The sequence below is a fragment of the Daphnia pulex genome, chromosome 4, assembly GCF_021134715.1.
Source record: "Daphnia pulex isolate KAP4 chromosome 4, ASM2113471v1".
Lineage (NCBI taxonomy): Eukaryota > Metazoa > Arthropoda > Branchiopoda > Diplostraca > Daphniidae > Daphnia > Daphnia pulex.
This window is the reverse complement of record NC_060020.1, coordinates 7,735,013-7,804,705: the sequence shown is the minus strand read 5'-3', so window position 1 is coordinate 7,804,705 and position 69,693 is coordinate 7,735,013. Positions and strand designations below refer to the sequence as shown.

General features: G+C 40.7%; 4 protein-coding genes and 3 long non-coding RNA genes across 13 annotated transcripts; 4 read left to right on the top strand and 3 right to left on the bottom strand.

Annotated features, from left to right (window-relative positions):
* Positions 1-11,192: 11,192 nt before the first annotated feature.
* On the top strand, positions 11,193-39,031 carry LOC124193142 (transcription factor AP-2-beta-like). 6 transcript variants are annotated; one of them, XM_046586814.1, is made up of 10 exons: positions 15,948-16,708; positions 16,977-17,108; positions 17,961-18,164; positions 18,429-18,638; positions 20,909-20,978; positions 22,308-22,479; positions 29,733-29,851; positions 34,655-34,796; positions 35,541-35,712; positions 35,851-39,031. In XM_046586814.1, the coding sequence occupies exons 1-10, from the start codon at positions 16,643-16,645 to the stop codon at positions 35,950-35,952; spliced, it is 1,389 nt and encodes a 462-aa protein (XP_046442770.1). In that variant the 5' UTR covers positions 15,948-16,642; the 3' UTR covers positions 35,953-39,031. The 6 variants fall into 6 exon arrangements, with proteins under 6 accessions (XP_046442767.1, XP_046442768.1, XP_046442773.1 ...); XM_046586813.1 differs by having other exon boundaries at positions 16,041-16,708; positions 18,411-18,638; XM_046586811.1 differs by lacking the exons at positions 15,948-16,708; positions 16,977-17,108 and adding an exon at positions 11,193-12,397 and having other exon boundaries at positions 18,411-18,638.
* A 5,976-nt stretch (positions 39,032-45,007) lies between these two features.
* On the bottom strand, positions 45,008-45,751 carry LOC124191900. The gene is made up of 3 exons (XR_006873499.1): positions 45,605-45,751; positions 45,342-45,512; positions 45,008-45,240 (listed from the first exon to the last, which is right to left on the bottom strand). It is a non-coding gene; the product is annotated as an uncharacterized LOC124191900 (long non-coding RNA).
* Positions 45,752-46,395: 644 nt separating this feature from the next.
* Positions 46,396-49,144, top strand: LOC124191898 (zinc finger CCCH domain-containing protein 14-like). Its single transcript, XM_046584939.1, has 7 exons — positions 46,396-46,769; positions 46,842-47,357; positions 47,420-47,694; positions 47,762-48,297; positions 48,370-48,472; positions 48,535-48,787; positions 48,945-49,144. Exons 1-7 carry the CDS (start codon positions 46,662-46,664, stop codon positions 49,047-49,049), a joined length of 1,896 nt encoding a protein of 631 aa, XP_046440895.1. The 5' UTR covers positions 46,396-46,661; the 3' UTR covers positions 49,050-49,144.
* Positions 49,003-50,251, bottom strand: LOC124191902. The gene is made up of 3 exons (XR_006873502.1): positions 50,116-50,251; positions 49,885-50,048; positions 49,003-49,213 (listed from the first exon to the last, which is right to left on the bottom strand). It is a non-coding gene; the product is annotated as an uncharacterized LOC124191902 (long non-coding RNA).
* Positions 49,893-51,586, top strand: LOC124191901. Of its 2 annotated transcripts, none has more exons than XR_006873501.1 (3): positions 49,893-50,013; positions 50,099-50,309; positions 51,353-51,586. It is a non-coding gene; the product is annotated as an uncharacterized LOC124191901 (long non-coding RNA). The 2 variants fall into 2 exon arrangements; XR_006873500.1 differs by having other exon boundaries at positions 50,099-51,259.
* A 513-nt stretch (positions 51,587-52,099) lies between these two features.
* On the bottom strand, positions 52,100-53,841 carry LOC124191899 (nucleoporin SEH1-like). The gene is made up of 6 exons (XM_046584940.1): positions 53,556-53,841; positions 53,336-53,492; positions 53,126-53,277; positions 52,704-53,050; positions 52,481-52,641; positions 52,100-52,407 (listed from the first exon to the last, which is right to left on the bottom strand). Exons 1-6 carry the CDS (start codon positions 53,664-53,666, stop codon positions 52,244-52,246), a joined length of 1,092 nt encoding a protein of 363 aa, XP_046440896.1. The 5' UTR covers positions 53,667-53,841; the 3' UTR covers positions 52,100-52,243.
* Positions 53,842-53,920: 79 nt separating this feature from the next.
* On the top strand, positions 53,921-57,787 carry LOC124191897 (meckelin-like). The gene is made up of 15 exons (XM_046584938.1): positions 53,921-54,267; positions 54,347-54,612; positions 54,668-54,859; positions 54,921-55,205; positions 55,266-55,387; positions 55,450-55,609; positions 55,682-55,743; positions 55,819-56,041; positions 56,116-56,316; positions 56,377-56,642; positions 56,723-56,897; positions 56,958-57,020; positions 57,084-57,195; positions 57,269-57,411; positions 57,481-57,787. The coding sequence occupies exons 1-15, from the start codon at positions 53,955-53,957 to the stop codon at positions 57,559-57,561; spliced, it is 2,664 nt and encodes an 887-aa protein (XP_046440894.1). The 5' UTR covers positions 53,921-53,954; the 3' UTR covers positions 57,562-57,787.
* Positions 57,788-69,693: the final 11,906 nt, after the last annotated feature.

Here is a 69,693-nt window from a genome sequence, read left to right as displayed (position 1 = left end):
GCACTCGGTCAACTCTGTTGCCGGCGTGTTTGCCGCACATATCCCCCCATCCTTCCTATAAATAGTCTCTCTCAGCTCTTTTTTGTTTTGTCGCCATGGTGTCTGTGTGTGTGTGCGCATATCAAAGGTGTATAGAGCCACACGTTCACGAGTCACGCCACTTTTCAATATCATATCACGAGAATAACCGAGTGGGCCAATTAGAGCTCGTTATTTGTATCTGTGTTTATTCGTCGAGTGGTGGTGTCGGGATGTGAAAAGTAGCGCGACCTTATTCGTAAAGAAAACAACAACAGCAACTACACTACGGCGAGGTGCATTTTTTCGGACAACATGGTTCCTTTTCTTTTCTTTCCTTTTTTTCCACACACTTTGGGGTCGCGCCGTTGTCGTCGGCTATTATTAACAAGAAGGTAACAATCATTTGGGCCTTTTGGTGGTTGAAGGAATTCCAACTTCTTTTTCTTTAGCGTGTTGTTTTTTTTTTCTTTTTCTTTTTCTTTTCTTTTGTTTTATGGAAGGGAAGCGCGTGTGCCGGCTGGCGTCGGCAATTAATCTCCCGTTGAGGAATTGTTCGACGAGTCGACTTTTTTTTTTTCTTCTTCGAATTTTATTTTCTTTCCTCCGCGTCGGGCCGATATATTTACAGGCCGGGAGATGGGCGCCGATGGCCCGCCGCCACCGCTGCTGGATTCCGAAATGGCTCTTCCCTATCTCTCTCTCTCTCTTTCTCTGCTGCTCACAGGATATGATGATGAATAAATCATTGAGTGTATATACATTTATTTAGTTATACCATATAACCGAAGAGTTAACTTATTGTTGTGTGTGGGGGGAGATGTTAACAAATATTGAATCTTTCATAGATACTGGTACAGGTTAGCTTTTGGTAAGAGTGTATAAAGGAGGAAGATATCTGTGTGTGTGTGGTTGTGCATACACAATCGGCCCAGCCAAAAAATATTGGAACTAACTGCTATGTGGCCGGCGTTTTTCCTTTTGGATATGACCCCATCGTCGAAGGAAAAATAAGGACCCGGTTGGGTGTTATAAGATAGATTATACACCTACCTCTCTCTTTCTTTCTTGCTTTCATCCTGAAGAAAAAGAAAAAAAGGAAAAAGATTTTTTCGAAAAATATAAAAATATTCCCGTGTATCGTTCGCATCATATTTCATTCATATGTGAGAGACCGACGCAAACACAAAACGTTTTTCTTTTGTTTTTTCGTGTTCTGCTTACTTTTAAAAGTTCCCTCGTTCCCCTTTTTTTCTTCTTCTTTTCTTTTCTCTCTTTCCAAATTCTGGCAGGCGACATGATTAATGGTCATTGAAACCCATGGTGATAACCCACTTCCGCAATTCCGTTCCCCCCTTCTTTTTTTTTAAATTTAAAACAAAAGTGAAGAAAATCCCATCGAGACTGGACGCCACCGATGAGTGTTTGATATATATATATACAGGACACTGCACGGACAGGTTAATATTATAAACAAGAAAAGTATACAACTTCATCTTGGTGGTCTATGCCGGATCTCCCAACTTTTTCCGAGCGATGAAAGCAGCTCATTTTAAATTCCGGCGATCAATGTAAAATGTCCATCAATTTCTAGAGTTGTTGCGAAAATAAAAAAATCAATAATTCCTGATGACCCGGTTATGTTTTTTTGTGCTGGGACAAGAAAGAAAATGGCGATATTTATTTTGAAATGTGAACGAAAAAATTTTCAAACATTTTCTCCCGTCGAGGTTGACCGCACTTGGTCCTCCCCACCACCGCAAACGTGTGCCCGTCTCCGTTCTTCAGTTCCGAGTAAAAGTTTCCATTCACACACACACACAACACAACACACACTCGGGAAGGGGAGAAGAAAGAAAACGGGCGGATTATTTTGAGACAACCTCGACGATTTCCAATCGAGACCAATGGGATAATAATCATCAAGCCAATCTTTTGGGCAGTTGCGTGTTAGTGTGTGAACTGTGTGCGGTCTTTGTAAGGTAACAAGCGCGTTATATAAATTATTTTCTTTCCAATGGACAGGAAAAAAAAGCAAGTGGATGGAAATAGACCACGAGATGATCCAATTGCGGACAGACAGGCAACAACTTGAGAACCAGAAAAAGTTCCTTGCCCAAAAAAATGAAACAAATGACCTAACCGACAGAACGTTAAAAAATATTCACTGGGAATTATTTTGAAAAATGTTTAAATGCTTTTTTTTTCCTTTTCTGCATTTAATAAATCAATAACAAGAAGATGAACCGGTCTATTAATAATTTCGCTTTGAAACTTGAATTTGTTTTTTTTTTGTTCGGTTGGGGTTTTTTAATGAATACAGGACCATATACGTGTTGCGAAGAATCGTTGGATGATGGATGGCTGTTTGGTTTAGTTAATCGATCCTTATCGGTCGTTGGCCAATGCTCCCAACTGGCGCAACGGTCGCTTCGCACGCAAGAGGTGCAAAACAAATCTTCGCTTTTTTCCCCCTCTTTAACTCTTTTAAAGAGAACTTCTTTTTTTCTTTTTTTGTTGCTATAAATATGAAATATTGTTTTATTTTTATACGCTCTCTGTTGTTACGCAACATTTGACTTTTCGCCCTGGGGTTTTATCTTTTGTTTCGCTCATCAAAAGCTGCAAAGTTGAGAGAAGAAAGTCTCTTTAATCGGCCGAGGAATTTTAAAATATTAAATAATAACAGTACTGTAGTGGCTAGGAAAATCGTTCTTCATTTTTCCCTTTTGCTGGTCAAGGAGCGCCACTCTTTTTGCTTCTCTTCTTCATAATATTCACATCAATTACCTTTTGAGCCAAGATGACATGGTGTGCGGTAGAAGAGTACCTGCAACTATCGGCTTTTAACGTCCAGAAAATTCGGCAACTTGAGCGGGACGGAAGAGTTTTCCCCTTTGTCCCGTATACCCCCCTCTCTTTTTATTAGATTTTTTTTTTTCGTAACCTTTTAAACGTGAACAACATTCAGGAGCTGAGCATCATTATGTAACTAATCATTCCGAGAAGGAAAGGCAATCATCTCTCGGCGATGGTAAAAAAAAAGGGGCAGAAAAAAATGTTTTGTAAAAGGAAACATTTTTCTGTATTATAAAGGAAGAATAAGAAATGTGTAGCGATGGTCCGAGTTAGACGAGATGCGCGTTTGATTACACTTTGTCCGTGTGGTGGCTGCTGTGGTCTGCCGCAGCTCAGTGGAAGAAGGAAGAAGCGGGAGCAGCAGCCCAGCATCCCGCACGAACGAACCAAGGAGAAAATGATATAAATCAGCATCACGCTAGGCGCATCGGGAGAGAAGCGAGAGAGCACAGCCAAAGCCGGGGACCGCGTAGCTAATTTCAGAAAACAACTCAACAGCAACTAGATGAAATTGAAGAGGAGGGGGGAGAACAACAACAGCAGCGAGAAAAAAAATGGAGCGTGAAGTCCAAGTCAAGTAGACGAAAGAAAGAGAAAAAAAAACTCTATTTTTAAAAAGAATTGCGGGATAAAACCTTTCACCTGTTCTTTGGAAAAAAAAAAAAAAAAAACATTTTTTCACGAGAGCGGGACGGTCTTTATTTTTAAATATTTTTACACGCGAAGGTGCATACGTGGTCAAAAGAAGAGGAAGACGGCGGGCGGTACGCGAACTCTGTAATAACTTTTCGGGTCCGGGAGAAAAAGGAGAGCACCGGCCAGTGTGGAAACCCAACACACACACACACACACACATGTGTATAAGATGCGGTCACGTGACTCTCTGTACAACTGCCGACTATCCCCCGAGTCTCTCAAATCGTGTAATTATACGCACACTCGCATCTACGTACGCATACGTATGATGATGATGATCATCATCATCATCATTGGGAAGAAAGATGGAACCGTTACGTGTTTCGTTTGAGATCACGCCACGGTCCCGATCCGATTAGCCCTGGCCACTCTCTCGTGGGCTCCTCTCATTTTTCTTTTTCTTTTTCTTGATTCTTTATTTTATTCTTGGCTTTATTAAAATAATCACATTTTCCTTTCTTCTCCGCTAGCTACTTTCCAGCGAGCAGCAGCTCCTTTTGGACTTATTGATTAGACGTTTGCATTTCATTGCACCGGTCGAACGGTTGTGCGCAGTGCAGGGCCCAGGCTGCCAGTTAACATTAGATCCGCGCCTCGCGCCATGGCGACCCGGTTCGAAATTTCACATAGTTACCACAAAAGCTGAAAGAGAGCCGATTTATCACGCATCTGTTTTTTTCTTTTTCTTATTTTTCTTATTTTTCTTATTTGGGGGGTTTTGTTTTTTTGTAGTTTTGCTGCTGCCGCTTTCTATGAATTTATGTAACCTCGCTGTGTTGTAGAGAGCTCTGCTGATTAATGGCGGAATTATTCCAGACAAAACAGCGAGTGACCCCCGTGTACTAGGTCTTTCTCGAGTGGGATTGGCCGGGGGTAGTTTTTCAATGAATGGCGTTGGCCGCATTCTTAACGCTCTTAAAAACTTGACATCTTCATCCTTTGGCTTGGGACCCCCATTTGACAGCTCTACACGGCCAAGCTGCGAGAGAGCGGTACTGCTGCTGTAGCCATGGGATGTAAGTTGGCAAACAAACAAAAGGTCGGGAGAAAAGAAAAAGCTGTCACGCCTACGCGCGCGCTTGTTCTTCTCCTTGGTCATCCGCCTCTCGGGATGTGCGCTTCGGGAGCAAAACAAAAAATAGCTAGAGAATGGGCGTCGATTTGGTTGGTTGTTGTTTTTTCTCTCATTTGACAGACTCTGGATGAAGGAATTTGGGTTCTCTTAAAAGAGGAGGACTTGGCCGCCCTCCGCCACATCAATAAATCCATTTCTCTGCAATCTGCCGTATATCAATCAAAAAGCCGAGGATGTTGTTATTGTTGTCTCTTGTTTCCTTTCGAACAAATACAAAAGCAGAAAAAGAAACAGATAGAAAGAGAGAGAAAAAGAAAAGTAAAAATAATAATAAAAAAAAAAACCAGTCCACAAGTCCCGGCGCTCGTTAAGACAGTCTCCAAACTACTTGGCGGCCATTAAAACTGAAGCAAAACTGTCGACAAAAAGCCTCAAAACAAACAAAAACCCCATCGAAAACTCCCCGAAAAAAAGATAAAAAAAAGGAAAGAAGAGAGAAAAAAGGGCTAACGAGTTTGAAACTCGTGTAACTCATCAAAACGACATACAATTTCTCGACATTACCGAGCGCCATATTTATTCTTGTGTGGAGGAGTAGTATAGGTATAGTTTCTTTCTCCTCCTTTTTCTTTTCTTTTCCTTTTTATAACACGGGAGAAATGGTATACAACCACTGTGTCTCAACGTTCATCTATATACTACACAGTATGGCCAGAAAAGTATAGTATATCTCTCTGAAGAAAGAAAAAGATATTGAAATAAATATAACGAAACCAAGTGGGATGGCTATAGGAAGAAACCACCTGTGTTATATAAGACGGAGGGGCATGCAGTCAGTCAGGCTTGGGAACGGGTAATAGACACAGTGTCTTGTGTCTACATGTACTCTGTGTATATATGTGCTGTATGTCAGATGTTGCACGGAAATGTTTCTAGCGCGCGGAAAGATAAAAAAAAGATGACGGCAGATGTTGTTTTTACTGCGCCAAAGATATAGCCAAAAGACGGAGCGGGACACCAAACTCTATACAAGAAAGATGAGCTACTCTCTTCTTCGAGGCCTGTGCGTTGAAGCCCGTGATGAATATGCTAATCATTCTGAATGTCTTTTTAAAATACAAAATAATATAAAAAAAAATTAGCTTCAAGAAAAAAAAAGTAGCAAACACTTTTATAGAAGCCGACGCGCGTTTATACTGCTCGGCCGAGTTTTTAATCAATCGCTGGTGTGATGCCATGCCTATGCGCGTTTATAACAGTGAGCGACTACCTGAGGAAAAATGGTCGACGTTGATTTGCATAATTTTTTTTTTGCGGCCGGTGATGATTCAACTCTTTTCGGCTGAGCAAGTTGCGTAAAGGGGGATCAATCAAGAGGTGTAGTGATCGCTAGGTGGCGTTGATCGTGTCAGTCAGGTGGGTTACGTGTGTGTGTGTGTGTGTGGCGGTTAAGAGAAATCAACATCAGAGAAAATCCCACAAACACACACATCTCCATCCGTCATTCAATCATTTATTCATTCTCGTCCGGTTTTCGTGTGTTGTGTTGTTTTTTCTTTCTTGTTCCTCTCTCCCTCCGTTGTTTTTCTGTCCTTTCATTCTTTTGGCATCCAACTTGTTTGACGTTGAATGCATCGCCGTATAATGCGTACGTAATGCGCTTATCACCACTCGGCATCTTGTGTTTTGGCTATCGCACACAAAACACGAGACACGACCCGAGCGACTTGAATTCATGTGACGTCACTATCTATTTGTTCCTTTGTTGCCTTCGAATTATTTTTCTTTTTTATTTCTTTCCTTTTTTTTATATTTGACGATTGACGATCTTATAGAACAACACAAGTTTAGTTTACTTTTTCTGAGTGGTTATTAGAATTCTTGGAATCTTGTTTTTTCTTCTCTCTGGGCCCGGCCCGAACTCTTTTTTAAACCCGCGCGCGCTTCTAACCCAGATTTCCTTTTTTTTCTTCTTTTTTTATTCCTCTAATATTTATAATATTTATAAATTTTTATAAATTTTTATCTCTTTCTCTTTTTTTCCAATGTTTTAAAAAACAAAAAAATCGCCGAATGGATTTCGAAAGAAAGCTTTCCTTTTTTTGAATAGCGCGCGCGCTGGCGCTGATTACATTACATTTAATTACAATATGCCATTATCGCGCGCTGCGATAAAATGAGAAGAAATACGGCCAATTAATTTGGACGCATTCGATACCTCTCAAAGTATATCGACGACGGTCTCGGTGGTTGCGAAGAAGAAGAAGAAGAAGAAAATGACGACCCGACCCCGACGCTCGAACGCATAATCAATGATTTTGGAATTCAAATCGGCAAACAAGAAAAGGAACAAGAAATTGAGTATCGACGAAATCCCCCTCTATTTTTTTGTTTTCTTTTCTTTCGCTTGTTGATTCCTTGACGGGCGCACGGGTCGATCGAAGTCGACGGCCGTCATAAATTTAGATATCCCCTGGAACCCCCCATCCAGAAATATAAAAAAATACCCAGGCCCTTTTTCTTTCTTTTTTTCCTGATGCAATTAAAAGAGAGAAAGAAAAGTCATCAACTCCCCCCTTTGAAAAAATAAATTTTTAGTTGTTTCCAATTAGACACTGTGAGGAGGAATCGGGGGAGGAAAGTGGGCGCGTGCGTGTCTAGGCGTCAAATGCCAAGGAAACTGTTTTGATCACCAATTACATCAAAAAAATCGTTTTAGTTTAGTTCCATCACTTTCCACGGGGGTTAATTAATGAACATCTTTTTTGTTTTGTTGCTTTGACCATCCCCCCCAAAAAAATTAGAATTCAAAAGGTGTTTATCGCAAAAATTGTTGGATTAATGAAGTTGGAAGAAAAATGAGACGGTCCTTTTTCTTTTCGGAAAGAAGAAAGGAGGAAAGGAATATTTTTGAGGTTCATAAAATGCCGACATTTTCATGGCGATGTAGCTGATAAAAAATTGATTTCTAACGAGCCGAACACTCGGGCCAATGGAAAGACGAGACCCAAGAACTGAGTTGTGTCTATTGGAAGTCGTCAGCAAAAATCATCGTTTGTGTGTATATATAGCGGCTAGCGCTAGCTGTGTGTGTTCCATGCCCATATTGATTCACGCTGCACGAGCAAATATTGAGAATCTCTGCACACAACTACTAAAGTTCCCTTTTTTTTTTCTTCTTTTATAATAATGGAGAAAAAAAGGAAAGAGGTGAATAACAAAACGGGACCGTTTGGGATCATGTAAATAAGTTTTTTTTTTCCGGGGATACATGCGTGTGACGTCACGCAAGTCACGGGGATATACACCAACCACTCGGTTTCGTTTCGCACCGCTGGATACATATGGAATAAATGATCATGAAGTCTTACACCTGTTTTTTTTTTCTTCTTCGTCTTCCTCTCCACCCACTGGTCCGACAGGTGATGCCCTTACGTGTTCGAGATCGGGCCTCTTCTTTTCTCGTCTCTGAACTACAAACTGGGAAAAAAAAAACAAAAAAAAAATAATATTTGCATTGATCAGAGCGGGGGGTCTAACTGGACATTTTTGCATTGGAATTTTTCATCTTCACGTTCTGGTCAGGAGGAATATGCTAAAGAGTAAAGAGAAAAAGAAAAAAGGAAGAGGGCGACAAAGTTATAAGAAAACTTAAAAGACTGAGAGAGCCAGGCCGGCCATCTGTTGCGGCATTGCAGGGGGGGAATAAAGATGATGGAATATGGTGATATCATTTCATCGGGGCGCTTGGGCTTCGAATGTGTCAAAGGTGCTGTTTTCTTTAAAAGGGAATTTCACATTTCGGTAACCTACAAAAAATATATCATAATAATACTGCTGCAGTCAACAGATGGGAAACTGATAATTCTTGGCCATTTCTTTCTTTCTTTTTTTTTAAGCTTAACCCACCGCCTCTTGAGTCTTGAGAGAAACATTTTCTGCGTAAAACTCGGGAAAATTCAAGCGTAGCGCGCGCAAGTCGTTTGAAATGGTTCCTTGAAGAGCAAGTCGAGCATCTCCCCGCCATTGATCATTCGATCCGGTTATTAATCTTTTCACTACTTTCTTGCTCGTTTTTCTCTTTTTTTTATTTTGAATATTAATTTTTGGCTTTTATGAACTCTTTCACCTATGGCTAGGCAGATTTCTATACGAAGAAGAAGAAGAAATTTCACCTTTTTTTTTTAATCTCTTCGTAAATTCGTTGTCAAGGAAATAAAAAGAAAAATTTTATTTTGTCGAAATTTTTCTTTCTCCGTTTCCCGGATTCACCCGAGACAAACTCTTTTGATGTAATCTCCTTTATTTCTTTTAATTCGAAGATTTATTTAAGGAAAAATGTATACAAGATTATTTTTTCTTTTTTTCGGGATTTAGTAGAGATTTTTCCTCGTTGCTCTTGAACTGGTCGTTTGCACGCGCACTCGGTGTCTTTTGCTTTTGTGTTGCGCAAGTGTCGTACACGCCTCTGACGTCAATGAAAAATTCAATGGAATTTTTTTTTTCGTGGCTAGTCAAGCGCTCAAATTTGTTCGTTTGGAAGATGCTGTTTGATCATTCAATTTTCCCCAAGCACAGCTGGTTGCCCCAATGAATGGGAGCTCCTTTTTTCCCCCCGTCTTGTTCACATGAAATTCACGTTATGCGTCTAAAGCGCAAATTCTCCTGATACTGTTTGAAGGAACGCGCACGCCGTCATAGTTGAGCATTTCTTTCTTGTTTTCTCGACTCACGACCGAATAAAGGTTGGAAAGAAGTAAAACCACTTGTTTTCTTTCCCCGACCCTGTCGTAGTATAATATATAATAGTATACACTACTCCTACTTGCTATAAAGGTCGATGTATAAAGTTGGGCGTCGCCTCCTCCACCTTTCTCCGTCGTTCCGAGAAGAAGACAAAAAATTGTCGAATTTTTTTTAAAATGTATTTTTATTCTTTCGCCCTTCTTCTTATTATTATTATGTACACAGAGGCAACATCAGCAGCAACACTGGCTATCTGGCTCTGTCATTCGAGAAGATACAACGTAACACAATCCCTCCTCTCTCTCTCGACCTTCTAAATAACTCGACACACACACACCAAGTATATATTGCGTATTAAATATTCCTTCTTTCTTTTTAAGTCTGGATTTTTTTTTTTTTTAAATCTTAAACAAGATGGATACTTTTATTTTTCTCCCGCTTTAAATCTTTATGGTTGGACGGTTTTTTTTTTTAACGGCCAATCTGTTTTGAGACTTGCAACAGCAGCCCCCCATTTGTCCCGATCAATCGACGACAGATTGTGTCTGTTGCCGGAGTACTACTACTACAACACATGGAGAAAAATAAATAAAATTCCACACGATCCCCTGCCTCAACCGAACCCCTTTTTCGGTTTTTGGAGTGTCTCTTTTTCTTTTTATGAGTTGAGAGAATTTATTTTATTTTTTGGTCAGTTTGGCGTTGTCATTCTCCTCTCATGTTTCTACAATGTCACGATCGAAAATTGGGAAATGAAAAAAAATTCCGTCATCATCATCATCTTTCTCTCTGCGCAATATTGTCCATTTTCGATAATTCCAGTGCGCGGGAATGAACCGAATCCTGTGACGATCTGGTGGAAATTCCGCTTCATGTGATGAATTTTTATCCCCCAAAACGAATCAATCTGCTAATGAGATTCTTCTTTGATTCCTCCCACCATTTTCTTTCCATTTTTCGGAACTCTATAATTTCGTCTTTGCACGTAAAAATAAAAATCAAATTCGAATAATGGAAACAGGGCGTGTAATTTCAAGTTGAGGGCACTCACTTTTTTCTTTTTCGATTCGGAATAGGAAAGAAAAAAAGAGATGATGTGCAATCACGACATTCCAAAATGATTTCGTATGAACGAAAAAGGGAACCGAAAAAAAAGAATAGTAAAAAAAAAGGATGGAATAATAATTACCTGTCTCTGGCTAGATATCTCTCCCCCCGTCGTAGAGAGGTCATAAAAATCAACCCCCATCCCCTTCTTTTTTATTTTTTCGAAAAAGAGAAGTGTACTAAATAGCATCCGATAAATAAAAAGTTTCAAATTTCCGATCGGCCATTTTTGTTTTTGGCACAAGAGACAGGAAAAAGAATGGCTAAAAGAAGAAGAAGAAGAACATGCATGTTACTACTTTTTTGGCTGCAAATAGCTGGTGGAGGGGAAAACCTGCTGTTGCAGACGCCAAAGAGCCAAAGAGGAGGAATGAAATATCCCGACAGAGAGAGACAGAATAAGAAAAAAGAAAAAACTGGAAAACCGAAATGGAGGAAGAAGAAGAAGAAAAAAGAGAAGGGGAAAAGTTGTGTGTGTGTGTGTCTCCCCTCTCCTTTTTCATCATCCACTTGGGTTCACACCATCGTTCCTCCCATTCTGTCCCCCACCAGTTTTTCAATGGGAAAAACACAGAGCGGTGGCGCGGCGCTCGCTCAACATTCCAGAGGTTGCTGTTTAGAACTCGAGGCCGCAGCGCTTGAGTTGAGACCCCTGGCGGAGAAATGGCGCACAATTCCCACCCTCTTCTTTTCTGTCTTGAGCCGAAAGTTCTGAACCATTCTTCCCTCCGGCAAGGGCCACGCTGCTCGTCTATCTACCCCCCCTCTCTCTCTCTGTGTGTGTGTGTGTGTCTCTCGGCGACTTTTAACATACACAACTTTGATATTTTCACGTGCAATTAGATTTGTGTTGCGCGGAAACGATTGAAATTGAGAACGAAATTTGGCGTCGAGCCTTCGACAACGCCATCACGTCTTTTGGCTCAGTGTGTGACTAGTGTGTGTGTGTGTGTGTGAGTGAGTGTGTGGAGCCGACCCTGACAGAAAGAAAGAAAAAAAAATACACACATCAACAGTTTGGTGGAGGGTTTGAAAAACCGTGTGTGTTAAATAAAGAGTGCCACAAGATTTTTGGGTAACGATGGACTACCACTTGTTTGATTCATTTGATTGTGCGATTGCCTCACTTGTGTGTGTGAACATTTTGTGAACTCAAAAGTTGGACAAGGATTTTTCAGTCCTTTTGGCGCGCTGTGTTGTGTGTTGGTCGGCGCCATCTTGGTGCGGCCCTAAACCCACCTGCCTTCCATCCTCTCTCGATAGTCTTTTTTTTTTTTTGTTTTTTTTTAAAGATTTTCTTTCCCATTTATCTTTTCTTAAATTATTCGACGTAGTGCCTGACTCGACCATTCCATTGGACATTTATCTTTTTTTCCCTACTGCAATTTATCATCAATTGAATCGTGTGCTGATCCACCTGTTTGATCGACTCAGCCAAGTGTTTTGTGTGTGACGACTAGTAACATCGAACAAAGTTTGAAAACTCAAAGAATGGCCGACATGAGTCCGATGGCAGAAGATTTGGACACGAACCACAACGACAACAATCACAGTCCAGCTGGATCGGCTGGTTCTGTCGGCTCTGGCGGCTCGACCGGTGCGGGCATCCCGATGCTGGTCGTTCACAAACGCGAAATGGTGCAGATCCTGGAAGACCACCACCACCAGCAAGAACAAAACAACCATCACGGCGGCCAACATGGCCAACATGGTGGAATGGAAGCCGACGACGATGGCCAGCCGATCGACGACCAAGACACGGACGGCGACGCTTTGTCACCTCAGAAAAGGCCGCTCAACAACAACAACAACGACGTGGCCACAGTCTTCCTCATCGACACGTCAGAAGTGGGGCCCGGTCACGATGACGCCGATCAAGCCGTCGAAGTAGACGAGGTATTTGTCCCTTTTTTTCTCTTCTCATTTTTCTGTATATTTTATCCAGTCGTGAATTTGTCTGTCGACGACGAGTCGAACCGCGTGTGTCGAAGCCGCGTGTAGTGCCACAAGCTATTTTGATGTTGGTAAAAACAGGGCGGAGGAGGAAAATATCACAAACCCGAAAGCGCAGTGTGTGAGTGTGTGTGTGTGTAAGGGGGGATGCCTTGTTGGCTCGCGGCGGCCGGTCCCGACACACCGCTGGATGGATGATGCCAGTAGGCCCCTCGTCTTTTTCTTCTTTCGTGGTAATTCTTTTTTGGCCCTTTGGGCGGGGGTTGCTCTTTGTTTGCCGGGGATATCTTGGAATCCCTTGGCTGCTGCTGTTGCCCTTGGTTGTTTTTTTTTCTTAATTTTCTTATCCAATCGCCCGTTTGAGTTATCTGGTGCAAGCCAACAAGGCAGTCCACCTTGTGCGCTTGGCTTATAGCGAGCAGCAGCAGCAGCAGCCAACCTGTTGGCTTTTTTGTTCGCTGGCAATTTCAACGCCGTCAAGGGCAGCTAACCTTATATACAACAATAACCCAACTGTCGTGCCATTTCTTCTCACAACAGGCCCCACCCACATTCACTTTATTGCCATCGAGGCAAAGGTCGTTTCCGTCTAAATCATTTCGAGATGATTTCATTTTTTCTCTGGTGGACATTTTTCAAAAAAGAAAAATAAGAAATGATGGCAGTTGGGAAAGGAAGAAAAAAAAAAGAAGTTTTCCCCAAAAAAGTGTCGGTCGTCGCGCGTGCATGTGCGTGTGTGGACAAAGCCCTTGGTTCTTTTTTCTTTGGCTTGGAAGAGGAGGAAAGGTAGGAGGAGGAGGAGGGGGGATACCTGTGGCACCGTCAAGGTTATACGCATCTCTTGTATCTCCACTTCCAATCACCCTCCTCTGCTTCTTCCCACCTTTCGTCCAGGTAAGAATGGAAGGAGAATGCAAGAAGAATATAGGGGAGAGAGACTGGAAAAAAAGAAGTCTGAAGAACATTTGGAAATGGTAGGAGGAGGTTCTCTCTCTCTCCATCCGGCCTCGATATTTCCACCTGTCTGGATTCCGTAATCCACGTACCCCCACGTTAGTTATCTCCGCCCCTCCGCTCTGCTGCCAAAGAGGAAAAAGGAAAAAGAAGTTGGCGTCATCTGTGGTGACGATCGATAACGTTCGATCCCCGCGCGCGCGCTCGCAAAAAATAACAACTTTTCTCCCCGTCAAAGATTAGTTTTTTTTTTCTTCTTTATATTTTTTCCTTTGCCTTGGCCATCTCTTTTTTGTTGTTGTTGTGTGACTTAACTGTTGATTGCACGTGATTGCCCCATCTCGTTTTATGGTTTTATTTATATATTCCTTTTTCGAGCGTCCAGCAGTTCTTTTCGGGTTGTTACGATCTTACGCTCTTATCTTCTTTTCAAATTTTATTTTTTTCTTCTTCTTCTTCGTCCGACAGAGAGAGAAAAAGTCACTCTAAATTCACCCCCACGTTATTTGACCAAGTGTGTCCTCTTCTTCTATAGGAGATGATTTGAATTTTTTGGAGTTAGTCAGAAATTAAACACGTACTCGGATCCATCCGTAAGTTACCGTACCGAACACACACACACTCACGGTCTTCTCACGGTGAAGTCATTGTTGTCAATGTTCGGTTAGGTTTCACGAGTCGGTGTGAATGGTCTCTTCTTTTGATTGCTTTTCTCTTTTCTTCAAGTTGACTTTTCTTCTTCTTCTTCTTCTTATTCTCCGTCGTCTGGTGGATGATTGCGAGCGTGTCGTTGCACCGGGTGACGTCAGGTGGAAGAAGGAAAAAGAGCGCGCGCAATATAAAATATATCGTCTTCTGAGATCTTAATGCATCTTTCTAGACTTTTTCCCGCCCTATCTCGAGCACCATCTTCTCTTTCATGTGACGGAGAAAGAAGAAGAAGAAGAAAAGAGCTTGGAAACGTTCCAGGAAATCGCTGCTGCTGCTGCTGTGATTATCCTGCTGCCTACCTCTCTTTTTTTCTTTTCGTCTTCTTTTTTTCTTTTTTAATATTGTGATTACATTCCCTCTTGTGTGTGTGTGATTGCACCTCCGCCTTATTCTGGTGTGTAGAATATAGTGTGTGTGGCTATTTTTCTCTCTTTGCTGTTGCTCGAGATGATGAAGGATCACCGGACTGGCCCTGTCTTGACAAGGCTACGTCCACATACATACACACTGCATTTCTACTACTACTAGTACACTCTTTACCTACACACAGAAAGAGAGAGAGAGAGCCGTTGATTATACGTTAGCCGCCGCTCTGCTGCTGCTGCACCTGCATTTCAGGGTATAGTGTATATACAACATATACACACACACAAAAAAAAAAGGGAAGAAAAGAAAAAGACTACTTACCTTGGCGGCATTCCGGTTCTTTTCTTTTTTTATCTTTTTTTCTTTTTTGAAAAAAAGAAATATATTATTTTCTGTTGGGAAAAATAAATCTAAAAAATTGTTGAAAAAAAGAAGGACCACAACAATAGGAGAAGTGCAGAAGCAGTGCCATCTAGCGTTAAGCGGACAAACTTGTAATTTGATCAGTCAACTGTGGGTTCGAATAATGTGTAGGAATAAATTTGGGTAAAAATGTCTAGTTTTATAGAGACCAACCGTTGATCCCCTTTTTCATTTGGAGCGAGTGGGTCAGACGACAGATAGGCTTACCGCATCACGCCGTGACCACTATAGATAGTTTACCCCCAATCCTTTTTTTTTCTTTTTTCGATAAGACTTTCCATAAGGAATTTTCGGCCTGCGTTTGAGTTTATCCCCCCTTCTTTTTTATATAAAAAAAAAAAAAACACATTTTCCCCCCTTAATTGTTCCATCTGCTGGTTTTATTTTGTCGTGTGTTATTCAAAATGATTATGGTCGTCACGAGGTTATTTTTATGTTGATCTTTTATATACAGAAATTCTTGATTCCTCAAAAGTGACCATTTTTTGAGCGACGGTCATCATTATTGGCCATTCTTCTTTTCTAGCGTTTGTTCCGACTGGGCTATAAAGGGGGTTGGGGATATCATGACTGCAAAAATAAATGCATTATTATAATATTGAAAAGGAAATTTAATAATCGTTAAAATAGAAAGAAAAAGATAAGGCGAGGTCCATTGAGCGAATAAGGGGGAACTAGAATTTTTCTTATAGAAGAAACGACGTTACACAGTGAATACATGTAGTAGTAGTACGAGTAGTAATAGTAGTAAGTAGCCTCTCTCTCTCTTTGGAGGGGGGGTTTCCAATTAAGTAGCAAGTCGCCGGATTGGTTGACTGGAGGCCGAAAGAGGCGGGGCACGAACCCGAAAAGAAAAGAAACCAACTTTTTCTTCTCCCCCCCGACGACGATGTGAGGTGCGCGCGCGCGCTGTGGGGATCAACGACGACGACGTCGTCGTCGTCGAATCCTCCTGGACGAAAGGGAGGTAGTGCCGGAGAGAGAGAGCCTTGTTATCTCGCCCAGTTATCGACCCGAAAAGAGAAAGAAAAAGAGGGAAACGTTTCTCTCTCTCCGGGAGAGACCCGCCCTCGGGGGCCACCTCCTCCCCCCTCTTGCGTGAGCGGCACCAGAGTCCGCCACTGCAATTCCTCCCCTGTGTTTCGATTCCATCGGAAAGGTTGGATGGGCTGTGTGGGGTGGGCAGACCATAGGAGGGATTGGTATAGTATAGCAGTCGACCCTGGTGGAGTCGTCAGAACCCTCTCTGCATCCGTCTCGAACGCAGGTGTCATTGGAGGACGGACAGGAAGAAGAAGAAGGCAACTGATATCAAAGTGTTTTTGATACATTTTCAATTTCATGTTTGTCCATTGACATTGCTTTGAAATTATCCGGTGATTCTTCCTTAATCTGGTGCGAGAGATGTGATTTGGTGTGCCAGTGATTTTTCCAATCATTTTTGTTTTACTACTCCGCCGTGTGCGCCAAGTGGACAGGACATCAACAAGATTCGAGTGTGAAACGTGACACTTCTCTCGAACGAATGAACAAGTCGGTTGATTGAGAAGGACATCAGGATTTTTTTTTGTTTGATTTCATTGGTGTTGCTGATTTTGTTATTTCGGTTTTTGTTCCTTGAGTTTCTCGTGCGGTTGTTTGTTTCCAAATCTGAGCCATTTGACTCGTCCGGTACAAGAAAAAGAGGAAAGACAAAAGTGGGCACGTGTCTATTGTGACACGACAGGTCGTCTTATGCCGGATATCGACACATTTAGCTTCTCGTATATGCCGGCGGACGTCATGTCTGCAGTTATGGAGGTACAGTAAGTTTTGGCTGGGAAAAGTACCGAGAGAGAGAGAGACTTTGTTTATAATCGGGTGGCGGTCACTTCTCACTCTTCTTCAACACATCGGCTACTGGAAAACCTTCTCCTCTAACACTCAAACATTCTTCCACGACTTGAAAATACTCACCTCTTCGACGACTCCATAAAAATCCCCCCCAATTTACCTCTACCAACCACAAACAAAACAAAAACTCTTTTGACTCTTGATATATAATATCCGTATACACATAAAAATATAGTCGAACGTGGAAGAAAACCCCAAAATGTTGTTCCAATGCGAGCGACGGGCTCTGCACGAACGGGCCGCCGACTGGTCAGTTCGGACTCATCACAACCACATGACCGGCCGCGGTCACGATGTCATGCACATGGTAAGGAAAATTATATCGGGGGAGAGAACCTTTGTTTTTATTTTCCGATTTTTATTTTCTTTTTCTTTTTTGGGTTGATCATAATTCCTCCCCTCCATTCACTCGTACACATTCACAAAAATTGAGAGAGAGAAAAAGTAGTGCGGAATGGAATGTCAACTCTGACGTCACCTTTGTTGAGCTCCCGTCAAATTTTCCAGTCGAGAGAAAAAGGGATTGTCTTTGTCGTCCAGTTTTGGACGATGCCGAAAGACAACAGAATAAAACAAAAGAAACAGATAAGAGACATACCGGTACTAGTAAATAGTAGACTTAACTAAATCCCGACACAACGCACACACTTCTTCTTATAAATAGACGAACGAAAAAACAAACAAAAATTGGACAAACATCGGAACTAACTCCAAAGTGGTTCTTTTATCTTATTCTGTTGTTCCCCCCGCCTTTCACTCTGTCGATATTTCTCTCTTTTTTATTTTATTTTGTCCGAGTTTTTATTGATTTAACGGCGGACGCATTTCAACTAATTTGAAAAAAAAAATTTTCGTTCTTGTTTTTATTTTTTATCTTCCGGGTTTTTTGTTTTCTTTTCTGTCTCTTGTGACACAACTGGTTTATTTGTCGTTGCGAGCGCGAGCATTTGTGTTTTTTTGTGTGTTTTCAATCGAAAATTGCCCAAATAAGTCTTTGCCACCTTTTCAATGGCAATTCCGATGTTCTTTTGTGGATATCAAGTTTTTCCTGGTTCGCTTGACGTGTTGGCTAATTTGAACCGGTTGATATTCAATTCTCTTCCATTTTATCAATTTTAATTGATTTTTGTATCTTTCGTTTGGGTTTTGTGACGTCTAGCCGCCCTATTTCCCGCCGCCGTTCCCGCCTCAGCAGCAAGTCGGCGTCGAGTTCCACCCATCGTCCGGCTCTGTCCAGTTGGGCAATTCGTCCGGCAACAACGACCCGTACTCTCTCAACGTCCATCAGAGCCACTATTCAACCCACAGCCAAATCCAGCGCACGCACGAAGTCCTACGACGTGCCGAACATGAAGCCCTCGATGTAAGTTTTCATCCTTTTGCCTTTTTAACTCGTAAAAATAAAACATCAAGGAAAAACGACTTGTTAATTGAAGTGTCGTCACGGTAGTAACTCGTTTGATATTTGTCACCTTGCTTCCGGTCTTAACCGGAGTGGGCTGCTAATCGGCGGAACGTCGGCCGCTTTGTTTTATTCATTTGACGACCGTGTCTGTGTGTGACTGTAGATGCGCGGTGTATGTAGAGGCTGTCGTCATTTAATGTGCAGTGCGTTTTTGTGTCGCAGACGGGCAACGTTCACTTTTCGTACGACCCATCGGGAGGACGCGGAGGCAACGGAGGTCGAGGCGAGAGTACCCAGTACAATGTTGTCCGACGGCCCGATGTTCTCGTCCAGGCCAGTCATCACGTGCTCGACTCTGGCGAGACGATCGTCATTCCAGGCAATCTCGCCTCCACGCCGCTTTCATCTCACCACAATATCGACGACGGACAGGTAAGGAGAACCACCGATCCACTTTGTTGTTGCTGTTGTTGCTGTGTTTGTTCAATCATCGGTGGGGATGCCCAAATACGTCCACGAAAAGAAAAAGAAAAACATCCTGGGAGGGTTGAAAATCGAAAGAAGATAGATTTGAAATGGAGGGAGAATATATATCCACCAGAGAGAGAGAGAAGTGAGAAAATGCGTGATGGATTATCGTGACGTAGTCGATTGATTCTACGATCATGTCCTCGACAGCATTTTTAGAAAGTCAAAACTTTGAGGTAAAGGGGGGGGGGAATACTAAGAAGGTAGAAATGATTTTTTTCCCCCTTTTTTTCTATTGTGTATGTGTTTTTTTCTTCCCCTGACGTCGTCGGTAAAGAAAATGGCACTTGACGAGCCAATGGCTATCATTATCGAGTCTTCATTGTCGGGCCAAGGGAAACAGGGGAATATGTCTGTGTCTTGTTTTTTTCTTCTTCTTCTTCTTCCCCCCTTCATCGGTATTATTCAAATTGCAAGACACGCTTCACGTGTTGGTGGCTGGGCCTGTCCGACGGGCAGAGGAAAATGATAGGCCTACACGACGACGTTGGGGGGGAAAAAAAGAGGAAAATGGGAGGATCACGGGTCCGACTGCCTCGGGTTGTTGTTGTTGTTTTTCTTCTCCTATTTCCCAAAACATCGTGCACGCCCGTTTGGTGGGCTTGCTTCTTCGTGAATAGAATATCAACGTGGCTATCTTAATCTTGGCCGACAAATCACCCATCCCCAAAATCATCATCATCATCACTACGCGCCGGGATCAGACATTCAAATCTCTTTGCCCTTTCCTGTTTTTTTTTTTTTTTTGTTTTTAGTTTGGTTGATATTCAATTCAGTTGCCTAATTCATTAAAAAAAAATCTCTCTTATTCATAAAAAAAATTTCTCTTATAATTCGACCATCCCCGGCTAATTGATCTGAGAAACTTGTCAGAAATGAATCTAGCGCCCTTTTGTCAAAAAAGATCTAGTGACATCAAAAGCTTCTTGGCTTTACGTCTGAAAAATCCCTCTAGATAGAAAAAAAAAGACATAATAATAAATTCGTAAGCCACTTGAGAAGGGGTGAAGCGTCGTAGAAAACTAGGAAATAGATCAAACGGTTACGGTGTTGTTGTTGTTGTTTGAATAGCACGACGGGCTTTAAGACAACAACTGGTAGTGTATAGTTGATGGCCGGGCGCACTTCACCTTTACGGTAGATTGGGCAGCCGTGCAGAGCTGTGTCGTCGAGAGACATTTTCTTTTCTAGAAGGGGAAATAAAAAGATCGTCGTCTTTTGATTCTGTAAGGAGAAGAGGGCGGCGAAGTGACGGGACGGAAAAAAATTTCACAAGTCGGTCCGACGTCGTAAATTCCTTCTCCTATAGGTTGTAACATCTTTTTGGAAATGTGAAGTTTCCCGTTGATGTTTTCAAATGGAAATGTTTCCCCCCTTTTTTTTCTTCTTTCCTCTCGGTAGAAGATAGTCATGCCCTTACATAAAAAAGGAAAAAATAAGATATCCGGAAGAAAAACGAAAGAAAAGGAGAGCCCCTTCCAGCCAAGCGCGGACGCTAAATCATATCAGCAGAGCCTGAATGTTTGTTGGTGGGAAGTCAATGACTTCATTATTCCGAGTCGCGCGACACGGTAAAGAAGAGAAGGTTGCCAAGTTTTTCGACTCCAATCAAGATGTCCATCTCGACTCATTAAGTCTACATTCACCGGGTCGCCAGAAATGCGTAATAGTTGCGGTAGAGAGCTAGAGCTAGAGAGAGAGAAGGGGCCACTTTACGTTGTGTGTTGGTTGTACGCCCTTTCATTGGCCGACCCAATTGTGCTCGCGATTCAAAAGGCGGGACTTTGAATCGAACCTCACAGCGCCCAAAGACGTTGCGTGAGTTGCTCGGCGCGCGGCGCTCGCTGGGCGGGCGATGCAGGTTTACCGAGTCGATAGGTTCATATTATATACACCCACAAGGTTCTATCCCCCCTTCTTCTTTTTCTTTTCTATTGGCAATTTGCGCACGGCATTTTCTTTTCTTCCTTCCCTTCTCGCTCGCTCTTTTATAGATATTAATTGCTCGTAAATTGTGGCCGCCGTCTTGCCAGTGTCAACCGCCACACAACAGACCCGGCGCGACTTCCCCCGCTGTTTGCGTCTTGTCATGTCGACTCGTTTTTGTGGCTTCTTTTTTTTTTCTTTCGTTTTTAATTAATGAACTTTTCTTTTCTGCCTTTTTTTGTTCACAGACTCCCAGCGTCGAGAGCGATTCCAATTTCATATCCACCGACCAGATGTCCATCGTCAAAAAGGAATTTGGTAAGAAAAAAAAAACCATCACACTCGATTACCGCCGATTCATTCGTTTGTATTTGTTACTTTTGGGGAATCGTAGAAATAGAACTCTAGAAAAAGGCAGTGATATTTAAAAGGAAGAAGAAGAAAAGAGAGTCGAGATTTTCTTGTAGAAAGAAGTAAAAAAAAGAAAGAAAGAAAGAAAAACCTACAGACAGAAATCATATTTTAAGGAAGCGCTATAAAACAGGGAATCTGGTGTTGTTTGTTAAACATTGAACGGGACGAGAAGAAGACGAAGAAAACTCTTAGTCGGGGTTCGTTAATTTTTGTATGTGTGTGTTTTTACGATCATCGCCGCCGCCGCTGCCGTCTTTGGTAGTGGTCGTCCGTAATAGCTGCAGCAGCACGACACTACACACATACACGCTCCAGCGCGTCCGTTAGATGTGCTCAGCGTTAAGTGAGATGGAGAGAGTCTGAAGAAGAAGAAGAAGTTTTTTTTTTCTTTTTTTTGGCAGATTTGAACGAAAAGTGTATGCTGTTACGTTTCGGTCGGTTTGATTCCATTTTGAAAAAAAAAAAAGGCAAAATCAGATCGTCTAACATTTTTTTGAGTGAGACAGGAGTAGTCTCTAATCATTTGTCTAGCGGCTAGTAATAATAATAATATGAGGCGAAAAAGATGGGCAAGACTCTCTCTAGCTGTTGTGTCAATCTCAAATCGCTGTAGCCAGAGATGCTATCTCCCTCAAGAGAGAGAGAGAGAAAAGGGTACTTTTCATTTTTGGTGGGGGGAGTATTTAATGGCAGCAGCGGCAGCCACTTGTAGAGTAAATGACCCTCATTCCAACGAGATCTTTGCCCGCCACTCTAAAGGCTAAAAGATGAAAGAAATTCCGCGATTAAGATCGAGTACAACAGTTAAAAAAGTGGTGGTCATTTTTGCCAATTTCCTTTTCTTTTCCCCCGTTTCGATGAAAATGACGAGTAGATAAATAAGTAGTAGCAGTGAGGAGGAGGCGAGTCTTTTGAACTCTGAAGATGATGATGGTGGTTTCAGGGTTCAAGGAGGTCACGCAAAAGACGTGCGTGTCATGTTAGGATGCATCGGTGGTTTAGTAGTAGCTCTTGTTCCACGTCGTGAGTTGTTGTTGACGTGCTTTATTACGTGTCAGCCTTATTGCGGTTGTCGGCCGTTTTGTTTGTTTGTTTTTTTAATGATTTTTCCCCTCGTTTCATTTTGGTTTACTTTTATTTTTCATTAACTTATTTATTTATTTTATTTATTTTTATTTATTTTTTCATTTTTCATTTGGTTGCTTGAACGAAAATAATAAAACAAAACAAAAGATGTGTTGCTGTCTGGCCCAGTTTCTCCAACGGACGTGTTCTGCTCGGTGCCCGGCCGCCTGTCTCTCCTGTCGTCCACATCCAAGTACAAGGTGACGGTCGGCGAAGTCCAGCGACGCCTCTCGCCGCCCGAATGCCTCAACGCCTCCCTCCTCGGCGGAGTCCTTCGCAGGTAAGAAAGAATTAATTCTCTTTTTTTCTTCCCCCCCCCCCCTTCTCGTTCCGTTTTCATTAGCATATACAGTATCTCATTCTCAACATGTCCATATGTCTCCTCCTTCTTCTCCTTCCTTCTGATTGCCTTGGCAACGACATTGAAAAAAGAAAAAGGGCCAACATTCAAATTGGCCTGCCAGTTTCCCTCCCTATTCTGATTCCTCACGACGACGGCCACCGCTGCTTCTGCTGTCTGTCCGGTCAGTCGGTCCGTTCGTCTTGATGAAGGAGGGGGGGGGGAGGAGCTGGGCCGCGAAAGAAGGGGATAAAAAAAAGGTGGCTGCTGCGCTTTTTTTTTTTTTTACTTGTTGTGGCGTGGGTTGAAAGGAAAGAAATGGTGGGAGGTTTAAAAAATGAAATAAAAATGATGATCCTGTCGCTTCTCCTGCGTTTGACGGATAGAAGAATCGAAAAATAATTTTTTTTTCTTTTTTTTCCTCCCTCGAAAATAGGAAAAGAGGGAAATAATAATAAAGTGGAACTTGGAAAAAGAAAGGGAGGAGCAACAGCCGGGCACCGAAATCGTTTTGTTTTGGTCACAATTTTTATTTTTTTGCGCGCGTTTCCAATCTGTTGGCAGAGGAATTTGTACCTTTTTTGGTTTTGTTTCTCTTTTTCCCCTCTCCATTGATATACGTACCTCCTTGCTTTTATTTCGTGATATTGAAATGAGTCGAACTAGAATGGCAGAGAGGAATCCGGAATCACGTGGAGAGACGTTTTTTTTTTTTGGTCTGTGCATGTTGGCAAACGTGGAGAGCAGCACAAACAAGAATCTTTTTGGGCAATAGAATGAAGGGAGGGAACAAATGATTCGATTATGTTGATCGTTCTATTGATGTCTTGAATAGCACGCGGAGAAGAAAGAAGACGACAGTGGAACAGATTTTTTTTGGGAAGGATTTTTCTTTTTTTTTTTTTTTCTTGTCGGGAGCGTTCGGGGCGCCAGTCACACTCTTATCTTCTCTTGTCTTCTGGTTGTTTCTTCTTTCATTCTTCCTTTAGCCATTCTTTCTCTCTAATCTGAATTTTTACCCTTTTTTGAATGTACCGTGGGTTTCGTTCGGGGTTGTGTGTGTGTTTGTGTGCCGCAGCACGGCGGGAACGAGGAGCCACCGAAAATGAAAATAAAAAAAAAACTTTGGAATATCATTCCAACATTTCATTACGGCGTTGTGTATAAGAGGACCGACGGCAGCGTCCGTCCCGCAGCCAAAACGTAACAAAAGATTGCAACAAAAGAGCCGGGGGAGAAAATAACGAGATTCATTCCCCCACCGTGTTGTTGTTATTCTCTTCTTCGCATCTACGTGTGTGTGTGTGTGCGAGTGTTTTTTAGTCACCACACAAAAATGTGAAAAAACCGAAAACATTTTGAAGAATTTGTATTTTTTGTTTCTTTTTTCTTAATATCGAAACTGTGCCGAGTCACGCGCCACGATAGAGTTCTTGCTCTCTCATCTGTCGATAGCTTTAGCTTCCACTTGAACCAGGGCAAAAGAAATAGCGCCAAGTCTCACCATTTTCAAAAAGGGGAAAGAAAAGCAACTTTTTATCGTGTAATCCTCGTATGAAAAGATGTACGTCCGATCGTTGCTACGGTTTTCCCAACGCCATTGTTGTTATATAGACTCGGCGGCCTCCATTCTTATTCTGAACGTTTTCCTCTTTTTCTCTCTACCGTTGAAACTGATTTCCCTCAAAACAAAGAGGCCATTTATTTATTTTCTTGTTTTCCCGACATCAAAACTTTTTTTTTTCTGCGGCGAAACTCAATCCATAATCGAATCAAGTCCATTTTGTTGTTTTTTTTTTTGTTTTTTTGTCTTTGATGGTGATGAAAGAATCTCCAAACATAGATGAGAGAGAGCACCTTGCGTTATTATAACCGAAGGAAAACAACTTTCGGGAATCCTCGTCATCTTGGGAAAATGGTTAATAGTTCGCTCTGTCGAATCGGCCGCCCCTGTGTTTTGTAGGCGAGTTTTTTCTCCCATCTCCGGCTGTGTAGTTATTGTTGTTGTATCATTACGATGATGACCGACCGGCCATCCGGCTCGGATGGGTTCACTTTAGGCGAGTTGGCGAGTGGAAGTGTGTGTTTTGGATATGTTTTTTGAGTGTGTTGCTTCATTTGCCGCTTGGTTCATCGTCTCGCTCGGTCGGCTGTGACAGTGAATGGCCTTATTTCTTTTTTCTTATTGGAGAAACGGCAACACGTTCCTCACCGAAGCACACCTTTGACTCTCAAAACACGCAGCTGAATCCTCCAATCAAAAAAAAGTTTGGAAACATTTTATTATAATAGCCTACAAAACGGAATGTATCTAGAAGAGACGTCGATATAATTTCGAAGGGAGATTTTATTTTTATTTTATTTCCTCGTTCTCTTTTTTATTTGGTAATGTCGTCGAGGAGAGACGACTTCTCTTCTCTTTGGATCCCGAGAAGAAGATAGAGCGAGAGATGAAGAATAACGATAGATAGGGGGTGGGTGGGTGGGAGGGCGGAGAAATGGCTGGGCGAGGAGTTGAGCGTTTGCTTTTTGGAAAATGATGTTGCATTTAGTTGCCATGGCGACTGGGCTCTGCTTCTCCTCCAGCGGAGATTGATTTTGCTCTACAGCCTCCAGCTAGATCGGATGAGAACGTATAGGACGGAGGGGGAGGCGAAGAAGATGGATGCATGGATGCATAGAGAGAGAGGAACGGGTCGATTGACTCTCTTCGCCGACAGATAGATAGACCGGAGAAAATAGCTAGAGAACATCATCTCTCCACGCAATAGGAACACACACACACACATATGGTCTCTCTAATATCTATCCGCGCGCTTTGAAGTTTTGGGGGCTTGAAGATCAATTGGGAAAAAACACAACCTGCTCTGCTCTGCTCTGCTCTAGTGTTTTGCCGTTTTGAGAGGGAAAAAGAGTTCAAGAGTGCGTGTCTGGAACGGAATAAAAATAAAATATATGTACAACAACATAAAGATATATACTAGAGAACTGGATCCATCCCAACTACTCACAAATCACCTGGCAATCAGAGCGAACTGACAGACCGGGCATCTTTTTTTCTTCTTTTCTTTCCTATTTCTTCCACTCTCTGAGAATGATTATCTTGCCTTTTTCTCTTCGACTCCCTTTTATATTTTTATGCGGCCGTCATAAGCCTTATCGGTAGAAAGAGAAAAAACGACTGATGGCCAATGTGTAAAAACGAATGCGTTTGTGATGGATTGAATGCCGCGGCCAAAGAGGAAGAAAATTGGTGGTGGTGGTGGTGCAGCCCAGGGTTGGAAATGGACGTTCGGGCGGGGTCCCGTACTTGTTGCCAGAGACATTTGAAGAAATAGAAAAAGAGAAGAAGACGAAGTGGGAAATGTGGTCATTTCTATTCGGCAGTCGGGACGGCGAGAGCCGCACTTTTCCGTTAATGAGACGCTGAAATGTAGTCAGAAAACGTGGCTGGTATTCATTACCCCGTGCTCTTTCGGTAGACGGTACCATTTTTACAAGAGTGGGAGGGGAGTGTGTGAGATGAGACGGAGGGGGGGGGGCAGTGATGAGAAGGTGGTGGTTCGGGACTGATTCACGATGTCGGGTCTAAAAAGTGGTTTGTGGTCTTGCAAGGCCCTTGCCTTTCCTTTGCTCCTTCACATATGTAATTTCTAGGAAAGAAAAGAAGAAAAAATAATTCTTGCGCCAGAGAAAAGTGGTAGCCCAGACCCTGTGCGGTCGAGCCAATTCCGAAATCCCGTATTCTTGTCCTCCCTTCTTTTGCCGTCTTTTGCTCTTCTTATTTCCCTCCATTTGGCCAATTTCCATAAATTCTCTAGAGAGAGAAATGGAACGGACGGACATTGGACGAGCCATGTAGACTAGGAAGAAAATAGATGTTTGCAGTCTGTCCGTTCGTTTCTTTTAATGCAACGATTACGTTGCTTCTGCTGACCCCCATGGAATAGTAGTAGTAGCAGCAGCAGCAGCCCATGTTTTTTTTCTTTCCTTTCTCCTTATTCTGCACGAACGTTAACAGCGGCGGACCAACACCCGTTTAACCTCGCCGTCTACTTAACGAATTATATACATTTCAAACGCCAAACACGTTCCAATCTCCCCCCCTCTCATCCACACACACACACACACTCGGGAGCTCACCGCGTAATATACATACACACGAACTGCCGACGCCGCCGGGATTGAGACAATGTTGTTGTTGCCGCTGTTGCCATCATCCCAGAAGCTCATCTTTCTTCTTTTTATTTCCTTGCAACCCCCCTTTTTGTCATTTATATACCCGAAGATGCGCGCAAGGCCTTATAGGAGAGAAAGAGTTCAACAGAGGTCTTTTGGTCATCTTCTCTTTCCTCCCCTTGCTGTTTTTGTTTTTAACAGCCTAATTAAAAACAACAACAACATCCAACCCTTTTTTTTTGCTTCCAATTTTTTGGTTTTCTTCCGCCATAGTCTCGTTTTGCATGGCCCTTGTCGATTTTCTCGCTTTCTTGTGTTGTTGTTGTTTTTTTACGGTTGCGGTTAGAAAGTCGAAAAAGGGGCCCCGAATTTTTGAGCAGAGCTTCTCACACACTTGTGACTCTTTGCCCCGATATAAAGTAAGAGCCCAAACGTTCGGGAATATGTGTGTTGCAACACTGTCTTATATCTATCGACTCTTTCAGACCTGGGCATCCCCTCTCCTACCATGGGCCTTATGAATATTCAAGATGAGAATATAAGAGACTATTTATGATGCAAGTTGTGGTGGTATATAGTAGAAGTAGTAGTGATGTTTCGGGGGATGGTGGGTGGAAGGAAATGGCGCTAATAGTCTTCGCCAGATTCACTGCCAGTATGATGGGCTCGGCTCACGCGATGCTTACCTCTGTAGTTGTAAAAATGTATGTAGAGACTCTGGGGTTAGATGATCGTCGACCGACCCAACCAGACATTTTCCATCGGTTTTCCTTCTTCTTTTTTTAAGAAACTCACCTGTGTGTGTTTTATTCGGGTACCTTGATTACTATACCAACTCCTCGCCCACTCACCTCATCTTAAACCTCAATAATTCACACCATCCGTTTTCGGGGTTCCTAATCATGCAAAGTTTGTGTTAGGTGGTTAGACTATGGTAGTAAAAAGTTGACCGCCCTGGTCCCCTAGGTGATAGTAGTGCTGTGCAAGAGTCGATGTAATCGATTAAGAGAAGCATCTGTTCCGTTTGGCATCCAATTTGAATTTTCTGGACAATAACGAGAAAACTCGAAATCTACTTTCGTGTTTGGTTATCAAAAATCTCGGAAAACTCGCCAGCTTATTATTAGATTTTCAATCGTATTAGCCACATGTTATTTTTTCTTTTTGTCGAGTCAGGAGGAAAAAGGGAAAAGAAACTGGTTCTCGTCCAGGGCCATTGCGTCAGGGCCACTCATGAAAGAAATTGCAGTTCAAAAAATTCGTGGGGGTATTTACTAAAAACGACTACGCGAGTGTCCGTGCACACTTACCATTTCATAGAAGCCGACTGTTTGATGCTTGACACTTGTAAATGTGCACTATTTTTATTTTCAATTGGTGGTGGTAGCAACAGCCCATGGCGCAAAGCATTTCGGTTGGGAGCCAAAAATATGTGCGGGTGTTTCCTCGTGTCATTTATTCGGCCGTTTTCCCCCCGTTCCGGTTTGGTCCACGACTATCTACCGATTCCTAAAGGGGAGAGATTCATGCTGACTGCCTTGTCGGGGTCTCTTGATTCAATTCCGGTGGTGTTTGCAAGGCAATGGATTCCCCGACTCCGCCCTCATTTTCGTCTTCTATCGACTTCGTAGATGGGGGGTCCTATTGATTATCCGCCGTTTTATTTCATCTCTTTTTCCTCCCCATCACTGTTTGCGCCTCTTTTCCTATCATAAAAGTGTAGGGAGATGTGCTTTCTGATCGATTGTTTGTTGGAGATTTTATTCAATCATCTGACCCCTTTTTGCCCTCTCGACTTATCCCGATGAAATCATCACGTCACAGATATTTGAGGGCGTGTTTTTTGTACGTGATTTTTTAGAATGTTGGAATCTTTTTAGATGATTATTATTTTTTGAGAGATGATTGAAGTCAAATAGATTCAAAGTTAGATTTGATTTTCTTGATAAACACGGGAAAGAAATAAGCAACAAACTATCGCCCAGGGGGGGCGGAGTCAGCATGTCCAGTCAATGAGAAAACTTGGGAGTCGATAGAAAGGCTGCGCTTGCGTCATTGCCGTTTGCTTAAAAGTTCGACTAAGTAAAAGCCTCACGACGCGACGACACGACAGTTTGGGCCGTTTAGTTATGAACGACGTCAATGATGGGATATATTCTCCTCTTTACCTGTTCTTTTCTTTCACGAAGATCAGAAAAGAGTTGGTGGAACGTCGGTGCGTCTGCGTTACTATCGGACCCCCATTCATTTTCAAGGAATGGGACGAGAGATGGACGACTAAGCAACGCCTACCGAAAAAAAAACCCTTTTGATTATCGCTAATGAATGCTCCTTGGCTTATTTATCTTTCTTCTTTTCCGTCTGACTCGCCGTGTCTGTCCCACCGCTTCCCCCCTCCACAATGTCTGCCAGCCTAGCTCTTTTGAATAATTTAACCAACATGTTCATATATGTATAAATAAATCTGTACGGTGGATCTCTTTTTGGGAGTAGAACGGGGTGGCCTAAACGGCGATTTTCTTTTCTGGCCTGATGGCTCTTGATTATAGCACCACTACCACCATCACCTCACTACTACCTACCCCCCTAGTAGCCTCATGAATGCATATGAAATGCTATAGAGTCATAAAAAGAGTAAATAGTGAAGAAAATATTTATAGCTCCTCACCAGTGCTGGTGGGTACTGGTCATCAACTCTCTCTCTCACTCTCTGATCTGAGCTGAAAAGACGAGAAGAGTAAAGTACCGCTGATTGTAGTTTCACAAGTTGCGCTCCTTTCCGTCTGAATCGAATCCATAACGCAGCAGAGATCGGGAAAAATGGCAATGGATTCTGTTTGATGGGATTAGTTAGATGTGGATCGTATAATACTTAAAATTCGTTCCTAGCCTGACGCTCTCAGCTATTTCCTTTCTTCCGAAAAAAAGTTTTTCTTTTCTTCGAATCGTTAGACACATTTTATAACGTCGCATTGATATTTATATATTTCTTTTTTTCTCTCTCTCTCCCATAGAGCCAAATCGAAGAACGGAGGACGCGAGCTGCGCGAGAGTTTGGAGCGGATAGGACTGAGTCTGCCGGCGGGGCGTCGGAAGGCGGCCAACATCACGCTGCTCAGCTCCTTAGTCGAAGGTACTGTACACACGTCACATTATTCTCTTTCATGTCAGATTCCTCTTCTCCTTTCTACTCTACACCGAGAGCTGTTTGGGAATATGAAACGGAACGGTGAAGGGTCATAGGCAACTATTGTGTGTGTACCCAGCGATTGATTCCCAGAGCTGCTCCGTCCCAACTTCTTCTTCTCTTCTTTTTTCTTTGCGACACTTGTATCTATTCTCTCGGAAGAAAAGGACATGGAACCGGCCCACTTGTGAACGTCCTCAAAGGAAAAAAGTTCCCCCTGTGTCAGCGTGAATTTCAAATCATCCGGCCAAACTTTTCTTCCATTCTTCCCTCTCTTTCATCGCTTGACTTTATTATCAAATTGAATGGAAGAAAAAGATGGTGGGGGGACGGCGATTGATTTGTATTCAATATCGGGGCGCCGACAAACACAAGTCGACCCCTACTAGCCCTTAACGTGACAGCGAGATGGGTAATTTTCCTTCCACCAATTCGGTTTCGACTCCGCCCAGATCCCCCTTTTTCTCCCCTGTTTGTATGTCATCTGTTGTGTTCTGTCCCAACAGTTTTTTTCCCCGTCCAGTTTTTTTTAAACATTTCGGGTTCTCCTGATTTTATTCCTCCTCTCGACGATGCCCAGATTCAATTTTCCCGTGCGCCCCCCAACGTTTCCTTTTTATATTTGACACATTTTTGTAATAAAAGGGAAAAAAACACACAAGATGGGGATGCGGGGGATAGACTAAAGGTTCGGTTAGGAGGGGGGAAGATATGATGATTGACAGATGTCGGACTCCCGCCGCGAATTTTGAATTGCCAAATGCTAACCTCCCCACAAGGAAACATCGCCACACTGTCGTCATCATGTCTTTTCTTTCTCTCTTGAAAAGTAAAAAAGTAAAAATAAATGGAAAAAAGAATTCAATCAAATGTCAAGTCGTCAGAAAGCAGAAGGTTACACGTGTCGTGTCGTTTTCACCAGACTTGAAACGATTTCGGCTTTTTCGGGACGGTTCCCTTCTTGACATTCGAAAATTGAGGGTTGGATGTAATCGAAATGCATTCGGAGGAGAAGAAAAAGGACGGGAAAAAAATTCACACACACACCCTCGACGAGCAAATTTCGTCAATATTACTAAAAATGTATTACACACTTTATTTTCCCTTTTCCTTTTATCATCATTCTGGCGTGTAATTTTACCAAAGAACGAGCCAAGGTTAGGGTTTGGTTTGTTTCTTCCACTGATATTCTCTCCTTTTCTTTTCCTGATTTTTATTGCTGCGCGACAATCGAACGCAGTAAAAATACCTGGAAATGTGTGTGTGGGGGGGGGGAGAACTTTTGACGATCTAACATTTTTCGAAAAGAAAAGAAATGAAAAAAAAATGGACACACAAGACAGGGAGGGAAATCTCAACCGACACGTACCTGGTACACACGACGCAACTTCTCGTAGAAGAAGAAGGAGATAGAAGAAAAAATCATATTCGGTTTTTTATTTGTTCCCAAGGCCAGATGTAATGACGGTTAAGTACTTCCCTTTCTCGGTCCGCGCCCGCATTTTAGATGTTATAGGGAAAAAAAGGACCAGCAGCAGCAGACAGAGAAACAGAAGAGACCCCCCTCTCTCTTTGCCCTCCATATTTCCCACTTTTTGGGCTCCTTCTTTCTCAATTTGGTTCTCTCTGTTTTTGTTTTGTTGCTGCCGCGGTGTTGAATGTGTTCCAGAACAACTTTGACTCCTTTTTCCTTCTTCTTCTTCTTCTTGTAAGTTGACGGTCATTGTGTGTGTGTTGCGTCTTTTTTGCTTTACGAGCGCACCGTCCTCGGTTTGTCTTATGTCTACGTGTGTGTGTGTGTGTGAGTCAGGATCCCCCCTCCTATCCTTGTTCTCTCTCTCTCTCTAAATGGTCTCTAATAAGCTTTTGGAATATTAAAAAAAGAAGAACCCCAGAACAAAGTCGAGGGAGTCCGTTTTCTTCTTCTTCTTCTTCCAGGGACTAGGAGGCAGTTTCTTTGGCTCTTCTATCGCGATGGGGGCACTCGGCAGACAAGTTCTTTTTTTTTTTTTCTTTTTTTTTTCCTCTTCTCCGTTTTGTTTTGTTTCTTACTTTTTAGGGGAGCGTGAGAAATTAAGTGCCTCCCTCCCTGCTCCCGCTCTCTACTCCCACCCTCTTTTGCCTTCTTTTTGAGCCTGTTGTTGATAATAGCTCGGGCGATCGGCAGTAGATTATCCAACAGGTAGATTATTATACACGTACAAGTGTGTGTTGCTACTCTTGTGTAGTGGCAGTAGTAGTAGCTCTTCCAGAAAGAGAAATTGGAAGCAAAGAAGAAAGTCTAAGAAAGAAAGAAACAAGAAGAAGAAGAAGCGTTAATGAGATTCCTGAACCTTGTGTGTACGTCTGCTAATAATTTATTGGATAGCAGTCTCGGCAAAGGAGTTTTCTGTGTAAGAAAGAAAACAACAGCACAATGTGTGTGTGTGAAAAAGGAAAAAAAAAGGGGGACGAACATGTGTGTGTGTTTCGTTGTCCAGTCTCCTGCCGTGTGACCTCTTAAGCATAATATTAACTAGCCAAGGCCTTCTTTTTTAGCGCTGGCTTCTGCTGTTTCATTTTTCTTTAACTTTTTTTTCGTTTCGTTTCGTGATGATAATAATAATAACTTGGAAAAGAAATGAAGGAAATAACAGCACGAAATGTGTTCTCTCTCTCTCTCCTCCTGTCTTTTGCTTGACCCCCTACCACTTCCGGTCCGCTCGCACACGGTGATTTCCTCATTTTGCCACCGAAAGGAAAATAAAATAAAACATTGATCATCCGTGTAATGGAGCGTAGCAGATAAAGGAAAAAAATGAAATGATAAGAAATAAAAATGGACGCTATAACTTTGGAGGACGAATAGGAAAAAAGCAAAGCTTTTTTTTTGTAATAAAAATCTTTCGACAAAATTTCTAAAAATAAAGTCCCGGTGAACGCGCAGGTGTATTTTGATTGCCAACTCATTTTCTAGGGCTCTCGTATTATATAGTGTCTGTGCTGTTGTGTTGGTCGTTCTGCTCTCATTTGGTGTCTGCCTATTCCCCTTGTCTGCGTTATAAATAAGCAGACGAGAAAGAGTTAGGAAAAGGCAAATCATCAGAAATGGGCAAAAAGAAGAAGAAAAAAAAAAACATTTCTTATGAACGACGACGACAGCATCAAAAAGAACAATAACAAGACCAAGTTGGTCTTGTAAAAGAAAGAAGCCATCCCTTGTATTCTGGAACTAACTAATGTAGTGTAATAGCGCTGGGCTTGGCATCAAAGAATACAACCGAGAGAAAAGTAAATCTTTCTGTATTCGTGTTCCGAGGTTCACGAAATCGCTATACTACCTGTTGGAAGACTTTCGTTCCCCCCTCTCTTCGCAGGTAAAAAGCAGTAGCCTTTTAGTTATTTGTAGTTTTATGCCCCCTTTCCATCTATATTTCTTTGGGTTGTTGTTAGAAATTTCTTATTTTCTACTTGGGGAACAGGGTTGTGTAGTTTGGTTATCGAGTTGACGTGGGTCATTGCGCTGGTCTTACACAAGCCCCAGAGAGAAAGAGAGGAAATCGTCGGATGGCCAAGGCAAGAAAATAAAAAAAGGGAACAAGAATTTTCCGTCATTAAGTCTTGCGGTTTTTTTTTTCTTCTTCTTCTTCTTTTTGTTGGTTGCGTCGCCTGAACCACCCACCTCCCCCTCTCCTCAAACAACAGCAACAACACACTGTTGGTCATCATCACATGTGTGTGCCGGAAGCACTCTTCTTCATCGTCTTCTTCTTCTTCCTAGCATTTTTCCGCCTCTTCGATTCCTTCCCGATTTTTTGGGGTTTCCGACCCGCCCACACACCAACACGAAAGAGGTTTTTTCCCACTTTGGATCTTATGTGTAGTGGAGTGACTTGTGTGTAATTCTCTTTTCTCGCCCATATATCCCCCCCACCACCCTCCAGTCGGTAAACTGTGTGTGTCTTTTTCTTCTTATTTTGGGCTCCTTTCACGACCGAATGGAGAAATGGTGGCTCTCTTTGGAAAACCACAGCTCTACTTTATTCAGTCAACCAGCTAACCGGGAATTGAGGAGGGGAGGGCTGGTGCAACCCAAACAGACGAAAATGAGGAGCCCCGACCGGCATGCAACTACCACATACTAAAAAAGAAAAAAAAAAAAAAGAAAAAGAGCCAGCTCGCCGCTCTTGATTTACCTTGTAGTTTTCTTTTTTTCGCTGTTGTCCAGGTGGAAGATATTGTGGGCCATATACTCTCTCATCTGACCACATATTCTTTTGTTTTCCTTTCTTTTTTATTTCATTTTATTTCATTTTTGGAAGGAAGGTTGTTACGAAAATGAGGGCCGAGAGTGTGCAGTGGGTGGAAGGGGGGCTGGAGAAAACAAGGAGACTTTTTCGGTCCCGACAGACGTGGGCACATGAAATTGCCGTCTTCCCGTTGTTGTTGTTGTCTTGTGTGTTAGCTTCTTCTTCTACTTCTTCGACGCCCGTGTTTCCCTAATTAGCCTCTTCCATTCCGGAAATACCCCGCCAACCCCCTTCAAAAAATACATTGGCGCCCTCCACAACTCCCCCATCGAAAAACACTATTATCTCTTAGGATGTCTACCGCCGCTTAAGACTTAGTGTATCTCGACATCACATAAGCCACTCCTCTTTCGAACGATTAAAGAATCAAAATGATTATCGAAATTGTTTGGCTTCCAACACAATATTACAATTTTTTTTAAACCATTTTTCTTTCTCTTTTATTTTTTACTTGAAATAGGCGAGGCGATTCACCTGGCGCGCGACTTTGGCTACGTCTGCGAGACCGAGTTCCCTTCACGGCAAGTGGCCGAATACCTCTGCCGCCAACACACGGACCCTAGTGACCAGTACCGACGAAAAGAACTCATTCTATCAACCAAGTACGTATATTATTATTATTACCTGTGTACTAGTAGGAGTAGTAGTAGGAGAGGTAGCAGAACTTTTGCCGCGCCTGGATTTATAATAATAACATCCTTGTTAGTTTACTTTTTGTGTTGCTGTTGGAAATATTTGTGTGTGTAGGGAGGGGGGATGGTGGGGAGAGTTGTAACCGTAACCGAAAGATGAAGGAAGATAAGGGGTAGTTGATGTGTTCATTTTTTTTCTTCTTCTTCTTCTTCTTTTTCCAGTCGCTATTTTCTCAACGGAAAGGTGGAAGAAAAGTTTGTAAGTTGATGGGTGTAGTGTTGCTGGCGACGCGTATGAAGCGTAATAATTGAAGCCCGAGTAAAATGTGCCAATGCTCTGCGGGAGACTTGTGTTCCCCCCATCTCCACACCACCTCCTGTCTGTCGAAGGGAAAAGTGTAGGAAAAGAAGAAGAAAAAAGATAACGGCCGTGTCAGAAAGAACAAGTGGTCTCATTAGAGTATCGGCGCCGCTCTTTTTCTTTCCTAGGGAAACTTATGTATTACGCAGATAGATATATATAAAGTGCCTACTGGAGTAGACACAAAAGAATGAAAGGAAAGAAAAGAAATTGGTAGGGGGGCCGAGGAAACATTGCTTGTCGGAACAGACGCGAACTGTGAACTTTTTCTCTTTTTTTTTCTTTTTCTTCTGAACGAATTGCACCGCTCACTTGCACGTACAGGTTTTAACTTTTTCCGCTTTCCGTTCTAGACAAATCACCAAAGAGCTGATGGACTTGCTCAACCAGGACAGATCTCCGCTATGCAACACGCGGCCGCAGATTATCCTGGAGCCGAACATTCAACGTCATTTGACGCATTTCTCGCTCATCACTCATGGATTCGGCAGCCCGGCCATTGTTGCCGCCCTCACCGCCATTCAGGTAAGAAAAAAAGAAAATTGTTCGTCTCGGCTGCTCTTGATTTCTTTTATTATTGTTCGCCCTTCGGTGAAATCGAAAAAAAAAAAAATTGGATTGTATCTGACCTTGTATCGTTTTTTCTTTGATTCGTGTCTACAGAACTTCCTGAACGAGTCTCTGAAGTATTTGGACAAGATGTACCCGACGTCGGTGACATCAATGTCCGACGGGAAGTCCAAAGACATGGACAAGCAGAAGTAATACGGCAGCAGCAGCAGCACCGGCGGCGGCATTGGTGGCAGTTTAGTAGTTAGGTCTAATCAAGACGCGCAACGAGGACTTGACTGATGGAAGAAGAAGAAGAAAAACCAAGATGTTTTTTTGGTTGTTGTTGTGTTGTGTGTTGTGTTTTTCTTCTATGAACATAAAAAGAAAAGAAGAAATGACGAAGAAATCGCTGCTGTTCTAAACATGTAAAACGCCGCAGCCCAAGCCAGCGAAAAAAAAAAGAAAAACGTTATTAAAAATTGAAACTTCCTCTCGGTGTGCTCAACCAGCCAAAAAGACAACAACAGCAACAACAAATAATGATTACATGAAAGGAAATTAAAGAAATTACTCGTTTGAAAACGACAACGGTGCGGAAGGAGATCTATCGATACGAACGGAAAAGGAAGAAAGAATGAATGAAGAAAAGGCAGCAGCAGTGATTGATTTGTTTGTTTGTTTGTTTGTTTAGCTCTTATTTTTTCCCGTTTCTCTCCTTTTCTTTCCCTCTAGATGGAGCGAGAGCAAAAGAAGTTTTGCAATTCATTCGTTTTTTTTCTTTCCTTCTCTCCTTTTTCGTGTCTCTTCTTTTGCGTGCCGAATTCCATCACATTCTGACAAAAAAATGCGAAAACACACAAACATTCCCAATTCCCCCATACTCTTGTTTAATTTCTCTTTAAAAAGAAATCTCTTGTTCTCCTCATCTGTGTGTGTGCGCGCGCGCGTGTGTGTGTAGATCGGTGTCTAAAAATCCGCCCTCCCAAATTTACCTTTTTTTCAAAAAAGAGTGTCGATGATAACACACACCAGCTCGTTGTGTATTTGTTTAGAACGTGACAACAAGTGAGCGGCCAGCGTTTGTTTTTTCTATTATCCATATAGCGCGTGTTATGTACATGCCGTTGTTTGTTGTCATCATTCCTCTTTTCTCTCTCTCTCGCTCGAAGACTCTCCAAAAGTGTCCAGTTTGTCTCTCTCATTTTTATAATTGTTTTCCCTTCTCTTTTTTCTACGGTGGGGGGTTGGGCAGGGGCTTTTTCCGCATCTCTTTCGAATCGAAAGGACAAAATTCATTCGAATTTGGAATTGGATGAAAAGGCGGTGACGATCGCCATCCCCCCCCACATAAAATTTGTTTTTTTGTTTTTGCAAATACTCGGGCCATTTTCTTTCTTTCTCTCTCTTGTGTGTATGAGCGTTTAGATCTGATCTATTTACTTTATAATAATTCATTCCGTAATGTTTAGGACTCGCACCCGCTCTTTGGCATCTCTTTCTCTCTCGCACGTTTGTGACTTCCTCATTTTTCGTTGACAGCATGGCCACCCAAAAATAGCGACAGGAGTGAACGGGACGGTAAAAGATGATGACACGCTTTGATGCTGGGCAATTGCACAGTATCAAGTTTAGCGTGCGCTTCGTTCTTTTTTTATTCGACGATTTTTCAACGACGCTAAAACTTGGAGCGTGTCGTGTCAAAATGGGGAAAAGAAGAAGAAATATTATATATACCAAGTATAGAAGTAAAAAGAAAAATAGAAGCGAAGGTGACGGCAGGGACGGAGAGAAAGAGAGCGGCGTGTCTGATGCAACTTGAATTTTTGTCCTGTTTTTTTTTCCTCATCTCATCCAAGATATATAATAATAATAAGTGAAACACACACGAAAGAAAGAAGAAAAAAAACCAAACAAGTGAATGATGAAGTAAACCAAGGCCATGACAAATGTAAAAGTTTCAAAGCGTTTTTTCTCTCTCTATCTTTGCCTTTTCTTTTTTTTAAGTGTCGTTGTGTGCTGCCCCCGCTCCTCTTATATAAAAATGTGTTTTTGTCTTGGTACCTTACTCGCCAACATCACACAGACTTTCTCTCTATTTCTCCCTTTTTTTGCTGTTATTTTCGATGATGAAAATTAAGAGGCAAACAAAGACAAAAGAAAATAACAATCATAATAATATTGAAGTAATTTTTTTGTATTAATAGAAAAAAAATTGGGCCGGTCATCTTACTTAATTCGCTCTTGTATGTGTGCGTTAATGAATGAATGCAATTTTGGTGTGTGTTGTGTATGTAAGAAATGTGAACATTTTGCGCAAAGAGAAAAAAAAATCAGTAAAGGCCAAAATAATTTATCCTCGTTTTTTTTATCGATCTTCCGCCTATTTCCCCTCAACATAGATCCCTTCCCTTTTTACACTCAAGAAAATTACCTTTACCTTTATCAATCTGATATTCTTGTGTCCTTTTTTTTACGTTTCCTGTGTCTTTCTATAAAAGAGAAAGAAGATTTTTTAAAAAAGTGAAATCAATTCCGGAAGAGCCACAGTACACACACACACACACAGCCGCAGTATTTCCACGAGTGCGAATATGTGCGATTATTTTGGGGTGATTTGTTTGTTTGTTTGTTTCTCTCTCTCTCTCACCCCTGTTCATCCATCCCTTTTTCCTCCTCCCTCAATCAATAGTGTGCGTAGTATTATAATAGCGAATTTGTTTCAAAGTGACTCCTCCTTTCCTTTTTGTTTTTGGATTTTTCAATTCCTCAACCCGTCCGCAACCCCCTTCCTAATTACAAAAGTTTAAAAAAGAAATTCAAATCTCTTTATGAGCACTGAACGTGTGATCGTGTCCACGTCTCAACTCTTTCTCTCCCGTTTTTGTTTGTTTCAATTCAACATCGAATGCGAACTAACGTGTTTTGTTAATTTGTTTTTGTTTGGTTTTTCTGTTTGTTTTTTTGGGAGGGGAAAAGAGGAAGGAAAAAGATCGACTTTGGGTATTTTGTATTTCCTCTCTCGGCACCCTTCGTTTTGTAAAACTTTTTTTCTTCCCCCAATCCGAACCCAAATTCAAAAAATCCCCTTTTTTTATCGTTGGCCTCTTCATACAAACACAGACAGAAAAACATTTCCAGACGGGAAAGTTTTTTTTTTTTTTTTCTTCTTCCTTCCTTCTGTTACTTTCTTGTTCTTTATCACGACCGGCTAAAAAAGAATAACATTTTTCTCCAGCAAGCAGTATACAAAGAAAACAAATCTGACTAAAAAGAAACAAAAAAAAAAGAAAGATGATTAAATATAATTCCGGAATGATTTGGGAGAGAACGAGGGCGAGCGAGAGAAAAAGATAACTTGTGTGGACGCTGATGGACTGTGGATTTACGATATTATTAGTTGAAATACACCGTTTTCTTTTGTCATTGTAAAAAAAGGAAATATCTAAATAGTTTTTCTCTCTCAGGTCTGGTCATTGTTTACTGGCACAGGAAAAAGGCCCCGAAATGCGGTTAAAGATGTGCAAGTATGTATGCAAAGGTGTACTCTACGCAAGCCGAAAAAAAAGTCTTGGATGACGGTGGGGTTGAATGGAGGAGAGAAAATGTTTATGGCGACCGTTTTCCCTGTAAAAGTAAATCAGAGCCTCCTCCTCCTCCTTGGTAGATGATACTAAATGAGTCTAAATTTTCATGGAGAGCGCTCTTTCTACTACGCCAGGTGAATGCCCAATGAGGTGCTAGTGGTGGGGCTCTGAATAAGGAGCCAATAAGCTAAAAGGAGAATAAATGGCCGTCGACTAGGAGAAAATACCCGGTGTGAGAGGTCTTCTCGCGCCATCTGAATAAATTGGCGTCCCGAACTCGATGGCACTTGGGAGCCCCTTCGACGTCGATGCTCCAGCAGCAGTTTGTCCCAATCGAAATCTTTTTCTTTTTCCATACGCCCTGTTGTTGTGTGCGAGCTTTTCTTTATTACCGTCCGTCCGACTTCTTTTTGATTCCGGTCCTTTTTTGGGGAGAGACAGCTGATGCTCCTGACGAGGGCCGGCCATCAGATCGGAAACTCCATCTCTTTTCTACGTGTTGTTTTATTTTTTTTTATTCTTCGTTTCCTTCTTTACATCTCTTTATGGTAAATTCCAGCATGGGAAAAAATAACAAGGTCCTCTATTTTAGGGGTAGAAGGAGCCAAATTCAGGTTCTCGTTTTATTTTTGTTTTCTTCCCCCATTCGAATTTTCTCTCCCTTCAATGGAATGAAACTGATTCTGTCGGTAGATTATTGAAATTGGGGGGTTCTTTTCTATCGATAGGAACAATATACCGTTAGCTCTGGACCAGTGTTATGTCCTGTTCTCTTGTGTGTCTATAAACTGTATATTATTTTACATATAACAACACCACTACAGGTGGAATATATGAGCGCTAGCTTTGTTGAGCATCAAACTTTGGATCATTTCCATAGTCTGGGAGCTGGGCGACAAAAAAATGACAATTTATTAGCAAAAGGTTTGAGGTTAAAATGTGGTTAAGGGGGGTATGACACACACGAAAAGCCACGTCTGTCGACTGGCGGCCGGGGCGTTCAAGCGTGACGCGATCCCGAAGTCGGCGGGAACAGTAAAAAAATCACTTTTGTTTAGAAAATCTGAAATATATCTTAAAAAATAGAGGAATATCAACTTTATTTAATTTCCGACAGACAGACGTCATAATCTGGGGCCTTGGGGCCATCAGACGTCGGTGTGTAAGAAATTTCACAAAATTTCTGTATATTGTGAAAATGGCAACGCTGCATCTTAAGCGCATAATTTAAAATAGAGATATTTGGGGAGGATATGTGAGTTTTTAACTAAGTAAATGCGAACAGAAAATGCAGTAAACTGTTTTTTAAATAAAATTATGCATTTATTTTGTTTAACCGATAATTTTTTGATTATTTGGTTAGTTTTATTGGCAGCTAAATTTTTGACGGTTCAAATTTCTTCCATATGTAACCCGCTTTTGCACTGCTCCTCTTTCATGAAAGTATACCGAACGTCACGGGAAACCCTTGACTAACAGACGTTATGGTTTTTCCCCTGTATTAGCATGGGTTGTTCCCCGCTTATGTGTATGCGCTCTGATGATATCGGAAACAAACGCCAATCGGAGCTATCGACCAATACTCGTTATTCTTCTTCTTCCTTTTTGACGATATTTTTTAAGTATATTACTTATTTATACTATACATATAGGCCTGCTTGTGTTTAGTTTCCCCGTGCTGTTGAAGAGAGACGGGACTCTCTCTGGTTGTTCCACGGCCAAGCACTCGCCCATCCGCATCGAATAAATCTATTGCAGCTGGAGTTGGCGTCTACCAATTTGTCCCGATCGACGACGACGGCCAACGATGTCAACCGTTTGTTTTCTTATTCTCGCTATATAGACGCAACAGAGAGAGTCTTATATACATATTATATAGCAACGCAGGGCTATAATAGACATGATAAATGAGCGGAGAGATTGATGTGCCACTATATCGCAACAACCTGTTGATGCGCTGGTCACACCGTCATGAGCGCATCAGCCTTTTCTGTTATCATTTGGTTCAGTAAAAAATAAACTGGCGAGAAAGATTCATGAATAAATAAGTAAAATAGGGCAGTTTGACTGCCGTCAGCTTGACGTGATGTTCTATAGAAGAAAAATAAGAAATTTGATAACGCGATCCATCGAGGATCCGGCCCAATTTTCGATTCCGGAGAAAAAACGAGTCTGTCACCTCCGAGAGATATTGAGCTGGGCATATTTACAACTATTATATAGAGATGTGCTGGTTGTGTGTCCGGCCTTAATTTTTTAAGGGCTCACACGCTGTTGCTGGCCCGGTCCTGTGTGTTTTTGGTTGGTCACGAGCCCTCGGAGCATTTTTGCCCGACTATAGAAATATATTTATTTTTATTTTTTGGGTGGCGATTGGTGGCACACAGCGCAACCTGCCAGGACCACAACCCTGACTCCGAAAAGCCATAGGGGGTTAGCTCCGTATGCATGCATACGGTCGTGATTGCAATCACGACCTTGTGGCAGGCCCTTCTTTCACGCACAGACGACTGCTGCTATACGTAGTGTAGTGATGGACACAATCAGCCGCGGTAAAAAGATATGAGAAGCCACTCATGCAAAATCTCGAAAGAATAAAAAAAGAGAAAACGTTTGGCGATTGGATTGATGCATCCGGGATGCATCCAAATAAAAAAATCAAAAGAAAAAAGAATCTCTTGGACATTTTCAATTCAATATAGGTTAATAGGTATTTAGGCCTGATGCCGTCTTATGTTCTCTAACGGGAAAGAAAAAAGAAAAGAAAAACTTCGGGCGGAACGACGAATCTCTCTCGAAATGGAGAGAGTGAGTCATTAAGACGTAAGAAGTTTAGGTATATTATTAGGAAGTAATCTATAGCCCTGCGTTGCTATATAATATGTATATAAGACTCTCTCTGTTGCGTCTATATAGCGAGAATAAGAAAACAAACGGTTGACATCGTTGGCCGTCGTCGTCGATCGGGACAAATTGGTAGACGCCAACTCCAGCTGCAATAGATTTATTCGATGCGGATGGGCGAGTGCTTGGCCGTGGAACAACCAGAGAGAGTCCCGTCTCTCTTCAACAGCACGGGGAAACTAAACACAAGCAGGCCTATATGTATAGTATAAATAAGTAATATACTTAAAAAATATCGTCAAAAAGGAAGAAGAAGAATAACGAGTATTGGTCGATAGCTCCGATTGGCGTTTGTTTCCGATATCATCAGAGCGCATACACATAAGCGGGGAACAACCCATGCTAATACAGGGGAAAAACCATAACGTCTGTTAGTCAAGGGTTTCCCGTGACGTTCGGTATACTTTCATGAAAGAGGAGCAGTGCAAAAGCGGGTTACATATGGAAGAAATTTGAACCGTCAAAAATTTAGCTGCCAATAAAACTAACCAAATAATCAAAAAATTATCGGTTAAACAAAATAAATGCATAATTTTATTTAAAAAACAGTTTACTGCATTTTCTGTTCGCATTTACTTAGTTAAAAACTCACATATCCTCCCCAAATATCTCTATTTTAAATTATGCGCTTAAGATGCAGCGTTGCCATTTTCACAATATACAGAAATTTTGTGAAATTTCTTACACACCGACGTCTGATGGCCTCAAGGCCCCAGATTATGACGTCTGTCTGTCGGAAATTAAATAAAGTTGATATTCCTCTATTTTTTAAGATATATTTCAGATTTTCTAAACAAAAGTGATTTTTTTACTGTTCCCGCCGACTTCGGGATCGCGTCACGCTTGAACGCCCCGGCCGCCAGTCGACAGACGTGGCTTTTCGTGTGTGTCATACCCCCCTTAACCACATTTTAACCTCAAACCTTTTGCTAATAAATTGTCATTTTTTTGTCGCCCAGCTCCCAGACTACCAGCCCTGCACGGTGAATTGAATTAGCCGCTCACGATGAGCTACGCGGCATTGTGTTACATAATAATACTTTTGCCGTGTACGCATGTATAAGAAGATAAAAGCTGGTTTTATACAGCATAATGTACACAGTATTATTCACTGATTATAAATCAGCTGGGCTGTGCCAAATGTGTTGCGCCACCACTGCATCTTGTGATTAATACTCTGCTGTTTGTTGTAACAAAAGTATGCAACCATGCCAACAATAGGCGGCCTACGAAAAGGATTTTTCCCCCTCTTATCACAGAGTCAAAGATAAATGGCTGCGCAATTTCACCTGCATCAATAATCGATATATTATCTGGTGGCGGCGGCACGGCACCCCTCTTTTATTTCTTTCCCCAGTCGCGCAACGGTCCGAATAGTCGGATGAAACCAAATAAGCCAAGCGCAGCCGCGCGGTACCTATACCCTTTAGACCAGCGTCTATATGGGAAAGCGTAAACAGGTGCTAGTCTCCTTATAAGATCAATACACACACACACAGAGAGAGAGAGAGAGAGAAGAAAATATACAAATAGTGTGGAAGATTTATCATAGACAGAGTACCGATATTTACAAATGTCATTACTGTATTTAGCCGTAGCAGAATGTAATAAATACCGCCACGCGTATTATTAGTCTTAGTAATTTATTATTATCATTAGCCTCTTTTGTTGTATTTTGTGTACAATACATAAATATCTGGGCAACGCATTTCTCCTTCAACCAGGGTGGTTCTAAGGTTAAACACATTTACAAGTATTAAAAGAAGAAGAAGAAGAAGAAGTGTACATTATATAAAAATAACTCAGCAGTTATCCATCTCTGCCTCTGTAAAAACGGCAGCGAGGAGGCGGCGGTGTGGTTGTTTTGTTTTTTGGCTTTGCAAGACAATTATCAACTATTCGTTGGTACGAGGCCAGGCTCTTCCGTGTAGTGCCATAGGCTCGCGCGCGTTCCGTCAAGAAACAACAGACCGAAACAGTCGCCTCTTATATTTCCTCCTCCTTTCCTCCCTACCAACATCTTTGGATAGACCGACACAATCAGAAAAGTATCGAGTCGGTGACGGAATCTTTTGGACAGCTCGAGATCCGATGTCATCCTCTCTCGTCATCATGAAACTCTCGTTTACATGCTATTGTTGCCGAGGCTCAACAAAAACTCTTCTCCCCTATCGTCTAGTCTTTCAGGATCAGAGGTAAAATAGCATTTTTATCAATAACAATGAGAAAGGTCATCAGCACCAACAAGCTGATAGAGAATCCTCTTTGTTTTATAAGCACTGCGTGAGGCAGGCTATCGTGGCAGTTTTAAAACTTAGCTGTTGAATCTAGTAAATTGTGTTTACTTCGAGATAACGGGCAATGGAATATTTTGGCGGCTTATAATATTATATGGAGTCCTTGAAATAAGGGAGTTACCCTTACGCAAGTCTCCAATTTACCTTTAACCATTTAATGATTTAATTCAGTGGCGAGTGCTACATTGAAAATTCTCCTGTCGGGAAGTTCAGTGCAATAAAATATAATTATATTCATCCATTGTGCAATAAAACGTATTGCGAAATATCCAACCATTTATTCATTACCGATGCCACAATACGTGTGCTAGAAATGGCCATCCTGTTGGGCTCGAATTCAGAAATCATATCTCACTTTAATTGGTTTTTATGCACCCGTAAAAAACACCGACGAATAAATTTTAAAAGACGGTAAGACTAAGACTATTCACCTGTGCCAATTTGCATGAACGAAATCTTGAACAAAAAATAAAGTTACAACGATTTCTGTTTCTGATGCTCATCACTTCTCACTTATTGTATTTTTAAAATGATCCATTTAATTCACATTTCTTATTTTTTTTAATGGTCAATACGTGTGGGTCATTTCGATTGCATTCGTTGTTTAACATATGACGTTCGCTTGGTGGTCACAAACGTTAATGTTTTTGTTCCAATAGAGTTCGCCTGGGCAATTTTTCAAGTAGGCAACGCCCCACGAGCACATGTAGTAATTCCTGGAAATGGTTCACAGAACAAGAGAAAACAGTCATTATTTATTTGATTGCATATTGTCTTTGAGAAATGGGTAGTGTTTTTTTTCATGAATTGTACTCACTGGCAATTGGTAGTGTCAGGGAAGAAAACTACGTTGCCTGCTTCGTTTTCCGGACATTGTGGAGCAGCGCGAGCGACTCCCGGCAAAGCGGAGGTGGAAGCCACCAATACGAGCATCAGACAAACGAACGACGCGAAGTTTTTCATTTTCAATACGACTGAAAGTCTGAAACTAATTCATTTTACACCGTTTAACATTTTTTCGTCACACAGGCAGATTAAGATAAGTATGGCGAGTAAAATAAATTATAAAACGGTTCTTACCTTACGGAAGCAGAGAAGAAGTTGGTGTGTAATTTGGTTTAAAATTTTGGCCTTTATATATTGAAGCAAAACGGGAATCAACCCACTCACACGCCCTGTTCACACATTACCTTGCATATCACAAAGTAGCATTAAAAATACTTGACATTTTTAATCCATATAATCCGTTTCATTATCAACTGCAAGCGGCAACAAAAGTTTGAGCAAGCCAGTGACGTTGAAAAAGGTCCGAGTGAAAATTATACCCTGTGGTAGGCTTTATCATATCACCAATAAATAAAAGTCGCCCACGGTTTCAAAATGAGATTTCGAAAAAAATCCCGTTGGCAAACAAGATCACTAATGCATATTAATAAAATAGATTCCTGTTCAGCTTGAAAGTCATAATTTCTGCTATCTTAGACGGATTTTACTCAGTTTTTATGTGTACGCTCTGTAAATGTCAAATTTTGTAGACGTTTTTCACACACAACTGTAAATGTTTTTTTGGCACAGCGTTGATTGCATAACAGGTGAAGCGTTTCGGTGAATTGGTTTCAAATGTCTTGATGGTTTTAAATTTTATTACCTTATTCTTAAATTTCATATTTTTGGCTGACTTATTTATCTACTTTTTCAGTTCATAGCAGAGTAATGACTTGGCTATGCCAGTGCAAAACAAGCTCTTATCAGTTATTCAGTATACAGTACATACATTATGTAATTATGTGGTTTATCCCCTGATTAACGATAATGAACTAACAAATAAGACTTTGCAGAGCTATGATTGTGCTATGCTCTGCATTGTGCTATGCTCATATGCACTATGCAGACGCCGACGCGGCAGGCGGCAGCACGCAGTGCGCTTTTCACGAGAAAGAAGCCTAGGAAGAAGAGGCTTTCATCCCGTATTTCAGCATTTCCAGTCCCGTGTCATCGGCTGCAAGCGAACAACAAAAAATAAAACGGGACTATATAAATTTCAACTAGAGAAATCTTTAAAAATTGACTAACTCAGAAGAAGACTTTGTATTAGAATTTGGTGATTTTGTTTAAGGAGAAGATTATTTTTATAAAAATGGAAGGAATTACAAATGAAATTCGAAACAAAATCAAATGTGCTGTGAAAGCAAAACTTCAAGAGATTGGGGCTTATGTTGATGAAGAATTACCTGACTACATAATGGTACAGTACCAAATATAAATGTGAATTATTTTCATACTACATAATTATTTTATTAAATTTTGTAATTAATAGGTGATGATCGCAAACAGGAGATCTAAGAGCCAAATGACAAGTGAATTGTCTCTTTTTCTTGGAAGCCACACAGACAAATTTACAGATTGGCTACATATTGTACTTGAAAAGCTTGAGGCTTTTGTTGGTGGTAGTAATGCTACTGACAAAGTGAAAGAAGTAACTTCTGTAGTACCAAAAGCAGGAGTTGAAGTATGTTCCCTTCCGATTAAAGTTGAAAATCCCTTTCCCATAGTCAAACAATCACCTTCCCGGCTGTTAAAATCAAATCAGATGGAGGCTCATAATAATGCTACATCAAGCCATAATATTCCATCAAATCTTGAATCTAAGGAACCATACGTCCCAATGCCTGTTTCTTTACACTCACTACCTTCAGTACAAGTACATCGTTCTCCTGAAGGAGATATGGATGATGATTGCCTCAACATCAGGGAGGAAATCGAACAAGATTTTCATGGTTCTGAAGATAAACTGTTGAAAAAGAGGAATTCAGCATCATCCGCCAACTATCAAGTAAGAATAATTATTCTGAATGTGAGCGTTTCATTTCTAAATTATTCATCGTTTTCTACTAGTCATCACTTTCTGATCCGAAAAAACGGCGACAAACCAGAAGCTCCGAAGATCGATTTGCTAAAAAAGTTCGCAGAGAAGAAAGGAGTCGCCCACGAAGAACAGACGGCCGCATCTCATCTCAAGTTGTTTCCGTGGTGCGACCTATGCTCAGTCAAATAATCAAACCTGTTGAACGTACAAAACTGAAGGTTGAAAAACACGAACAAGAAGAAGAAGACGAAGAAAGTTTTAATAACAAAACCGGAATCAACAGCATTGTTCGTGTCACAGCCAGGCAATTTTTTTTAATTCTGAAAATAGATGAGTCCATTAGTTCATAATCTGTATCTGTCCGTTTTCAGACGCAAATTACCAGCAAAAATGCAAGCCACAAATTGTTTGATTCTGAAAGCTGTTGCTGAGGCACAGAAGTCTGTCATCTCCCATCCACCTAAAGTTACGGAACCTGAGACCAAGTCTCTACCAGCGCTTTTCACTCGAAAATATCGTGAAAAGAACCTAAACCCCCAAACACTTGCTGTCAATACCACAAACTCTACTGTTTGCCAGGTTTCCGATGATTCCGCTATGGAAGTTGATAGCCAACCGTCTGCCGCAATTGTTGAAGATACTGACCTTGCCATAATGGAACCTCAAGAGACAGTTCTCACCAAAGTAGAAGTGCCTGACGAAAGTTCATATGAGCAAATGGAAAGCCCCGTTGATTCACCACTCGACATCCAGACAATCGAGACACGTTTCATTGTCACCCTTGACGGTGTAAACTCTTTAATGAGCCGATGCTTTGACGAAGACTTGAATGACGATGATGCAACCGAAATGAAAGATGCCGAGCGGAAGCCAGTTAAAACCCGGCTTTTTCGAAGACGTAGCACCGGTAACAATTTTTGCTATTTCACTTTATGTCTCTTTCACGTGTTAATAACAAATTTTGATTTTATACATCTAGGCACTGAGGCTGAAGTTCAACAAACGTTGGAACGTTGCAAATTTTATCCAAACTGCCGTCAAGGAGACCGTTGCCATTTCCACCACCCCAAAACCCCGTGCAAGTAAGGTTCATTGTCTTGAATTTTCAACATTTCGTTTTCCTTACATATATTCTTCGTCGCAGAAATTTTCCGATTTGTCTATTTGGCGAAAATTGTTTATTTATTCACCCGCCATGCAAATTTGACACTACTTGCACTCGGAAATCGTGCCCTTATACGCACAGTCAACGATCTCAAGTTGTCGTTTCTGTTGCACCAAAGATAATACAACCTTCAGCAAAAATGCATCAGCAGCAACCGGTTGTGAATGGCAAAACGGTTTGCAAGTTTTTCCCATCCTGTAACAATGTAAGCTGTCTTTTCTTCCATCCTCCGGTAAGTTAACTGAGCAAGCACAATTTTTATTTTGTTTTACTGTATATCAAAATGTTTGTATTCCCGAATAGTGATACATAATTTATACTTTGCATGATTAGTAAATAATTGTTACAATTTCTTAAAATGATGAACGAATTGAAATTTCTTATTCTAGGCGTGCAAGTATGGATCAAACTGCACTCGTGTTGGCTGTACATTTTTTCATCAAACAAACATCCCGTCCGCAAACAAACTCAAATGGGTCACAAATGCTAAGTGAGAAATTGCGTTGCTGGTGTTGTTTGCATGTTAATCGCCGACCGTGGATTCGAAACGTAGCCACCTTCACTCCAATACACGAAACTTAAAGACGTACGTGTGTTTTTATTGAACTTCCCTTTCACGACGCTCGCGAGCCCTTCTGTTCTGAAACCAAATCTTTACCTAGAGATAAAAAAAAAAGAGGGTGAAACAAATAAATAGGTTGTTCACAGTCAATCGGATTCGAAACTGATAACATTAACAGTCTACAAAGTTCGTTGAAAGAACCAGAAAACTTGTAATGTGAGAGGAATTCGATAGGACCCGTTTCGGTTGAAACTCGATACCGACTGTCGGCACGCGTACGGATATTCTATCATGATACAGTATGTTACTCTCTCAATTAGTATTAGGTCACGTCGATGGGGGCTAAAGCTGCACAATACCTACAACAAACATGATGGTTTTCTTATTGGTTAGCGTGTTAGCACACGGTTGCCTGCATTTGAATGGATTGCGCTCTTTCAATAGATTACCGACAAAAGAGCAGCGCCCAACACAAACATTCTTTCTGCTTGGATTCATTTTACCGCTAACAAAAAACTTTTCCGCTCTCGTTTCTCGAAAGGTAAATCACCCCCCACATTTTTCAATTTAAACTAAATTTTGTAGTGAAAAGCAACAGATACACACATACTGTAACGGATCATCAGATGGTCTGACTGCATTTCAACATAAAATTTCGTACGTTGGATAATAATTAAAAAATCTTAAATTAATCAGCAGCAGTTTTAGACATGAAAGTAGAATTAGATTTAGCATAATATTTATGGATAGTTGAAAATAATACATACTCTTTTGGGGGACATGTTGAGTGCCGCGGCCAACTCGTTGACGTCGTTGCTACCAAGATAAGGAGACTGCAGAAACTTTCTCTCCAATGCCCCCACCTCTGTTGTAGAGAAGGGTATGCGCGGATTACGGTAACGGTTCCTTAAGTTCATTTCTCTTTTAGCACCTTTAGAAATATTACATTAGTTAACAAAATGTCTCTATCTCTATTAACAGTGTTACAAATGACTCACGTGGAAGCTTCGGAGGTCGGTAGCGTGTACAATAGACCCAGGAAAAGTTGGGATCGCTGTGATCGCTGATGGACCTCGACTTGGATTCGGAGGTGAAGATTTCCGATGAAGTGACAACAATCGCTGATGGTGTAGATGTTCGAGACGATAGGATTGCTTCAATGCTGAAATCAACTTTCGGTTTCGGCCTAACGGTAATTAACTCGATTGGTTTGTCTACAGCAGCCATGAAAACTCCTTCTTGCGGCAGTCTGTTTCTAACAATGTTTTTATTAATCGTGGACTCCTCTGTTGTGGAACCTTCTTGATTAATTTCCTGCTCTTTGTTGATCATTTCGGAATCCATCTTCTAGGTTCGAAATAATGCACACGTCTAAATAGATTTGCTTGAGTAAGAGCTCCGACAACTCAACATCACTGGGCGACAATCTTGCTAACTAATGAAACCGATGGCTGACCCGCGAACGGCTTTGGTTTTCCTTAGTCGACAAGATAGATGTATCAAAGGGAGGAGCTTGCAACTAGCACCCTCAATAACCAGTGTTACTGGAAGACTAGGCTATCATATCACATTGGTTTCGGGGGATGTAAAGCGAGAAGAATGGTATGGCTTTTTCATGCTGTGATCATTGAGGTGAATAGCATCGAAATAGACAGCGGAGGTAATTGGTAGGCCACCTATACATCTGCCCGATGGCTATGAGCTAACAAGTACAGATGCAGCCGCCACGGTTGATGGACAGTGATTTCACATGCCGCACCCGCACACCCTATATTGTGTTATAGCTATGCCGAACTAAGCAACAGAGTATTATTTCCCCGCAAAATTGAAAATTTTTGCACTTGTGTTCTGAAAGATTCATAAAAGAAGCAAACGAACAAAGTTTTTTAAATATAAGGGGTAATGCTATAAACGGAAAACTTGGCAAAGTTCTGTTATTTCCATGAATTTGTATGAGTTAGTCCCAATTTAGTTTGTAGTCATCGACTTGAATATCATCACTTTATCTGCGGGTAACTACGGGTAAGACTAAAGACGAACAAGATATAGCTGTAGCCGTATTCACTCGTCAATTATATAGATTTATCATTGTTGTTATTTAATATAGGATGTTTTCGTCTGATTTTAACCAATTTTAACAAGGTAAAAAGGGCATGAAGTATGAGATCCGAGAAATTGAGAGTTTGTCAGATAATATTAAGAAAACTGATCGCTTTGTTTTTAATTAACACTTAGGTACCAAAGATGCATTTTACTATTTTCGGTCATCGTGCTGATTACACACAGTTTTATATCTACCCATGCAAACTGTGATGCAACTCGACGAGGCAGTCCACTAATTAAGCCATCTAGATAATTACAACACTTAAACAGCGTATTTCTATTTGTATTAACCTGCTAACTTCAAATCTAAAAAAAAAAACTGTAAAGAGAATGAAGTTCACTTGCTAGAATTATACAAATTTACCGGAAGGAACTGATAGCTCAATTTCCCATGTTTAAAAATGATTTTTTTAAAACTAAAATCGTAAATTTTTGTGATGGCTATCACTAGTTTAGGGAAAATCACGAATAGGATGATTTTCCTATATTTCCTACAGACACATGCAATCGACCCAAAATTTGACGAAGATCACAAATCCTTAGTTCTTTTCTTATTTGCGTCAAAATAATACTTACTGATAATATTTACGGAACTACTGACTTTTAAACTGGAGGTAGACAAAAACAAACGTTTGCAAAAATCTAACAGGTGAGTTTTGTAATATTCAGTTTTTGTCAAAAATCACAAAAATGACCTTACAGTTTATTGTTGTAAATGTCCTTAGAGATGTGTAAATGTATGCAGTAATGCAGCTGAAAATGATCAAATCATTTGAATCATTTCCCTCCTAACAAAAAAACAAATAGCTACTCTACTAGAGAAAAGTGTTTTTATAACAACTTGACCCTAAACGAATGTGACATGAAAAAATGACATAGTTTAAAACTCCATATCATTTCATTTATTTCTTCAGAACAACTTTCCATTTTCGAGACCATGGGTTTCTCCAGAAATGAAAACTCCCAGTTATTTGTGTGGATTGGAAGAGACATATTATTATCATAAAAATTGGGAAGTAAATGTTAGTGCCAGGGTACTTGATTTGGATTGCTGATTGCGCCAAGTTTAAAGTAACGAGCAGTTGCTGCAGAAACGGTTTTATCACGATCAGTTCCGTCTTCTGGACTTACACCCGATCCATCACCTTTCAACACGGCAATGCATTTCCAATTCTGCAAATAGTTGGCTGTGGAAATAGACAGTAAAAACAGCTGATTTAATAGGCCAGACATGGCATTAAATATTTCTTGATTTCTTGCCTTTCCACATTCTTAAACAGCCGTCATCTCCTGAAGAAGCTAGAATAGTTCCAGTAATGTTCCAAGAGATTCTCCAAACAGTAGAATGATGGTCATCAAATTGGGCTGCCTGCAGTATCTCCAACTGGGAAGTTGGACAAGCTGCTGCATAAGCATCTTTCCTTTAATAAAAAAAATTATAAATTTATTCTTATTCCATCCTTAAAATATTTTAACTACTTACTGAGGTGGTTTAAGAATAACTATTCTAACATCTTTGCTTGCAATTCCTAGAATGTGGTAACTTCTTCCCAAGTTAGGTGCAAATGCTATGTCATGCACTGGGTCGACTATTGTGTTGATAGTTTCAGCTTTAGACCAGCGATGGGAGCTTTCACTGTACTCAAACAGAAACACTTTTCCACCAGAGGCGACATTCGTGTCATCACTACCAACTGCCAACATTGGAGGATGGAGACGAGAAAATGACGGATTCCATGATAGACAAGACACAGGCATTTTCAGTGTTATTTCTTGCTGCAAACTCCATTGACTTAGGTTCATAATGTCTGGGGCTTCATATATTCTAACCTATTATGTTATAAAATTGACATTTTCATCTGGTTTATATATTTAACAATGTAATAAATATATCTTAGAACTTACTCCTCCATCAGCTGAACACATAGCTAACAATAGTCCCATGTGTTTTGGAGCAAATTTGATGTCAGTCACATTGGTTCTTGAATCTACCAAACTTGTCCTTTTCACCCAATGACTTTGGTTTTTACTCTGCGTTGAATTCCCTGATTCACCAACTGGATATGCATTTAGTAACTAATTTAAGTTGTTAAAATTGTAAAGAATTTTACAAACCAATTTCTTCCCAAATTGCAGCTGTTCTGTCAAATGAGCAAGTGGCTAAAATTTGACCAAATTCAGGATGAGCCCAATTTACTTTCCAAACAGAACCAGCATGAGTCTTCCAATCAGCAGTCAATCTCCATTCATCATTTTCATCCAGGTCAAAAACCTTGAAAGATAATTCCGCAATTTAGTTAACACAAGAAATTTTTTTCGATTTCTAACAATTTACTTTAACACTCTGGTCGGAGGAACAAGTAGCCAATCGACGCCCATAAAAATCATAAGCTACATCATGAATCAGGTCTTTGTGTTCAGCATTTATCGTTCTTGCTTGAAACATGTTTACAGAACTTTTTAAATCACTTCTTAATCACGAGAAACAAGTTTTTGCTTGCAAATTTCACAGAATTAAGAAAGCAAGAACGCAAGCAGCCGACAGCTCGACTGATCAAACTTCAAATGTATGGCACTATGGCAGTATGGGACAGTTGTGGGCGTTGCCAGATTGATTCATGAAAGAAACGATGTTTTTTCTGATATTGTTGGTTGGCTGACTTGGCTCATTGCTGGGGAGTGGTTGCTAGGTAACAAATATGCTTTACAAAACAAACAAAAATTTAAAGTGACGATGATCGTGTTAGTTGCTCATTACCTGCTTTTTTTCATCTTAAAGAAGGTGGAGGCTTACGATGTCATATTGTCTTCGTTTCCTGAAAGCTGCAATCGTTCCTCCTACTTTGATTCGATATCACATAAGTGCAAAGGTTGCGGGGTCTTTCAAATATCTTCCGATGACCGTTTGAGTTGTGAGTGTGGCTTTGGCTACTACCCTGAATTTAATGAAAAGTCCAAAGCAATTGAATGCTTACGCTGTAACCAATCAATTCAGTCAGAAATGTGTCTAAAAAGCAATCTCACGTGTGAACCGTACGACATCAAAGGTATGAAAAACGCACATTTACCTAGGTCCTATCTGCTAAGTATAGTAAAGAAGAATTAATTTCTGAATTTTTATCACAGTCCTTCAAATTACTGGAAATATTACCTCCGCACGATGTCTGAAATGCCCGCTTTGGCATCAGCCTGATGACACAAAATCTTCGTGCGTTCCTTGTTCGAACATGTGTCATTGTCCTAGTGAATACGAAGATGTGAACGGAACTTGCGTCAAAGATTTATTCACGATTCCCGAAACACCCACTATCTTTACATATAACTTACACGGGAGACCTTACATTTCTAATTATTTGCGGAATTGGGTTAGATTGACGGCAATTAAATGCAAGGTAGGAATTATTTACCATGTTTGTGCTATTAAACACCAATTTTTTTTCTTTAAAGGCACACGGTGGAGGAAAATACTGCGAACATCTGATCAATCTCTGTGTCTTAACGGATTACAACTACGATTCTCAGTCAGCTTGCTCTCTTTATCGACAATTATCTGGAGGCTTTAGCAATTCAATATACTACGACGATAGTCAAAACGAATATCTACTAAACTCCGCCAGGATAAACATACTGAAAGATCAAGTAGCATCTATAACTTTTACGGACTAAACAGGAAAAGTTTTTCATTAATGACTTTTTTTAGAAAATGGATTTTATGGTTAAACAATACGCATTAGATGGTACATATTTATTGATCCAGCCTCTTCAATCGGTTTTTAAATCATTGTGCTGCACTGGAACTTGGAAACCAATCCAACGAAATGCCAATATTTATCACAGCTGTTCGGTTTATTCGAAAGTTTTCAACATGGCTGATATGCGCTTTTATGAAATTTATTTCGTTGATCGGGCAATTAATCAATCAAGATTGATCAACGTTCCAATAAAAATATTGAACCTTGTTCGCGGAGGCGTTCAACGTAATAGGGTAAGTTTATACGCTCAGAAAATACAACATTACTACGGTACTAAAACCTGATGAACAAAGGAGGATAAAGATATTTCTCGATGGCAACTCACAAAGAGGTTCTTTAATTTTGACTCGGCAACTGGAAGTAATCAAGAAGGAAACACCGACTTCGTCCGATATCTATCTTCTCTTACTATTAGGTAAGTTTTTTCATTATAAAAAAAAAGCGAGAACAACTTTGAAACTTGAACGCATTTCTTAGAATTTCTGTTATGTCTGGTGAAAAATCACTAGCATTACGATTACCTTATGCAACAATCAACTACGAATCTATTGGTAGCCTTGAGAATGGAAATTCACCCGTTATTCATTTCGCTGTAAAAAATACCGTTAGTATGGATGAAGCTATGAAATCTCTTGAGGTAGAAATTATCACATTGTTCCTCGCATTCACAATCACGTTATCAATAATGAATTTTTTGGTTTATCAATAGATTGCACTGAGCGTGTTGAGCACTTTCGGGGCTCTTTATGCTTTGATAAGGATTGTCGTATGGTATGTACTGGCAACTTTGGATAATTTGATTAGCTAACTTTGATTGGGTTTTCACTAATAATAAATAATTTCCAGGTACATAAGATCAGATAAAGCAACAATTGATCTTCAGACTCTAATTCGCTTGTTGGTCTACGGAGCAGACATATTGGCCAACGTAATTTTAATAGTGATTTTCTTCATCACTTTTTACTGGTTTATGACCTTTCGACAACAAGAGGAAGTGACTGTTAGTCTTCCTGCAAGGCAAGAAGAACAGTTTATTAAAGACCTTGTCATTAGTGCTTTCACGTTAAAGGTCTGAAATAATTGGAACTATTCATAGTCAGGTCATTTTAATTGTATCCGATTGTATCTATGGATCCTTTGCAGACGATTAGTGTATTATGGATGATCGGAGAACAATGTAACGTCGATATTTTTCTTATTGACTGGGAGAGTCCGAGGCCGACGAAAGGCGAAATAGTTAGCGTATGGAGGATGTTCTTTGTTGCTAACGAATGGAACGAACTTCAAGTAGCGCGTAAAAGCTCTATATCCATACAGGTCATTCTAGTGTTATCGACACTCAAGGTATAATTAGTGAGCTGTGATTATAATGAAGCGTGAAAATAAACACCAGTCATTTGGTAGGTCTTCCAGTTTGAGCGATTTTCTTTAGAAATTCCAGCTACTTATTTCATGGCAGACACGTTTTTAAATTACAACACAGTGTTGCGCCTAGCGCTTGGTTTGTCCACCTATCTCTTCTTCAGCCTAGCGCAAAATATTTTGAATGCCGCGCTCTTCGAACGTTACGTTGAGCACAAAATCCAACGATTTACTGATGTCTGTACACTTTCAAACATATCAGTTTGGCTTCGAATTCACTCGCGCTACGGCTTCTACATTCACGGAAGGTTCCTTATCTTCTCAGTTAACTTTTTAAATCTTTCTTGGTATTAACAATTCAAATATTTTACTTTTGACGGGCATTTAGATCGCCGCATGGATTTGCAGACATCGACATGCAGACCATGTGTCAACAATTACAAAGGGAAGAAGAAAATCTGTGCGCTCAACGAGGTCTTGTTCAGGGTCAAGACACTCAAACGTTTTCCATTTTCTTCCACGAGACTCTTTCAGATAAATGGAGAAAACTTATAAAGAATCAGGTGACGTCTATTTACTTTTATTTACTTTCCGTTTCAATTGATCTGATAATGTTGGATCAGTCTAGCGGTACCAGCACTCTATTTTTCAAGCTGAATGAATTTTTTACATCTTTCCTGGATCATGTAGGTTTATCAACCTTTTACAATATTACTGAATTGTACAAATGAAGGCTTATTTTTAAACAGGCTTTCAGGGAACTCGACTACGAAGTGCGTGATAGACATTTCTTGGAAACCGTACTCGATATAGAAATGTGGTGGAATATGTCGCAAAATGAGCGATCTATATTCTATAACGGTACACCTCGATCAAACATACTTCGTCAATATGAGGTGCATTCTATAACATGTCCACCTTATTGTACTTGCAGATGGAAGAAATTGTTTCGATTCCGTTTTGTTCTACGGCAATGAAGTGACATTGGTGAGTTTTGAAATGCTGCTCTTTTCATTGGTAGATGTGTACTGCCATAGCTACCTCACTGCTGCTCTTACAGTTTTCATCGTTTTTAAAGTAAGTAAAAGTAATTGAGAACTACTTGGTGATTGAAAATAGATCAACTAACAATCCTTCAAATATTAGGCACTTCAATTTGTTCGATATCGATTTGGAAGACGTAACTTGGCAAAGAAAACCATGATTGATTCCCGATTTCTATTTTAGCTTGACTTCTTACGATGTTTTCTTCTAATTTCACTAGCATTCTATTTTTCTTCTATTTTAGCCTATTAAAAAACAGGAAAAAAACATAATTGTGATTTTCAACATTTCTCTGAAACAATTGATCGAAACAATTGACACGCAAAACCGTGATGTGAATTGCCTGTATAGACCTTATTAGTATCTAAAGAAATGGGTCTAGCCGACACCCTAGCGGCGCGTTGCTGTATGAAGGGGTGCCGTGAACAGCAGATTTTTATTTGGCTCGCCCGATGTGGTTTGCGCATAGGAAAAAGACAAAAATGATTTCGATTGGTCGAAGTGAATGCACTCCGCAACGTCCACATAATGGCAATTTAAATGTCCCGGCAGAAACACTTGATCAACAGCCGCCGCGATCTCAGTTACTCGATGATAGGATGTATCCTGGATGATTCCGGGAACTTGATCAACGGTCGCAAACTTGATCGACGATTTCTGCCGGGCATTGACACTCGCAGCAGATGGGAAACTATCCTCCCAAAATCACCCCTGGCGGCAAGTTCCACATTTGTTTTTTCTTTTTATGGATTTCTTTGCGCTCTCCTATCAATAATGTTTATCGTCATAACAATTTTCAGCGTCCGCCAGACCAGCGTGAATTAGTTATCATTGATTTAAAATGAAAAGTTAGCTCTTTCTCTTAACACAGGACCTCCCCTTAACCGAGCCTTGGGCAACTCCCTAGACGCATATCCCTTGGGGCCTCTCCCCCTTCTAGAACTTTTGTCCTATGTTAGAGGATAGGGCTATCTGATAAAATTAAATAAATCATAACTAATTCAGGCCAACGGGGAAATTTTTTATGACGTTAAACATTATCGATTTCTATATTCGGTAAAAATTTCAAATCTCTACAGCCAACGAGATTTTATCTGAATGCATTTAAAATTAAAAATTAGTATTAGGGTAACTGAATAAAACATAATTAAATTTTTGAATAAAGATTCGGAAAATCTGAATTATTTCCGATTTTTCCATGTATTTTGTTTTTTGATGCCGTAAGTAGAAATGGTCGAAAAACGAGCAAAACCACTATTTACGCATGCAAATTTAATGCAAAACCGGAAACTTTGATTCCAATTTCACAGCTTCCTGTTCGAATTAAAAATCTGAGATTTCATAGAGTGCATGATCGATGCATAAGAAACACACTGTAAAAAAATCATCAGTTTCTATTTTTTCCGCGACGAAAAAAATCGAGTTGGGATGGAATGACCCAATAGAGCAAACCAATGACGCATACCCCAGCCATGGAAACCTCGCGGCGGCCATATTAAGTTGACTTTTTGAGTAGCTCTTATGGGTTTTTTGAGGGTCTCTTCGAATATAGTGTGTAGTTTATTCCAAGTGTATCTTTGAACAAATCTATAGCAGTGATTAAATTGGTAAATGAATAGGGAATATTTTGATGTAATTTTTTTTGAATTCACGTTTTCTTGTGAAAAATGATTTAAACGCGTTGTTTACGTTTTTTTGAGGGAAGAAAGGGGAGAAGAGGGAGAATGGGACGAATGGGAGGGAGGAGGGCGTACGAAAAAAAGGGGACCCACGTTTCCTCTTCTCCCCCATTCGTCCCATTCTCCCTATTCTCCCCGTTCTCGCGCTAAAAAGGAACGGCGCCATGCTGCGTTGCCAGATAAAACGGCAAAATAAAACAGATCTGAAAGAGCCCTATATCAGAGCCATTACTTATGGTTGTCCAACTCATATGGCGGAAGATTTTCTCGGAGATGGCGTCTTCTTGATGGGTCCTCTACGGACATGCCTCCTTCAAACTCTATTCCACCCCCCTCGGACTTCTTCCAAGTCTGAGCGCACCTAGCGCTGATGCGGTGAACTTAATGAAAAACGACGAAAGATAAGCCGCTGTACAAAAATATTACAAACCCGTTGAATTAAATACAATAGAAAAGCAATAGCAAGTGGTGTAGTGAGTAGAGCACTGTAGTGCCACTCGATTGTCTCCCATTAAAAAAATATTGGTAAAAACCACCCAATAATGGATAGGACGAGTGGGTCACTCGTCCTAAAAAGAACCCATTTTGTGCTGCCTATGGCTGTTTACAACCCTGTTTTGCCCTTAGGGCCTAAAGGCGAAAGACAAAAAGCAAAAAAGGGTGATTTAGATGAAGCTCGTCTCAACTTTGAAGAGATTACGTGGGGATTTTCTAATTTTAAAAATAAAATAAAAAAGTGTGAGAATCAGCGTGAAAAACTGATTCAAATTGTATTGAATTCCATCTGCTCCCTCATTCCTGCAAATACCCTATAGATGTCTTTCACTGCTTTATCGGGTGAGTAGGGTTGGGACCAAAGCGGCTGTTGCGCTTTGGTACAACACCGCTAGGTGCCAACCGTGACGCACGGCAACGTCCTTGACGCGTGGCATACCCTTGATGAATGTCGTGTCTTCAATTGAAGTGGTGACGAATCAACCCACCCAACCCTCGTTACCAAAATTCAAGTTGGGTGGGTGAAGAGGGTGGCGCGGGGCATTGATAATAATCTGCAGGTTTAATTTTGCAACAATAAGTTCTCTTTTGACAGTTTCGAATATAAAACATCAATGAACTTACCACTTAATTCCAAACTGGTTATTTGTGTGATGAATTGGCAACGTCTGCCCCTGTGATGATCTGGCAAGGTTTACCCCATCTTCCTCTCTGGTACAACGATCAGTTGGTCTCTAGTTGTTGGACGGGAAAGTAAACACCGTAAAAAAAAGATAAACACACGCATTAATAAAGATAAACTTGGGAAAAGATAAACTTGGGAGCTTCGGGAAACCCATTTTTCCGTATAAAATAAGTTATAAGAGTAAAGTTTAAGTAGTTTTTAAGTAGTTCCGTTGAAGTCAGCTTTGCATAGCGGAAACAGCCATTTCCTTTGAACCACATTGCTTTGGGATTACCAAAGCAATGGCAGTGGATCCCGTTTTGAGGACTTACCCAGAAATATGGGAAATTCTTCTTTCTTTTAGTTCTTGTTCCTTTGAATCCTTCAAGTAGTTATAAGAAATCTTTTATGGTTCCCGATACTCAAGAATCCAGGAAGTGGATTGAGTCCGTTACGTGGATTTAGCGATTTTGCCTTTGAAGCCGAGTTGCAAAAATCTGTTCCATTAACAGCACACAGGATGTGGACTTCGTTGTTGAAAAACGAATAAATTTCTCCAACATCCTAAAATTATTACCAAAATATTTGTAAGAATTCAATTAATTTATGGAATATATAATATTACCAGGAACAGCGGTTGCATGAAAACATGAAAGCACGAGCAAAGCAACTGTGCTAGTGTTGGCAAAAACACTTTAGCGGATGGCATCAGTCATTCTTCGCATTTTCGCGTATTCCTTCTCTTTGGTCGATGCATACGAGTAACATGTGAATGAACCGAAAAAGGGCAGTGGATTTTGAGGACTTGCCCAGTAATATGGGAAAATTTCTTGACCTTGGAGTCCTTCTAGTATTTAAGAAATTGCTGATTGTTCCCAATACTCAATGTATCCGGGAAGAAGGCTGAGTCTTTGGGCAATTGCAGTTTTTTCAAGTTGATTTTGGGATCAATTTCAAACTGTTTGGCGTGCAATGGAGAATTTTCTTTGCAGCGCGGATAACAATTACATCCTCATCAATCAAGGCGGTAACGCAGCTGAGCGTTGGGTTTTCCATGATGACCACACAGCTCATTTCATTCGAGATGTGCGCGTCTTGCGAATACTATGGGGCGGGCTCTATGTTACACTCTCTTGATATATTTAAAACTATATTTAAAGAATTCTTATATGGAATCTTGGAACGTTTCCTATCCCTTCTAATGGGTAGCATTGTATAATCATGAAATGTACATTTTAATTGGGATTTAGGAACTAATTACTAAATCCATTACAACACGATAGGTAAAACATAGTTCATTAGTCGTACCTTTATAAAAATTAATTTGCTAGACATTTAGAGGTAATAATCAATGAAAGTTTAAAATTATACGATGAGATAGAAGCGCGACGCGTATTACTATGTATTGAAAGTCTATCTACCCATACCCCGCCGAAATATTCTTTTGTGATTTTATCATCCAGTTACATTTAAGTGGTATCGAACTACCGTTTGAACAATGTGGTTAATGAACTGTATTTACAAAAACTTTGGCCCTCTCATACTGTATTGTAATTTACCACAGATTATAATCAAGCGTATTTAACGGATTGATACGGAAGTCATAAGTAGCCATCGAGTGTTATATGTTGGTTATATTTATTTTCTGGAATTGATACCGGTATCGTTGAGAGGGTGTGTACAGATCTCCCACCCCTAAACTAAATTATGAAGTGCGTCAATATAGTAGTCTGGCCCAAACTTCATTTTGGGGAGACGGAGGCTTCTTAGTACACACTCAAGATAACATTAGAACCATAATAAAGCAATTATTAGAGAATCTTGAAATCTTTACCAATTCTTATTAACAGCAACATTGATTAAACATAATTCATAGTATAATTTAATGGTGATTTAGAAAACGATCGCTAAATCTAATACAACACGATAAATTGAATAAAGTTCATTAGTCGTAATTTTATAAAGATAAATTTGCTAGACATTGCAGCGGATTTTGACGGGAAGAGGATCGCAAATGGTAATGGTGTCCGGAAGTGGACATAAACTTTTGATCACGTTTTGAGGACTTACCAAGGGATATAGGAAATTTTCTTGTTCCTTGGAGTCCTTCTAGTATTTCAGAAAATGCTGATTGTTCCCAATGCTCAAAAGATATCTGGGAAGTGGATTGAGTCTTTGGGCGACTCTCATACGAGGCCGAGAGATGAGAAGATGAGAATATGAGCCCGGAGACCCCCCAAGTTTTCAAGGAAACCTTGCTTGGCGTTTGTCGAAATGGGCTGCGGATTTTGACGGGAAGAGGATCGCAAATGGTAATGGTGTCCGGAAGACGACATAATGTTGATCACGTTTTGAGGACTTACCAAGGGATATAGGAAATTTTCTTGTTCCTTGGAGTCCTTCTAGTATTTCAGAAAATGCTGATTGTTCCCAATGCTCAAAAGATATCTGGGAAGTGGATTGAGTCTTTGGGCTACTTTCATACGAGGCCGAGAGATGAGCCCGGAGACCCACCAAGTTTTCAAGGAAACCTCGCTTGACGTTTGTCGAAATGGCTGCGGATTTTGACGGGAAGAGGATCGCAAATGGTAATGGTGTCTGGAAGTGGACATAAACTTTTGATCACGTTTTGAGGACTTACCCAGGAATATGGGAAATTTTCTTGTTCCTTGGAGTCCTTCTAGTATTTCAGAAATTGCTGATTGTTCCCAATGCTCAAAAGATATCTGGGAAGTGGATTGAGTCTTTGGGCGACTCTCATACGAGGCCGAGAGATGAGAAGATGAGAAGATGAGCCCGGATACCCACCAAGTTTTCAAGGAAACCTCGCTTGACGTTTGTTGAAATGGGCTGTGGATTTTGACGGGAAGAGGATCGCAAATGGCTTTGGTGTCCGGAAGTGGACATAAACTCGCCGACGAATGAAACAGACACTGGCCGATGCAACGGGTCGTTGTGGTTGTTCTACACTGGCCCAGAGCCGCCCATGGAGATTGGAAACTGCGATGCCCGTGGGAGGGGAAAGATGGGTACCGACACACGTGGTACAACCGATAAAAGTGAATGCACACAATGCGAATGGAGAATGTAAAATAAACAACAACGAGCGGGAAAGATATCGATAGGGTAGCACGCGATACGACAACCACGATCACCGAAAATACGACATACACACTCGTGAGGATGCTCGGACACACGAGGCACTCGCAAGAACTCGAGCAACACGGTGAGAGAGACGACATTGGCGTCAAGATAGCCGCCGTAGAGGGGGGCATGGACGCGCACAAGTCGTAACGTAGTTCACTGTACACAAAATCGAGAGTCTGCACAATTACCTCTGTATAGTTAGGGAGTTAAGGCAAGTCCAACTGCACCATGTTAAGTCTCTTAGTCGTCGATAACGATTGAAATACGACGTAATTGTATTTCAGAGTCAGATGCGTTAGACGCCACTGAGTGTTGGCAAAAACACTTCAGCGAATGCCTGCAGCATGGCAGCACTTCAGTCATTCTTCTCATTTTCATGTACTCTTTCTCTTTGGTCGATGCATTCGAGTAACATGTGAATAAACAGAAAAAAACAGTGGATTTTGAGGACTTGCCCAGTAATATGGGAAAATTTTTTGACCTTGGAGTCCTTCTACTATTTAAAAAATTGCTGATTGTTCCCAATACTCAATGTATCCGGGAAGTAGATTGAGTCTTTGGGCAATTTCAGTTTTTTCAAGTTGATTTTGGGATCAATTTCAAACTGTTCGGCGTGCAATGGAGAATTGTCTTTTCCTTTTCCCCCGTATTTTGTCTAGATCTTCCAACTGCATTCTTCTCTGTTCTTGCTCTTTTTCTTATTTTTGCTTAGATTCCTGCCACTCCTTTCGTTGAGAATTTAGGCTTTTTTTCGATTCCTCCAACAACTGTTGGATCAGAAGTTGTTTTTTACCAACTACTTTGACTGTCATCAAGTTAGAAGTTTTCTGAAAGGCAGGACCAGAAATTTGGATGGCCAGGGTCATGTATTGGTGGACGACATTTTCGAAATGCATTGAATGATTGAAGTTGTATAAAAAAGACTGGACGTAGGCTGCAGACTGGAAGTGGCGTTACTTCTATTGGCAGACGTTTTTGTAATAATATTAGTTAAAATTGCGTGGAAGTTTGTTTTAAATATAATCTTTTCAGCAGCAGTTATTTAATGGATAATCTGTGCTTCGATTACATCCACACGCTTGTGTGCATAATTGTGTGTGCATAATGTGTACATAATGGCCGTAGCCAAAGATATATAGCTGATGGGCTGTTATTGTCAACATTGAAATAGATTAATTTTTTTGACAATGTTACGAAAATAATTACGAAATTTACTTGATATTCTTGTCTGAAGCGTCCCGAAATATAGAACATATTTTTTTTCAACAGTTAATAAAAATTTCATCAGTTAAAAACTTTGACATCGAATCTAAACTTGTTTGTTGCATGTATAAGAGACGGTTGACAGTCAGTAAGGCAGAAGAAAAGGCCAACATCATGAAATTCAACACATACCACACATACATGAAGCGGCCAATCAATTTCTTTCATGTTGAAACTATTATGTGCTTTTATTATGTGTGGGATTTCATGTTAAACATTTTGCTCTGCTATCTTCCCATTTCTGTGTGACAGAGGAAGAAACGACAAGATAAAAAAGAAGCAAAGGTAACCAAAGAATATTTTAAACATGCAGCTGTTTTGATGAAAGAAGACAATAAAAAAGACATTTACCAAAATATGTGAAGAAGGTATATAAGTTAATAAAATTTTGTGTTTGAAATTTGCTTAATGTCTTTTGTTAGGAACATACTGATGGTGGCAGCTCAGATGATTTGACAATCATCGATGAAAAAACAAAATCAGAGCACTGCACGAGTGCAGAATTCAAAAATATGGCTGCCGTTAAAATGAAAAAAGAAAAACTTGATGAAGAGAATGTCCAGAGTAGTGCGATTCCGAATAAAAAAAGAAAGAAAGATCTCAGTCGTCAAGCTCTAACACAGAAAGTGAAGATTCATTGGACTCAAAATCTTCATTATCGTCATACTCGACATCATCGTCTTCATCGTCTTCGTCATCTCATACTCGATCTCATAAAAAGAAGAAGAAGAATAATCAGAAGAGAAACAAATATTGTGACCTGGAAGATAATTTGTACGGCCAGTACAATAAATTCGCGGCTGGACAAAAATCTGACCGGAAAGATAAGGTATTGAAAGAGACAACTGCTGGCTTTAAGCCATACCCTAAAAGGGGTTCGTCTACTACTAAAGGTTAGTATTGCGTATCACTGTTCGAAATTTGAACGATTTTTTTATGTACAATAGACTATAATTTATATTAAACATAACTTTTCTTTTTAGAAGAACAAACCAGAGCTAGGGATCGAAAATTGAAAAAGGACCTTCTTCTGCCTTCCGCATGTCGACACGACAACGGTCCCTTCTAGCTCCAAATGGAGTCGTTTGATTGCTCATGGGATTGGACCGAAGGAAATTCAGGTGTACACCGATGCCTCATCCAAAGAGCTGGTGAAGAAATTGTATAAAGAATTCCCAGCCCTAAATGGAGTTCATTTTTCTTACGCTAAAGCCTTACGTAGCCAAATCTCAGATGACGAAATAATGGATAATTCGGTGTCACTGACTACACTAAAGGCAAGAAAAAAATTAGTTGTTAAGTTCTCAAGTTCTAAATATTTTTCTGTATTCAGAGTGCAATGGGGTCGTCGCAAGATATTTTCATTCTGCCTGACAGAGATCTCATGCTTCCAGATAAACCCACTGGAATGGCAAAGGTGAAATGTGAAATATGTGGGTAAGACGTTTTGTCCTGTGACAGTCGGCAGCACTCAGCCCAACACAATGAGTATTAGAATAACATAGTTATGGACTTATAGCTAGTGTTGTTCCGTTGTGCTTTTTTGGATTCGTTATCGTTATCGTTAATCGTTATTTTTTCAATTTTTCATTCGTTTCGTTCTTCGTTTCGTTAATTTAAACGTGTCGCATTTTTCTTTTTTTGCGACCGTTTTCGTTTACCTTACAATTTTTTTTTCTAATGAAGTAATGAGTAGGCATGTTAGGCCAAATGATGTATCGAAAATAATGACCTAATTCCTCGCTAGGGGATCGCTAAGTCGCTAGTAGGTGGTCATTTCAAAATTGAAAATTCCAAATTTTGAGGGAAAAAAAGTTCCCTCTGATGGTCAAAAAATTTGAAATCTCTACGGTTTTGATACGAAAAATTTAGCAAGAAATTAACGAAAACAACGAAAAAAACAGCCATTTCGTTATCGTTAACGAAAAAAACGAGCATTTTTCAAAAAAGTCGACAACGAGGCTCGTTAATACGTTATTTTCGTTGTCGTTATTTAAACGAGAACATCACTACTTATAGCTAATAAGAATGCTAATTTCATTTTACTCTTTTAACAGGGAGGACAATGTTTTTAAGCCCAGCGGTGCTCAAAATCCTACTACAACCTAGGCACGACGATTCCTTTTCCATTATAATACGAAACAAGGTTTTTAATAAAAGTAGTTTTCTTTGCCAAGGATTTCCAATTTTTCTATGTAAATAATTAATACTTCAAAATAGTGTCCCCTATAAATGAGTGGCTATGCTATTAGGCATACCTGAAGGAGCTCGGTGAACTTTTTCTTGGTTCGAATTGACTGTGCTTTCAAATCTCCTAGTGCCGCATTAAACACAAAATTAGGTGACTTATACCGTAACATTCGATGTTTATGCAAATTCCAAGATTTTCCAATGCATTGCGACAGACTTTTCCATTAAAGAGAAGAAAACTGTATATAAACAGTACAGATCGGTTTCGTCAAGGTAATTTAGTAGGCCTGCTTCCTCCATTAATCTACGAATAAAATTTAATATACCATTTACTTTGTTTTCCACCCTTGCGAATGTACTAAAGTTCATACCTGAATTTGGTGCGGTATTGTTGCGCGGAATTGGTGCGCAAATAATTTTAACCGTAAAAGGTGGTAACAGTACCGGACTACCGGTCTTCTGCGATCACCCCACTATTTCTCTTTTAGATTTTCTCTCTCGTCCCTTGTTCTTTCGCCCCCTTTGGTGGGGTGGGGGGGGGTGGAGAGAGGAGATGTTCGAGCTAATCGATAGAAAGTCCGGCGGAACCCGTTGTTTGTGTCGTAGTAGTACGTGTCTCTAGGGCAGAGAAGAAGAAGACCAGCAGTGGCAGCAGTCCGGCGGTTGGTTTTATCTAGCCGGAAGCAACTTTCCACTTGTGCCAGTGTGTGTGTCATATACAATCTCTGGGCGTCCGACGAACACATTGGCCAGCCACCCGGACGATTCATGGCTTGTCAATATTGGGCACGCTTTGGGGACGACACACGTCCTCCCTGTGTGTGTGTGTGTGGGGGGGGGTCACAAAACAAGACAGAGACTAACAATATTTATAATGATGAACGATGATGGACGCCCTTTGCTGCTGCTCGCACTGCTCGTGGCTGTGTATCAATCAAGACCACCCACCCCATCTCTCCCATTGAGACGTGTAATATGCATTTGATAGATGCGCATTGCGCCCGTTTAAAGGGGGCCGCCGCCAAGCCAACATCAGCTGATATCTCTGACACGAATTGACGGTCTCACCTTTCCGGCAAAAGCCTTTTTAAATTTCTCTTTTTTCCCAATTTTGGGGCGGCCGCTGGTGTTGTATGAAAGGGAACACAAAACCTGAAACCACCCTTTATGCATACAATAAGGCTCCCCACTATTGCATTTCGTCTGCGTAATAGATTCCTCTTACGTCAACGTTTTTCCAATTCTTCGGCCAGCAGCAGCGCCAGAAGAAAAAAAAACAGGAATGTCAGGAGATATCCTATATATTTCTCCTGTGGTTTATTTTGTCTCCCACCACGGGTATCGCCGGGGATGACGCCCAGATGAGAGTTTTTACCCAGAGAACGCTTTTACGTAAGTCGCTTGGAAGTATGTACAATAAGATGCATACCAAAAGATCGCCGTAGGAGTCTGGAGATTTTCCAAAAATTTATAAGCATAGCATAAACATCGTCTATTTTTTTCTAAATTTTAAAGATGAATCTTTTTTTGAGCACGGAGGGGGTAGATGTAGAGGAAGCGACGGAGCTAGAAAAAGAGGAACAAGTGTTCAAGGAAAAACTTCTTGGCGGGCGGTTTTCATATATATGGGAAACTATATCGAAAACTAAATCAAGCGTTGCACAATAACATAAAAAAAGAAGGCAAAGAACCCACACCAACATTAAGAATTACTGCATGAAAGAATCCTTGAAATTGGAATTCTTCAAGAATCCCGTGAAAGCACTGATACGGCCGGCCAATAAATTCAAGCCAATTTTATATATCGTCGTCCCAATTGAGCGGTTGGCTGCTTTAGTGGAATTGGGAAAAAAAGTCCCGTCACCGCGGAGAGCTGCGTATTCACATGGAGAGCGCGGAATGAAACAAATACAACCAAAAGAGGAGCACAAATAACGTGAGAGAAGAAAGGTGAAGGAGCGTGACATAAGACAAAGTATACATGTACGGCCACTTTGTGCGCCATTCTTCTCTCCGTCAGCTGATAGACACTTGATTCACTTATTTGCTATTGAGGTAGGAATAGCTTCGGCTCTGTTGTGTCCTGCTTGAAAAGATAGATGGAACGAGAAGTGCCAATAAGTAAAAAAAGGGAGCATGAAGGACGCGGATTATTTAAGAGAAGAACGGGGTGAACCGATTCGGGAAAAAAACTGGAAACGGCCGTTGCGCTGCGTGAATTGTCCACGCTCTTTTTATCGCTATTTTACCACTGAGGTGAATCCCCGTTTTGTCGAAAAAAACCAAAAGAGTTTCCAGTCATCTCGATGTATTCTAGAAAAATGTCGAAATCATTGAAAAGAAAATAGAACAGATCTGGCAATATTACGGGAGGTTTTTTACCTGTTGAAAATGAAGAATTCCTGGATGACCATCAAACAGAAATTGAACCAGCGATCAGTGATATGGTTTTATTAACATTTGAAGAAGATGACACTAAAAAATTAAACAAATATCTAAAAAATGGTTCAAAATGGTTTCAAATTGAATATCTGCATTTTTCGTCTCCATTTAGAGCCTTCATTAGGCTCTTTCTACCAAAGATTAGTGAATGGCCACATTTGGGTAGGATGAGCTTTTTACAACTTTAAACTGAAATGGCTAAAGAAAGAAATTTTGTCGAGTTATTAACGACTCTCACATAAAAGATTCCCCGTCGAAAGTTCTATTCTAAGGGTAAAAAAAATTCATAAATTTACATGCGTGTACTCAGTAGTCAGTAACCTATTATCGGAACAGAGCACATCACGAAGAAAACCGAGTCTCAAAACGTCTAACATATGACTTTTTTTTTAAATTTCAAGCATCTTGAAGAATTGAAACCTTTTAGACAGAGAA

What these genes read in the sequence shown, in the direction of transcription:
- LOC124193142 (XM_046586811.1), top strand. Translation starts at nt 11,993, where the DNA reads ATGGCCGACATGAGTCCGATGGCAGAAGATTTGGACACGAACCACAAC. An exon ending in ACAATATCGACGACGGACAG is followed by an intron (nt 18,639 to 20,908) that starts GTAAGGAGAACC and finishes TTTTGTTCACAG; the next exon opens with ACTCCCAGCGTCGAGAGCGA. An exon ending in GCTCAGCTCCTTAGTCGAAG is followed by an intron (nt 29,852 to 34,654) that starts GTACTGTACACA and finishes TACTTGAAATAG; the next exon opens with GCGAGGCGATTCACCTGGCG.
- LOC124191898 (XM_046584939.1), top strand. Translation starts at nt 46,662, where the DNA reads ATGGAAGGAATTACAAATGAAATTCGAAACAAAATCAAATGTGCTGTG. An exon ending in ATTGTTCGTGTCACAGCCAG is followed by an intron (nt 47,695 to 47,761) that starts GCAATTTTTTTT and finishes GTCCGTTTTCAG; the next exon opens with ACGCAAATTACCAGCAAAAA. An exon ending in CACCCCAAAACCCCGTGCAA is followed by an intron (nt 48,473 to 48,534) that starts GTAAGGTTCATT and finishes TCTTCGTCGCAG; the next exon opens with AAATTTTCCGATTTGTCTAT.
- LOC124191899 (XM_046584940.1), bottom strand. Translation starts at nt 53,666, where the DNA reads ATGTTTCAAGCAAGAACGATAAATGCTGAACACAAAGACCTGATTCAT. An exon ending in CCTCCGACCAGAGTGTTAAA is followed by an intron (nt 53,493 to 53,555) that starts GTAAATTGTTAG and finishes TTATCTTTCAAG; the next exon opens with GTTTTTGACCTGGATGAAAA. An exon ending in TGTGTTCAGCTGATGGAGGA is followed by an intron (nt 53,051 to 53,125) that starts GTAAGTTCTAAG and finishes ATAACATAATAG; the next exon opens with GTTAGAATATATGAAGCCCC.
- LOC124191897 (XM_046584938.1), top strand. Translation starts at nt 53,955, where the DNA reads ATGATCGTGTTAGTTGCTCATTACCTGCTTTTTTTCATCTTAAAGAAG. An exon ending in TAAACATACTGAAAGATCAA is followed by an intron (nt 54,860 to 54,920) that starts GTAGCATCTATA and finishes GACTTTTTTTAG; the next exon opens with AAAATGGATTTTATGGTTAA. An exon ending in AAGCTATGAAATCTCTTGAG is followed by an intron (nt 55,610 to 55,681) that starts GTAGAAATTATC and finishes GTTTATCAATAG; the next exon opens with ATTGCACTGAGCGTGTTGAG.